The sequence below is a fragment of the Hordeum vulgare genome, chromosome 6H, assembly GCF_904849725.1.
Source record: "Hordeum vulgare subsp. vulgare chromosome 6H, MorexV3_pseudomolecules_assembly, whole genome shotgun sequence".
NCBI classification, from domain to species: Eukaryota; Viridiplantae; Streptophyta; class Magnoliopsida; order Poales; family Poaceae; genus Hordeum; species Hordeum vulgare.
In genome coordinates this window covers 74943676-75015764 of record NC_058523.1, presented here as the reverse complement: position 1 = coordinate 75015764, position 72089 = coordinate 74943676, and the positions used below count along the sequence as shown (strand labels likewise).

General features: G+C 45.4%; 3 protein-coding genes and 1 long non-coding RNA gene across 5 annotated transcripts; 2 read left to right on the top strand and 2 right to left on the bottom strand.

The window, feature by feature from the left end:
* Positions 1-22224: 22224 nt before the first annotated feature.
* On the bottom strand, positions 22225-29107 carry LOC123402287. Its single transcript, XR_006611252.1, has 5 exons — positions 29033-29107; positions 28851-28939; positions 28599-28717; positions 28297-28362; positions 22225-22835 (listed from the first exon to the last, which is right to left on the bottom strand). It is a non-coding gene; the product is annotated as an uncharacterized LOC123402287 (long non-coding RNA).
* Positions 22857-30742, top strand: LOC123402286 (tyrosine-sulfated glycopeptide receptor 1-like). Its single transcript, XM_045096188.1, has 2 exons — positions 22857-24691; positions 27420-30742. Exons 1-2 carry the CDS (start codon positions 23196-23198, stop codon positions 30463-30465), a joined length of 4542 nt encoding a protein of 1513 aa, XP_044952123.1. The 5' UTR covers positions 22857-23195; the 3' UTR covers positions 30466-30742.
* LOC123402285 (tyrosine-sulfated glycopeptide receptor 1-like) lies at positions 25028-26657 on the top strand. Its single transcript, XM_045096187.1, has 2 exons — positions 25028-25107; positions 25203-26657. The coding sequence occupies exon 2, from the start codon at positions 25257-25259 to the stop codon at positions 26406-26408; it is 1152 nt and encodes a 383-aa protein (XP_044952122.1). The 5' UTR covers positions 25028-25107; positions 25203-25256; the 3' UTR covers positions 26409-26657.
* Positions 30743-66580: 35838 nt separating the features above from the next.
* LOC123403594 lies at positions 66581-68210 on the bottom strand. Of its 2 annotated transcripts, XM_045097517.1 has the most exons (4): positions 67677-68210; positions 67546-67592; positions 66904-67419; positions 66581-66821 (listed from the first exon to the last, which is right to left on the bottom strand). In XM_045097517.1, the coding sequence occupies exons 1-3, from the start codon at positions 67838-67840 to the stop codon at positions 66920-66922; spliced, it is 711 nt and encodes a 236-aa protein (XP_044953452.1). In that variant the 5' UTR covers positions 67841-68210; the 3' UTR covers positions 66581-66821; positions 66904-66919. The 2 variants fall into 2 exon arrangements, with proteins under 2 accessions (XP_044953452.1, XP_044953451.1); XM_045097516.1 differs by having other exon boundaries at positions 66581-67419.
* Between the last annotated feature and the right edge of the window lie 3879 nt (positions 68211-72089).

The following is a 72089-nucleotide window of genomic DNA, read 5'->3' as shown; positions in this document are numbered from 1 at the left end:
TGTAAGAAGTGCTACTAAAGTTCACGACTAGGTAATCGAACCCCATACATATCAAGTACGACACACGTACGCATAGCATACCGATATGTATAGATACATCGATGGCATCACAACATAACCATAAACATACAAACTTTATTGAAGAGGCTCGGAAGAGCCACACACATAATATTACACATTAAGGGTCTCCCGACCCATAATAGCAGTCATTCAGTTACAAGCCAGCGGAAGAGTTTAAACTGTCTGAGTACAGACAGGGCAACTAGAAGGCACATGGCCTGACTATACTACAGATCCAACGTAGGGCCAGATCGTAGCTGGGACACCAGCTACTCATCGTCGTCGATGTCTATGAAGAACCCTCCATTAGGGTCATTAGCAACCTCTGCAACATTTATTAAGCAAACATGAGTACGAAGGTACTCAGCAAGACTTTAGGATAATTATCTACTCATGAAAAGTATCAAGAAGGTATTGTGGGGTTTCATGCGGAATGCGAGCATTTGACTCGTGGCTAGACAACTTGCATTTTTAAATAATTTTGACAACTTGATTTCTCGCACACGAGTCCACTAACACCACAACAATACACCATCGTGGAATCATTCTGTCTCCATACGGAAATGCCGTCCACGACACTCACGCTTATCTTGACAATTTTATGAGTAGCCATTGAAGTTATCTATGAACAACATATGGCTCCAAGTAGTCCATATCCGCGGACGCGGCTATTCAAATAGATCATAACCCTGCAGGGGTGTACTTCGTCACACACGCTCTCGCCACTTATCGCCATGTGCACGTCATGCACCTCGGCAACCTTCAAGCGGAAGCCCAGCGAGGGAGTCGGCCACGACCGTTAACCACACTAGTACCTAGTCCAGGTTTATCGCCTATGTGAGAGTAACCCGTACGGAAGTCCGGCCGGGGTTTCCGCCACGGCCTCAAACGATGTGCGCAGGGTTCCCAAGCCCACCATCCGGGTGCCACTTGGTACACCGTGCCACTGCCTACCGCATCACGGCCCACCTCTCCGGTCAGCACTATGCACGGCCTCCAGCATGACTATAAACACAAGAAACTACTTGCAACTCCTGGACCGAGTACTAAGCGATTAATAAGTCGAGAGGGTCAATTAAGTATCCCAACGTGTGGTAGTATCTAGTCTTGGATTATATACACGGAACTCAGTTCCTAAGGACGGTTCCAATGAAACAACCCGCCATGTACTCCTACACAGCCTTTCACCGGTACCTTTACCAAATCAAGTTCAACACACAACCTTTGCTTACCGAACACATTCTCACAATTCTGTTCATCTCCCAGATGACAGACCATACACAACTCTAAGCATAGCATGCATAGCAGGATAAGACACATCATGACTCAAGCAACTACAGGGTATGCTAGGTTGCAAGGTTCGGCTATTTACTGTGACAAGGATAGGTCATGCAAAGGAAGTGGGTTCAACTAACGTGGCAAAAGCAGTTGAAGCATTTGACCCTAATGCAATAAGTAAGTGCAGGAGCAAGAACATGGGATTTATCGGGATGATCAAAAATGGTTGCTTGCCTTGTTGCTCAGAGGAGGGACAATATCCGTTAGACGGATATTCGGTGGAATCCGGGGGTGCGGAGCCTAGCGAAATGAATGGCAACAATCAATAACAACCATATGCAAATAAGATGATGCATGAGCATGGCATGAGAATGCATGTTGATAAACTATTATAATCAACATGTATTAGGTTTGAAGTTGATTTGAATCATATTCAAATATCAATTCAAACGAGGTGTTCTCGGATACCGATTTAATTGATTCGACCTGATGCTCAGATCAACTTGATGTTAGCATGCATGAGATGTCATGTTAATGTACTGGTTTGTTATTAGAACAATGTTTGATCATCTCAAACAAAAAGAAATTTAAATACTTTTCATATTCTATTTATAAAGTATTTATAAGAATTGAATTATTCATTAATCTACATGTTTGGCTTCTATAACATTTTCAAACATGATTGAAAATAGCATATTCAGATTCCTTGAATTTTTGTGATACTTCTTCATATATAAATTATTTTCATTGGAGTTACAGATTAATTTCTATGAATTTTTTAAGTTTTAAACATTTCTGGAATTATTTTTATACTGGAAAATACTTTTACTGCATCAGCATGACATCAGCAGGTCCAACTGGCCGTTGAAAGTCAAACCTGACCAGTGGGACCCACTAGTTAGTGTCTCTGGTCAGTTTTAGATTAAAATTAAACTTAATTAGCTGATTAATCTTACTGGACCCACATGTCACTGACTTAGCAGATTAATTAAATTTATTTTCTTTAATCTTAAACTTCCAGCTCCGGTGTCTTTGATACAGAGGGAACTACGCACGGTTCTTAGCTCCTACAGCATCTACGCGACGGCGTGAAGCTGCTGGTGCCCTCAGAAGGACGAGCTGATCAGTGGAGGGCTACCTGCGACGAGCTGCAGCGGCGGATCTTGTCGGGCTCCGGTGGAACTATGCCTAGAGGAGGGGATCGACGGGGAGATCTTAGGGGAAATGACCGCATGCTCACGGGGAGTGCAGTGGTGGCGCTAGTTTGCTCGGGGACGGACTGGAGAGGGAGAACGTCGGCGGCGATCTTCGGTGACCCGAGGAAGAAGACGACAACTGCTCGTCATTTCACTGCATCTCGGCGTCGGGCTCGTGGCTAGGGAGCTTCAGGGGGATGCGGCGGACCTACTGCGTGGCTCAGAAGTGAGAAAGGTCGGCTAGATCGACGGCGAGCTCGAGCTCTGCTCGGGCTCCAATGGCGGCAGGAGGAGGGAGGAGAGATCCGAGAGGAGGGGGAAACTGGCGCTAGGAATGGATAGCCACGGGCTCGGGGAGCTTATCCCCGAGCTTGCCAGCGCGAGGCGGCGGCCAGGCAGGTGCACAGGTGCGTGGTCGCGCCGGAGTACGCGGCGGCCACCTCCTGCTGCCCACTGGCGGGGAGGAAGACGACAGGAATTGTTGGGCCGGGCCAGGTTAGGCGACAGGTAAGGATTTTTCATTTTCTTTCTGTTTTTGTTTCTGTTTTGCTATTTCACTGATTTTCTATTTATTTCAACTCCCAAATAAATTGTAAAAACTATGTTGAGCACCCTAGAATATTTGTTGGAATAATTCCAACCATTCCTAAAGTTTTCAACATTTTTGAAAGTTTAAAGCTTCTGTTTTCAAATTTAAAACTTGAAACCAGTAGCTTTTTGCATTTATTTAAAATGCTTAAATTGTCAAGAAAAAGGTTTTCTTCATTGCTCATTTACTTTCATGATTTATCAGAAAGTTTGAACTTTTCTTGAGGCCATTTTGGATTCATTGATTTTGACTAGTTTGAATTTTCCCTTACTTTAAGAAGTGACTAGGGTTTTAGCATTTTCCTTCATCTCTTTCTTTGTTCTTGTTGAAAGTTTCTTAGATGCAATGCAAAGAAGACATGAGCACAAGCTAACTTGCTTAAGGTGTCAGGGTTGTGACATAGCATGTGCTAAAAAGTTGAGAGGGTTACGACAAAACCTGGATGCACTTCGTGTACAAAACGGACAATCTCTCTCGAAGTATCACGGTTTCGAACAAGAACTCTTCTTCTCTCATATATGGTGGACACTCCCTGTCATGCCCCAGATGGGACCATATCCTCAATTTGGCACGGAGGCCTCGTCAGGGATAGAAGCGCATCTCGTCGTGTCGCAAGAATGGATATCGTTACAAGTACATGTACTGAAAAGAAGAGGTATATAATAGAATTGGCTTACACTCGCCACAAGCTACATCAGAGTAACATCAGTGCATTACATAATCATCAAGAGTAAGAGCAGGGTCCGACTACGGACAAAAACAAACGAGAAAAGAAGAATGACGTCCATCCTTGCTATCCCAGGCTGCCGGCCCGGAACCCATCCTAGATCGAAGAAAAAGAAGAAGCAACTCCAAATGAACAATCAACGCACTCACGTCAAGTAACCTTTACCTGTACCTGCAACTGGTGTTGTAGTAATCTCTGAGCCACAAGGGACTCGGCAATCTCATTTCCAAAGGTATCAAGACTAGCAAAGCATAATGGATGAGGTAAGGTTAAGTGGTGAGGTTGCAGCAGTGGCTAAGCATATATTTGGTGTCTAAACTTACGAGTACAAGAAATAAAAGGGAGAAGATCTATGCATAACGGACGTGAACTACTGATGATCAAATGAATGATCCTGAACACCTACCTACGTCAGACATAACCCCACCGTGTCCTCGATCGGAGAAAGAACTCACGAAAGAGACAGTCACGGTTACGCACACAGTTGGCATATTTTAATTAAGTTAACTTCAAGTTATCTAGAACCAGTGTTAAACAAATCTTCCCCGTTGCCACATAACCGCGGGCACGGCTTTTCGAAAAGATTTAACCCTGCAGGGGTGCTCCAACTAGTCCATCACAAATTACCACAAGCCGCATAGAAATCCTCCATCACGAAGCTCGCGATCTCGTCAGATTCCCTAGTGGAAAACCTCAACTCTGAGATTACCCAAAGCATCACCGGAATCCCGATGCACAAGATATCTCGTCAAAGTTAAACTAATCCAGCAAGGCCACCCGATGCGTCGACGAACCCGATAGGAGCCGCGTATCTCGTTCTCAGGACACACCGTCTATGCAAAGTGGACGGGAACCAAACCTCGAGTATCCCTGTGGTGGCACCGCCGACTGCTAGGTGGGTGGACCAACACTCATGAGGAGCACTGGCCCAGGGGTTGATTAAATTTCCTCGGGTTAATTACTCCCTATGCAGTTCATTAGTTATTAGGCAAATGTAGTACCAAAGTTGGGCCCTACCAGACCAGCTTTAATCTAAAACGAATTATCAAGGGGGTCCCCATAACAACCCCGATCGTGTTAGGAGCGCTCGTTTATGGAACATAACACCGGTATCCGAAACTAAGGGGGCAAAGGTGGAACAAAACACCAGGCTATAAAAGGGCCGAGCCTTCCACCTTTTACCAAGTATATAGGTGTATTAAATTATAGCATTAATATGGTGATAAGACAAGGAACCCATGTTATCACATGGAGCAACTACACCTGCAACTAGCAACGCTAACAACAAGGTTAAGCAAGCGGTAACATAGCCAATCAGTGGTTTGCTAGGTCAAACAGGTTGAAGGTTAACATGGCACTGTTGAGAGGCTGATATTTAACGTGTGGTAGGCAGCGAGACATAATCGATAGAAGCGATAAAACTGGCATGGCAATGATAGTAATGGTATCTGGGGAAATGGTCATCTTGCCTGAGATCCCGCTTGGAAGAAGAACAACTCCGTGAAGTCGGCGAACCAACGTAATCGAACGGGTCCTCACATACCGACACACTTGCGGAACTCTATCGAGACGGAGCAAACCGGAAACAAACATCAACACAAATATTCACCACACGATGCACAACATGATGCATAACCTACTATGATGCATGATCAGTTCAAAGATGCAAGGGATGGCATGGCAATTCACCTCATGCAAACACTACACATTAAGTGAAGCTCGATATGCAACGGGTTGCATATCGACGAAACTCCATGATTAATTATTTAATTCACTCCCGATTATTTACACGGCAATGTAGTTAACATGGCAAGGGTGAAGCGACGATCCTACGTGTCATCCTAGTTGGTTTAACTCGCGGAACATAGATCGGAGCTACGGCACAAGAGGCATGCAACACAATATATCATGCCATGCATGCGTCATGCATGCGAGTTACAACACCACGGGCAAGAAGAGAAAGGAACATGTGTCGCCACGGCGAGCGAGAGGGAACCATGGCGGCAAAACGAAAATGATGCCACGGCAACGTTCCTATCCCGATACTCAACGAGATATCGGTGCCACGATCTGGAAGCGTGTGCGGGAACGGTAAATAATGATGGGGTGATCCCAGTTACCGGGTTCCCATGTGTCGGGGCACAACATAAGAGGAACACAACGTGCCACGGGCAACATACGGTGCAAACATACATACAACTCATACATCACATGCGTTCGGTACACGACACGTCTCATCGGCATACCTTCGAAGCGTGCGAATCGGAGGGGTTCGGTCGAAGCGGACGTCGTGGAGGTCGTGGTCGTCGTGGAAGTAGTTGTACTTGGTCCCGTCGACGGTAGTCGTTCACGGTTCTTCTCGTCGGCACACGGTCTTCGGCGTTGGTGGTCGATCACGTTTCCGAAGAGGCCGTCGAGGACGTCGTGGTACTCGCGGCGAGCTTGTCGATTCCATGAAGGAGGGTGCTTGCGAACTTCAGTGACGGAACCCGCGACAGCAGCAGCAACAGCAACTAGCAAGCGTAGTAAACTACCTACATCTAACAGCAAAATCAACTAGGACTATCTATAGCAGCTGGCTACCAACAGCAAGAGCAACAACAACTAAGCTACGGCAACCAAGCAGCAAGCAGGCAGTACGCTAGCAAGCAAGCTACAATAGCAAGGCAGAAGCAGCAGCGGCTACAGCGCGCAGCACAGCAAGCAGCAGCCTAGCGAGCTAGCATCTACAGCAACAGCAAAGCGACCCAAGCAGCAAGCAGGTTTCGCAGCAAGAACAGTGTCAGCAATAGGCAATGAGCTACTACTACAGGCATCGGTCGGCAGCATGCACAGCAACCGTAAAAGGCACGGCATCAGGCGAGCAACGGCACAAGGAGGCAGCAGCAGGAGCCGGCAGCACGAACGACGGCAACGGTGGCAGGCCAGCAGGCAGCAGCGGCACCATCAAGCTTCGGCAGCAAGCAACGCAACAGCTAGCTAGCACCGGCTAGCACAGCAACTTAGCAAAGCATCAGGCAGCATTCCGACGGCAACAACAGCAAAGACAACATAAACGGCAGCAGCAACACAGGCGGGAGTAGCAGCAGGCAACAACGACGAGCTCTAAGGTGTTGCGGGTGCTGGCCGGAACTGCTGCGGCTGCGGCGGCCACCAAGGAGGTTCCCGGCGGGGCCCTGCGAGGTGGGATCCGGCATGGCCTAGGGGAAGAGGGAGGCCGCGGCCACGGGGCTGGTCTCTGGCGAGCTGCAGTGGGCGGGGCGGAGGTAGGCACGGACACAGGGAGTCCGAGGGGGCGGCGAAATCCGACCGGAACGGGCACGGGCGGCGGCGCAAGGCAGGAGGCGGTGCGGCGAGCGGCGGCGGGGCAGGAGGTGCGTGGCCTCGGGAGGAGAAGCTGGGAGGCATAGAGGAGAGGGGAACGGGCGGCTCGGGCTCAGGGCGGCACCAGCGGCGACGAGAGGCCGGCGGGTGATGGAGTGGCGGAGAGGGAGGCGAGGCAGCAGAGAGGCTCGGGCTGGGCGGCGCTGGGATCCTGCTCGCGCGAGCAAGGAAGAGGGAGACGGTGCAGTCGGGAGGAAGGGAGATGGGAGACGAGCTCCCTGTCGCTAGGGTTGGAGGCCTGGTTGGCCTTGGGCTGGCTGGGCCTCTCTCCCTTTTGGGGTTTTTTCCCTTTTTTAAATAAAAAAAACAGAGAACAAACATAAAGAAAGAAAACAAAATAGGTTTTTAACAAAAATGAAGAAAATGCCTTTTACTCCTTTTAAAGAAATATACCCAACTTCAAACATAGATTGGCATTTTTAAACGAATAAAAACTAAAACCTTTTAAAGAATTGAAAATTAAAACCCTTTTGAAGAATAAAATAAAACCTCTTTTATTTAGAGAATAAAATAAAAGCCCTTTAAAAGAGAAAAGTAAATGAGACGGTTTTAAAATAAAACCAAAGGAGAAAAATAAATAAAATCCAAGGGTTGCCCCCGCATTTAATAAAAGGACCTTTTAAAAGAAGACGCTTTTTTAAAAAAGGGGATAAAACGGAAACTTTAGCAAAACCACAAAAATGAAAAGAGAGGGGAGAGGGGGAGTTACTATCGCACTACGACTCGGTGATCACTCGAAGCACAACACTCAAAACACCACACGTGACAGACGATGCAAGATGCCATGCATGATGCGACGATGCAAACTAAATGAAGATGCAACAAATAAAAATAAGCACACAACGGAAACGGAAATGAAGGGGAATCTTATGGAACGTCGGCATCGGGTTGTCACAACTCTCCTACACTACAAGACGATCTCGCCCCGAGATCCAAGAATGAAAGGGGGGAGAGGATGAGAAAGAACACGAGGTAAAAACTTAGTCGCTTCTTTGACAAACGAGTGACACCAACAATCCTTGAAAGTTGCAAAGAGATGAGGAATGATATGAGAGACGAGCAAGAATTCACGGAAAATTTCAGCAGCACTTCGGTAGGAAAAGGGGACAAAAAATTCGATAAGATGGGAGAAATAGACAATATTCATAACAAACAACTAAATAGAGCAAGGGACACGGTGATCTTGATAGAACAACAAGATTGACCCAAATGAGCAACATCACAATGCCTCCGGAACAATAGAATAGGAACTAGCTCAAGCGGAACAAGAGAATGAAGAGAGAATGACAACTACTAACTCCAATGAACTTGGCAAGCATCCTTGGAAGAAGAATTGGACGGAGTTGTTGGAAAAACAACAACGAAAAGAACAAGATAGTAGTGGGCTTATGAAAATCATCTCATCAAATATGAGGTGACAACCAACCACTACAAGAACCAAGGATTGATTGGGAGAAACAAGATATGAACAATTTCTTACACCAAGAGGATACATTGAGAACTTCGATTAATGATAAGCACCATGATAGCAACAATCCATAGGAAAAGCTTTAAGTGAAATCCAAACCAAGATAGCTCAATGAAAAAATCATGGGTTGAAAATGTCTCATGATCATAGAATTGGTGGTTTTAATTTTCTCATACTTGAATGGAAGTCTCTTCGAGGCTCCTACACTAACAAGAATGCTATAAAACCACCTCAAAGAATAAAGGAGAACAACCGCATAGGAAATGCAAGGGAAAGAATGCTTGAGGTTCTCCAACAAGAATCTTGAAGAACACTTTGAGAAAAAAATCACATCCTTGAAGAACCAACATGACGAGCCTCCGTAACAAAAGGATGAAGCAAAGATAAGAAGGTAGAAAAGAATAAGATTATGACCTTGCGAAGATTTAGATGGAGCCTCACAAGAGATACTTGATAGAACTTGGAACTCCGGAAAAGAAAGATAAGAACACTTGAGAAAAGAATTGATATCGAGAGCCACTCCGGACGAAGAATTGAAATCATTTGATGAAACAAGAATAAGAATTATGTTATGCTTATCCTTCACCAAATTAAATTGATGACAAGCAACGGATCTCGCATACAACTTATTCTTCTAAAAAGATTGAGGAGAGATATGAGCACAAACTAGAAGAATTGTTGCAAGAAACACCGGTGAGAATTGAAATAAATGAGGCAACCATCAATGAATGGAAAAACATGAGAAAGAAGGGATCATGAGCCACCTGAGAGAAAACTATAACAAGGCACCAGAAAAACCCGAGAGGCGAACGAAGAGACAACAATTGAGAAGAATTGAGGATGAAAGCTGAAAGCTAAGAACGAAGAATCTTCTAACATGATGGCCTTCGGAGGAACGAGAATGAAAATACAGAAATGCACCGGGTAGCAAGAAAGGGATTACTCATGACTGACAACAATTAAGATTATGACACAAAGCTGAAATGATGAATCTTCAAAAGAATGAACCAAAATAGAGAGAAACACTCCTTCGGATAGCAAGCTGAGAATGAGGAGGAGAACACCACCAAGAATTAATGAGACACTCCGGAATAAAGAAGAATGTAAGGTTGAGCCAAATATGAGAATTAATTCAAATAGATCTTGAAGAAGGAATATGACTGATGAAATTCATACTTACGTCATAGTTGAAAAGAATTAAAGATCTCCGAAAAGATTAGAAGAGACATATAAGATCTTGGGAAAAACATGTGGGTTATGGGCCCACTCAAAGAAATCACCGTTGACAAGATTGCTTAGAAGAGGGATATTGCACCGGTACAAATGAAAACTAGATGAGGTTGAGAACCTCGAAATAATGAAAGATCTGAAACAAGAAACTCTGAGATATCTTCAACGCACCAGATGAAAAGAGAGGAATGAATAACCAAGATAGGCTGAAAGAATCTCCAACATGAAAGAGAATTACAAGGATAATTAGGATATGATGAACACGGATAACTGAATTAAATTCACCGGTAAGGATGATAAGAATGAATAAGTATGACACGAATCTCCTGAGAATCTTCACAATGATTCACCGGGTAAGAGAGAAAAGAACAGACAGCGGGAGCACAATGAAAAGAAAACTCTTGGATGAAAATTGAATCACTGAAGAAAAACGGTGGGAGGGCGGGGAAAAACAAAGACAGCTTGGGACAGATGAGATGAACTCCGGAATAAAATGAGAGAATGATCTTGCAGCAATTAGAGAGGATTGAATTCAGTTGAAGAGAAGCACACCGGTTGAATGGAATTGATATGATGATCTGAATGAGCAAAGAATTTGCATTCACATAACAATATGAGAACACAGATTAGGAAAGATCTGAAATCACCACTTGACATCGAAGCAACACGAATTTGTTGGAAGATCGTCATATAAGTAACTACTTGAATTCCCACCTAAGAATTCCCGAAATATCTGGTCATGCAATCTGGTACACGGATACAAGGAGTAATAATCACACAACTCCTATACTAACCCGTCACCTGTATCACATCCGTCAACACACAACCAGAATCTCGGACCTTCATCTACAACAGACCCTCGTGATCACAATGATACAAAGTATGGCAGTACTCCCGAACAATCTGCACCAGTACTGGGGACATCGGGGTTATCTCACCACTACTAGTATTGAAGCAATTACGAACATCCTTCGTTCTGAGATATTAAGAGATCTGAATGATAACGATGTGCTCAAGAATCCCCTAGAGCTCAACTCCCGTGAAACTCAAAGCAGATAGGAGGCACCAAGACAGAACTCCGTCACATCGGCATCATATAGATTCCAAAAATATATGTGTGATCCTAAAAAAAATTTGAGGGAGAAGAGGAGTAGAATAGATTATTACGTCAAGATTCCTCACCAGAGCATAGAAGAGGAGAAAAAAGAATCCTACTCCCCGATATATAACTAGACTCAAAGCAGTTTTTCACTAGACTCGACTCGGCCAAGTTCGATCAATCAAGGGGGCTCCTAGGCCGGTACTGCTCTGATACCAACTTGTCACGCCCCAGATGCGACCCTATCCTCAATTTGGCACGGAGGCCTCTTCAGGGATAGAAGCACATCTCGTCGTGTCGTAAGAATGGATATCATTACAAGTACATGTACTGAAAAGAAGAGATATATAATAGAATTGGCTTACACTCGCCACAAGCTACATCAGAGTCACATCAGTACATTACATAATCATCAAGAGTAAGAGCGGGGTCCGACTACGGACGAAAACAAACGAGAAAAGAAGAACGACGTCCATCCTTGCTATCCCAGGCTGCCGGCTTGGAACCCATCCTAGATCGAAGAAGAAGAAGAAGCAACTCCAAATGAACAATCAAGGCACTTGCGTCAAGTAACCTTTACCTGTACCTGCAACTGGTGTTGTAGTAATCTCTGAGCCACATGGGACTCGGCAATCTCATTTCCAAAGGTATCAAGACTAGCAAAGCTTAATGGGTGAGGTAAGGTTAAGTGGTGAGGTTGCAGCAGCGGCTAAGCATATATTTGGTGTCTAAACTTACGAGTACAAGAAATAAAAGGGGGAAGATCTACGCATAACGGACGTGAACTACTGATGATCAAATGAATGATCCTGAACACCTACCTACATCAGACATAACCCCACCGTCTCCTCGATCGGAGAAAGAACTCACGAAAGAGACAGTCACGGTTACGCACACAGTTGGCATATTTTAATTAAATTAACTTCAAGTTATCTAGAACCAGTGTTAAACAAAGCTTCCATGTTGCCATATAACCGCGGGCACGGCTTTCCGAAAAGATTTAACCCTACAGGGATGCTCCAACTAGTCCATCACAAATTACCACAAGCCGCATAGAAATCCTCCATCACGAAGCTCGCGATCTCGCCGGATTCCCTAGTGGAAAACCTCAACTCTGAGATTGCCCAAAGCACCACCAGAATCACGATGCACAAGATATCTCGTCAAAGGTAAAACTAATCCAGCAAGGCCACCCGGTGTGTCGATGAACCTGATAGGAGCCGTGTATCTCGTTCTCAGGACACACCGTCTATGCAACGTGGACGGGAACCAAACCTCGAGTTGCCCCGTGGTGGCACCGCCGACTGCTAGGTGGGTGGACCAACACTCATGAGGAGCACTGTCCCGGGGGTTGATTAAATTTCCTCAGGTTAATTACTCCATATGCAGTTCATTAGTTATTAGGAAAATGTAGTACCAAATTTGGGCCCTGCCAGACCAGCTTCAATCTAAAACGAATTATCAAGGGGGTCCCCATAACAACCCCGATCGTGTTAGGAGCGCTCGTTTATGGAACATAACACCGATATTCGAAACTAAGGGGGCAAAGGTGGAACAAAACACCAGGCTAGAAAAGGGCCGAGCCTTTCACCTTTTACCAAGTATATAGGTGCATTAAATTATAGCATTAATATGGTGATAAGACAAGGAACCCATGATATCATATGGAGCAACTACACCTGCAACTAGCAACGCTAACAACAAGGTTAAGCAAGCGGTAACATAGCCAATCAGTAGTTTGCTAGGTCGAACAGGTTGAAGGTTAACATGGCATTGTTGAGAGGCTGATATTTAACGTGTGGTAGGCAGCAAGACATAATCGATAGAAGCAATAAAACTAGCATGGCAATGATAGTAATGGTATCTGGGGAAATGGTCATCTTGCCTGAGATCCCGCTTGGAAGAAGAACAACTCCGTGAAGTCGGCGAACCAACGTAGTCGAACGGGTCCTCACATACCGACACGCTTGCGGAACTCTATCGAGATGGAGCAAACCGGAAACAAACATCAACACAAATATTCACCACACGATGCACAACATGATGCATAACCTACTATGATGCAAGATCAGTTCAAAGAGGCAAGGGATGGCATGGCAATTCACCTCACGCAAACACTACACATTAAGTGAAGCTCGATATGCAACGGGTTGCATATCAACGAAACTCCACGATTAATTATTTAATTCACTCCCGATTATTTACACGGCAATATTAAATTGTAGTTAACATGGCAAGGGTGAAGCGACGATCCTACGTGTCATCCTAGTCGGTTTAACTCGCGGAACATAGATCGGAGCTACGGCACAAGAGGCATGCAACACAATATATCAAGCCATGAATGCGTCATGCATGCGAGTTACAACACCACGGGCAAGAAGAGAAAGGAACATGTGTCGCCACGGCGAGCGAGAGGGAACCATGGCGGCAAAACGAAAACGATGCCACAGCAAGGTTCCTATCCCGATACTCAATGAGATATTGGTGCCACGATCTGGAAGCGTGTGCGGGAACGGTAAATAATGATGGGGTGATCCCAGTTATCGGGTTCCGATGTGTCGGGGCACAACATAAGAGGAACACAACGTATCACGGGCAACATACGGTGCAAACATACATACAACTCATACATCACATGCGTTCGGTACACGACACGTCTCATCGGCATACCTTCGAAGCGTGCGAATCGGAGGGGATCGGTCGAAGCGGACGTCGTGGAGGTCGTGGTCGTCGTGGAAGTAGTTGTACTCGGTCTCGTCGATGGTAGTCGTTCACGGTTCTTCTCGTTGGCACAGGGTCTTCGGCATCGGTGGTCGATCACGTTTCCGAAGAGGCCGTCGAGGACGTCGTGGTACTCGCGGCGAGCTTGTCGATTCCATGAAGGAGGGTGCTTGCGAACTTCGGCGACGGAACCTGCGACAGCAGCAGCAACAGCAACTAGCAAGCGCAGAAAACTACCTACATCTAACAGCAAAAGCAACTAGGACTATCTATAGCAGCTAGCTACCTACAGCAAGAGCAACAACAACTAAGCTACGGCAACCAAGCAGCAAGCAGGCAGTACGCTAGCAAGCAAGCTACAACAGCAAGGCAGAAGCAGCAGCGGCTACAGCGCACAGCACAGCAAGCAGCAGCCTAGCGAGCTAGCATCTACAGCAACAGCAAAGCGACCCAAGCAGCAAGCAGGCATCGCAGCAAGAACAGCATCAGCAATAGGCAATGAGCTACTACTACAGGCATCGGTCGGCAGCATGCACAGCAACAGAAAAAGGCACGGCATGAGGCGAGCAACGGCACAAGCATGCAGCATCAGGAGCCGGCAGCACGAACGACAACAGTGGTGGCAGGCCAGCAGGCAGCAGCGGCACCATCAAGCTTCGGCAGCAAGCAACGCAACAGCTAGCTAGCACCGGCTAGCACAGCAACTTAGCAAAGCATCAGGCAGCATTCCGACGGCAACAACAGCAAAGACAACATAAACGGCAGCAGCAACACAGGCGGGAGTAGCAGCAGGCAATGACGACGAGCTCTAAGGTGTTGCGGGTGCTGGCCGAAACTGCTGCGGCTGCGGCGGCCACCGAGGAGGTTCCTGGCGGGGCCCTGCGAGGTGGGATCCGGCGTGGCCTAGGGGAAGAGGGAGGCCATGGCCACGGGGCTGGTCTCTGGTGAGCTGCAGTGGGCGGGGCGGAGGTAGGCACGGACACAGGGAGTCCGAGGGGGCGGCGAAATCCGGTCGGAAAGGGCACGGGCGGCGGCGCAAGGCAGGAGGCGGTGCGGCGAGCGACGGCGGGGCAGGAAGTGTGCGGCCTCGGGAGGAGAAGATGGGAGGCAGAGAAGAGAGGGGAACGGGCGGCTCGGGCTCAGGGCGGCACCAGCGGCGACGAGAGGCCAGTGGGCGATGGAGTGGCGGAGAGGGAGGCGAGGCAGCAGAGAGGCTCGAGCTGGGCGGCGCTGGGATCCTTCTCGCGCGAGCAAGGAAGAGGGAGATGGCGCAGTCGGGAGGAAGGGAGATGGGAGACGAGCTCCCTGTCGCTAGGGTTGGAGGCCTGGTTGGCCTTGGGCCGGCTGGGCCTCTCTCCCTTTTGGGGTTTTTTCCCCTTTTTTTAAATAAAAAAACAGAGAACAAACATAAAGAAAGAAAAAAAAATAGGTTTTTAACAAAAATGAAGAAAATGCCTTTTACTCCTTTTAAAGAAATATACCCAACTTTAAACATAGATTGGCATTTTTAAACGAATAAAAACTAAAACCTTTTAAAGAATTAAAAATTAAAGGGATTTTTGTATTTATGCCCTTAGTTGTGTCCCCCTCGACTGATTTGCCCCTAATTTTTGAAAACACGCGGTCTTGCCCGGCTCACCTCCCTCTTCTTACGGTTTTGCCCTTCCGGCACGGCTCCGTCCAGTCAGCGCTGTTTGACCGCAAACGACGCGTTACTTTGGACATTTTTACCCATGTCGGTGCTATACCTAATACCCCTTCTTCCTCAATGTTCTAGCGCAAGGAAACAGAGCAGAGCAGAACGAGGAAGCCGGCTAGGAAAAAGGAGTGGGAGGCAACGCGTGGGGCGGTAGAGCAAGGACCGGCGGTGCATGGCGAGCTCGGGCTCTTCCATCTTCTCGCCGGTGGTCGCAGAGGTAAGTAAAACTCCAGCAATGCTTCTTCCTCCCCCCCCCCCCCCAATGCGTTCTAGGTTTTGTGATAATTGGGGAATTTCTGATTCAGGTTGATGGGGTCGGGATTGTGGAGCATGTCTCTGAGTTCTATCTTCCAGATGAAAGTTATTGCGGATTGGAGCATTCATCAAAGCATCGCTGCCCTGGTCATGACCGTGTTCCTGCCCGGCGTGTTGCATGGGGAGGAGCTAACACAGGTCGCCGTTTTTTAGGGTGTCCTCTAGATGTAAGATCTTGTGAATTATAGCATGTTTTGGATGGTGAATTTCCTTAGGACCAATTCCTGGATTTGCTCTAATCCAAGACATAGAAGCATCTGCTATCTATTGGGGAACGTTGCATGGGAAACAAAAAAATTCCTACGCGCACGAAGACCTATCATGGTGATGTCCATCTATGAGAGGGGATTTCCGATCTACATACCCTTGTAGATCGCACAGTAGAAGCGTTAAGAAACGCGGTTGATGTAGTGGAACGTCCTCACGTCCCTCAATCCGCCCCGCGAACCGTCCCACGAATCGTCCTGCGATCCGTCCCACGATCCGCTCCGATCTAGTGCCGAACGGACGGCACCTCCGCGTTCAGCACACGTATAGCTCGACGATGATCTCGGCCTTCTTGATCCAGCAAGAGAGACGGAGAGGTAGATGAGTTCTCCAGTAGCGTGACGGCGCTCCGAAGGTTGGTGGTGATATAATCTCAGCAGGGCTCCGCCCGAGCTCCGCAAAAACGCGATCTAGAGGGAAAACCATGGAGGTATGTGGTCGGGCTGCCGTGGCAAAAGTTGTCTCAAATCAGCCCTAAAACCCCACTATATATAGGAGGGAGGGAGGGGAGGAGGCAGCCTCAAAACCTAAAGGTTTGGCCGAAATTGGAGGTGGAGGAGTCCTACTCCAATCCTACTTGGAGTAGGATTCCACCTTCCCACTTGGAAACTCTTTCCACCTTTGTGTTTTTTCCTTCTCAAACCTTATGGGCCTTAGTGGGAACTTATTCCAGCCCACTAGGGGCTGGTTTATCTCTTCCCATAGCCCATGAGACCCCTTGGGGGCGTGACACCCCTCCTGATGGTCCCCGGCACTCCCAGTACACTACCGATGAGCCCGAAACTTTTCCGGTAATGCACGAAAACATTCCGGTAACCAAATGAGGTCATCCTATATATCAATCTTCATTTTCGGACCATTCCGGAAACACTCGTGACGTCCGTGATCTCATCCGGGACTCCGAACAACATTCGGCAACCAACCATATAACTCAAATACGCATAAAACAACGTCGAACCTTAAGTGTGCACACCCTGCGGGTTCGAGAACTATGTAGACATGACCCGAGTGACTCCTCGGTCAATATCCAATAGCGGGACCTGGATGCCCATATTGGATCCTACATATTCTACGAAGATCTTATCGTTTGAACCTCAGTGCCAAGGATTCATATAATCATGTATGTCATTCCCTTTGTCCTTCGGTATGTTACTTGCCCGAGATTCGATCGTCAGTATCCGCATACCTATTTCAATCTCGTTTACCGGCAAGTCTCTTTACTCGTTCCGTAATACAAGATCCCGCAACTTACACTAAGTCACATTGCTTGCAAGGCTTGTGTGTGATGTTGTATTACCGAGTGGGCCCCGAGATACCTCTCCGTCACACGGAGTGACAAATCCCAGTCTCGATCCATACTAACTCAACGAACACCTTCGGAGATACCTGTAGAGCATATTTATAGTCACCCAGTTACGTTGCGACGTTTGATATAGACAAAGCATTCCTCCGGTGTCAGTGAGTTATATGCTCTCATGGTCACAGGAACAAATACTTGACACGCAGAAAACAGTAGCAACAAAATGACACGATCAACATGCTACGTCTATTAGTTTGGGTCTAGTCCATCACATGATTCTCCTAATGATGTGATCCTGTTATCAAGTGACAACACTTGCCTATGGTCAGGAAACCTTGACCATCTTTGATCAACGAGCTAGTCAACTAGAGGCTTACTAGGGACAGTGTTTTGTCTATGTATCCACACATGCACTGTGTTTCCAATCAATACAATCATAGCATGGATAATAAACGATTATCATGAACAAAGAAATATAATAATAACTAATTTATTATTGCCTCTAGGGCATATTTCCAACACTATCCATCTTCTTTTTGCAGCTCTCAATCTCTGAGATCTATTCACACTAGGACATGTATGCTCATATGTGTTGACTTTAATCTGAAACAAACAACAAAAACAATGAGATTAGTACTGAAAAAGCAATACCTAAAAATAAACTAAAACAAAAAGGGAAAATACCTGAAACAGTGTGCTATTCCTCATTAAAGAGGCATGCAGTCTCCACTTGCATCTCTCATAAGCACATTTGACAGTAAACCTTGTTGGATCACTTTTCAGAGTGAGGAACTCAGTTTCAGACTTGATTGAGAAGCTTGCAACTGCATTTCTGCAGTCAACAGCACTAGGAAAGACCACACCTTCAGCAATACATGGATTTTCCCTGTCATACATCTCTACAGGTCTGTCCTCTGCTGCATCTTCAAAAAGTCTCATCTCAACATCCTCTTGCTTCTCATCTTCATCTGCATCTGAAAATTCTGCTGGAATGTACTCTTTATCTGCTGCATCTTCTTCATCATTATTGTGCTGGACATATCCAGGATATAGAACCTCATCCTCCACAGCAGGTGCATCAGGCAATGCCTCCTCCACAACAGGATCAAGTGTCTTCTTTTGGTGTTCTTGCCTTTCATTGACACTTGCAGTTGCATTAACACTTGGTGTTCTAGGAGCACTTGGTGTTCTACTGCTCGCCCTAGTTCTAGATGCAGATGGCCTGGAACTAGATGGGTTAACACATCTCTGACCTCTAGTTCTTTGTATAACTGTGATTTCCAAATTGCATGACATTGTTGTTGCATTACTTGCAAACATCACACCTAACTCTGCATCACACTGCACAGGGACCCAACAAAGTTTGGAACTATTCCAGTATCTAATCTCCACTGCATCAAACAATCCCCATGGATACTTGGCACAAATGGCAGCCATAAAATTAGTATATGAACTAGTGCAGTCCACAACTAAAGGAAATGAGAATCCACAATGTTTTCCTTTTGTACCACCAGAAACTAGAACAGTGGTCTCCATTCTAATTGAAAGAAAGAAAGCTATAGGTGGATCCATCCTATCATATTAAACACAATCTGCAGTGAGAAAAGGCACAAAGCCTAAATCAAAGCAAATCAAGTCCGTTACTAACCCTGAGGGAATTTGCTGACCATCTCCGCCAGAGCTTATCACCGTTTGTGCAGATCCTACACCGCTCCTCGACGCTGCTACAGATCCGCCACAAGGGCTGCTCTTGTCGCCGTTGGTGCCGCCCTTGTCGCCATTGGTGCCTTCTCCGCTCTCTCCACTCTCCCCCATCACCTTGCGCGATGGATCTTGCCGCCGAAATTTAGGGTTCGTGGGAGGGAAAGAGAGACAGCGCGGGGAATGCGAGAGCGTGAGTGAGCACGGGGGCAAGACAGAGTGGGGAATGAGAGAGTGTGAGGGAGCACGGGGGCAAGCAGTGTCCAAAGTAACGCGTCGTTTGCGGTCAAACGGCGCTGACTGGACGGAGCCGTGCCGGAAGGGCAAAACCGCAAGAAGAGGGAGGTGAGCTGGGCAAGACCGCTTGTTTTCAAAAATTAGGGGCAAATCAGTCGAGGGGGACACAACTAAGGGCACAGATACAAATATCCCAAAATTAAAACCCTTTTGAAGAATAAAATAAAACCTCTTTTATTTAAAGAATAAAATAAAAGCCCTTTAAAAGAGAAAAGTAAATGAGCGGTTTTAAAATAAAACCAAAGCAGAAAAATAAAGAAAATCCAAGGGTTGCCCCCGCATTTAATAAAAGGACCTTCTAAAAGAAGACGCTTTTAAAAAAAAGGGATAAAACGGAAACTTTAGCAAAACCACAAAAATGAAAAGAGAGGGGAGAGGGGGAGTTACTATCGCACTACGACTCGGTGATCACTCGAAGCACAACACTCAAAACACCACACGTGACAAACGATGCAAGATGCCATGCATGATGCGACGATGCAAACTAAATGAAGATGCAACAAATAAAAATAAGAACACGATGGAAACGGAAATAAAGGGGAATCTTCTGGAACGTCGGCATCGGGCTGTCACACTCCCTCATCTGATTTTTCGATCGACGATGATGGTCGCTACTCCTTCTTCCCCTAGTGCATAACAAATATCTAGCATAAGGAGAAGAAGGAGAAACGACCCCCACAACAACAGTCGGCATTCTTCTTCTCTCATATATGGTGGACACTCCCTCACCTGATTTTTCGACCGTAGATGATGGTCGCTACGACTCCTTCTTCCCCTAGTGCATAACAAATATCTAGCACAAGCAGAAGAAGGAGAAGCGACCCCCACAACAAAAGTCGGCATTCTTCTTCTCTCATATATGGTGGACACTCCCTCACCTGATTTTTCGACCGTCGATGATGGTCGCTACTCCTTCTTCCCCTAGTGCATAACAAATATCTAGCACAAGGAGAAGAAGGAGAAGCAACCCCCGCAACAACAGTCGGCATTCTTCTTCTCTCATATATGGTGGACACTCCCTCACCTGATTTTTCGACCGTCGATGATGGTCGCTACTCCTTCTTCCCCTAGTGCATAACAAATATCTAGCACAAGGAGAAGAAGGAGAAGCGACCCCCACAACAATAGTCGACATTCTTCTTCTCTCATATATGGTGGGCACTCCCTCACCTGATTTTTCGACCGTCGGTGATGGTCGCTACTCCTTCTTCCCCTAGTGCATAACAAATATCTAGCACAAGGAGAAGTAGGAGAAGCGACCCCCACAACAACAGTAGACATTCTTCTTCTCTCATATATGGTGGCTCGGGCATTTCATCCAACACCTCATGTTCATGAATTAGAGTGGCAAGAGCATGGCATGCATGGTCACACCTCAACGCCCAAAAACAGAGGAGAGGGTGGGCAGGGGCGAGGGTTTATATAGGTAACACTTTAGTCCCGGTTTTTATCTAAAACCGGGACTAATAGCCTACCCTTTAGTCCCGGTTCGTGCCACAAACCGGGATTAATGATCCGCGGCACGCCACATGGCAGTCGCTGGATCTTTAGTCCCGGGTTTTGCCCCGAACCGGGACTAATGAGGTGAACCGAACCGGGACCAATGCCCCGACAAACCGAACCGGGACCAATGCTTGGCATTGGTCTCGGTTTTGGTTTGAACCAGGAGTATATATATTGGAGGCTTCATTCGAGTCAACTAAAATTTTGTATGCATGTAAAGTTTGGATTATGGATGGTGTATACTGGAACATAATATGAATTATTTTAAGCTAATGCTTGCCTTATGGTTGTCATCTTTATTTCGAGAAGATAATTACATTTCTCTTGGCAAGCTGTCATTTGTTTGCAAACTCAGTACGTAGTGATGATGAAAAATATATGCATTAACATGAATGCACACATGTACGAGTTTTGAGCTGCGTAAATATGAGAATGAGTATTCACTTGCTGGTTTAACTCTGGTGTATGCATTTAGGACTAGAGAGGGGAAGAGAGACCTTCTAACTCATACTTGAGACTGGAAGTCATTAATGCTTAGAATTTTCTGTACATTGTCATATACGATGGCATGTTGTTTTGATATATAGAAATACCTGAGATGTTTTTGTGTGAAGCTGGTGTCTTTTATAGTACTTCATTCCTTACTCTTTCCATCAAACTATAATCAATCATGGTGATATACCCATCATCTTCCCATGGAGTATCATCGGTATAAAAAATATGAACTCAAAAATTGAAGCGGCAAATTCATAGAGCTAAGCTAATAGGGCAAATTCATAGGGTCACTAATATGTTTTGTTTCTAAGCTATGTTTTAGTCTTTTGCTTGATATTACGTAGCATGTATATGTTCTGTTTACATTATTAAATTTATTCCAGCCCCTTCACCCGACCCACGAATTGTTGATGTGGAGTCTGAGGGAAATTTGTTTGCACATTAGTTCACATTGTTAAGTTTTGGTTGCAGCATGTTGTGATTGCTATATTTTTCTCCTTGATTATCTATTTTTTGAAGTTTCTTTATTGTTTATATTAATGTGTGCCTTTTATGTGTTACCACTCTTTGTAGGAAACAAGAATACACTCAAGCCGGAGGCACGAATAAAGACCAACCAAAAAGAGAAGAAGATCACCCTCACAATTTATCTTCTTAAACATGGTGATCACCATGGAGGAAGAAAGACATCTGAGTTTGTGAATGAGTTTTCAAAATTTAATGGGAAGAGATATTAATTCAATGCGTGGTAGGAAACTTCAATCCATGTTTGTAAATAAATAAGCTCAGTATGCACTTAGATAAAAAGAGAAGGAAGAATGACTTTTGTCTTATTAGTGGGGTATGTGAAATAAGATGCGGGTCAACAAAAATAAAGCCAACAGAGAGAGAGAAATGAAACAAAGTAAACAAAATAATAGAACTAGAACGATATTGTTATACAATCTCGTAACAACCGTATGGGCATTCTACTAGTAGGAGTAGAAGATACAAAACTGTACTTAGCATCACCATTGACAGCCCTCACACGCTACCCCAAAGTTACTTGAACCGCTTGAGATTTCAGATGACAGCCACAAAGCGTCACAGTCCATGGTCCGCAATAATAGTGCGCCAGTGGAGCCGGGAGATTGGAAAAAGAAAGCAAACGTAAACATCAGACGAAGCTCGCACGCACGCGTGAGCGTGACAAGGGCAAGTAAACGCCCCCCAGGTCAACAAGGAGACCGCACGGATCAATCAACCACCCCGTCCATTAAGCCATGCATCAAGCCAGGAAACTGCGCCTCCCTTCCTACTCCTACACCTACACCTAGGCCCTCCACTTGGCCTTTGTCTACACAACTGACTGAGACCACCATGATTGCTCTCCATCGCGACCGCCTTTCGGCACCATCTTCCAATCCCGGCGTGGCGTGTTATCTCGCCCGTAGAATCTTTGCAAAATCTTCACTTCTTCACCAACTGTTTCTTTTCTTTCTGGGATGCCCGCCCGGCTTCTCTTTCCTGTTCACAAAAGGATGCATCAACAACTGATGTTTGATTGTCTGTATCAAGAACCGGTAAGACAGGTCATGTCAGCTCAAGTAAATTGTCGCTTCAAGTAACAGTTCTAGACATACTGGATCAAGAATTAGTTATTAGGGTCTACAAAAGCAAATATCTTGTACGGTCAGTATTCAGTAAGATTGAGAAAATGACTTTGTCAGTGGGATTATAGCAGGCAGCCGTGAGTGTAACGTCATACAGTGTGAACCACCCATTCTTTTCTTTGTGCTGACAACGACTGCAAGGACCAAAGCATAGTGGGAGCATCATCTTTATTTCCCTCTCGTGGCATTTCATGATTAGACCACCGTACCATTCATGTCTTATCCAGGCAGGGCACAACATAAGCTCTGGCTCCCGTCCTGGTTTCACCAGCAAACCATGCAGACACTCCAGTTCTCAAACAAGACACAGAGCAAGAAATTGCACATACCTTCCCTTGGCCTTGCTCTCCTGTTGCTCATCTCCTTGGCCTCTCAGGCCAGTTCCTGCACGGAGCATGAGAAGGCCTCCCTTCGCCAGTTCCTTGCCGCGCTCTCGCGGGACGGAGGCCTCGCTGCCGCATGGCAGGATGGCATGGATTGCTGCAAGTGGAGAGGGATCACCTGCAGCCAAGATAGCATGGTCACCAATGTCATGCTGGCTTCAAAAGGCCTTGAGGGGCACATCTCGGAGTCCCTTGGAAACCTCCCCGTGCTGCAGTATCTTAACCTCTCTCACAACTCGCTCTCCGGTGGCCTACCGTTGAAATTGGTGTCGTCCAGCAGCATCACCATACTTGATGTCAGCTTTAACCAGCTCAATGGAACACTCCACAAGCTGCCATCTCCAACCCCTGCCCGGCCTCTCCAGGTACTGAACATCTCGAGCAACTTATTTGCAGGACAGTTTCCATCCACCACATGGGAAGCAATGGAGAATCTGAGAGCACTCAATGCCAGTAACAACAGCTTTACAGGGCGCATACCAACTTATTTCTGTAACAGCTCACCGTCCTTCGCTGTGCTTGATCTGTGTTTAAACAAATTCAGTGGCAACATCCCCCAACGACTTGGTGATTGCTCCAAACTGAGAGAGCTCAGGGCTGGGTACAACAACCTCAGTGGAACACTTCCAGAGGAACTCTTCAATGCTACTTCATTGGAGTGCCTCTCTTTTCCTAACAATGATTTGCATGGAGTACTTGATGGTTCACACATAATCAACCTCAGAAATCTGTCTACTCTTGATCTTGGAGGGAACAATTTCAGTGGCAATATTCCAGATTCCATAGGCCAGCTAAAGAAATTGGAGGAGTTACATCTGGACAACAATAACATGTCAGGGGAGCTTCCATCAGCTCTGAGCAACTGCAGAAATCTCATAACAATTGACCTCAAGAGCAACCATTTCAGTGGAAACCTTACGAAGGTCAATTTCTCCAGGCTGACCAATCTAAAAACATTAGACGTTCTGTACAACAACTTCACTGGCACAATTCCAGAAGGTATATACTCTTGCAGCAATCTGGCTGCATTGCGGCTATCCGGCAACAACTTAGGTGGGCAGCTTTCACCACGAATAGGTGATCTGAAGTACCTCACTTTCCTGTCACTTGCTAAAAATTCTTTCAGAAATATCACAGATGCACTTCGGATCCTTCAGAGTTGTACGAACCTTACCACCTTACTCATTGGGCAGAATTTCATGGGAGAGCTCATGCCAGAGAATAACAAACTTGATGGTTTTGAGAATCTTCAGGTGTTAGACATCGGGGAATGCCCCTTGTTTGGAAAAATACCTCTTTGGATATCAAAGCTAGCAAATTTAAAGATGCTAGTATTATCTGGCAATCAGCTCAGTGGACCAATACCAGACTGGATAGCAACCCTAAGGTGTCTCTTCTATCTTGATCTATCAAACAACAACCTTACAGGAGAAATTCCAACAGCACTAGTGGATATGCCAATGCTCAAGTCAGAGAAGGCTGAATCCCATCTGGACCCATGGGTCTTTGAGCTTCCGGTGTATACTCGCCCTTCACTTCAATACCGCGTACCCATTGCTTTCCCTAAAGTGCTAGATCTAAGCAACAATAGTTTCACTGGTGAGATCCCCCTGGAGATCGGTCAGTTGAAAACCCTCCTTTCAGTTAATTTCAGCTTCAATGACTTGACAGGACACATCCCACAATCAATATGCAATCTCACAAACCTGCTGGTGCTAGACTTGTCCAACAACAATCTCACAGGTGCAATCCCAGTTGCATTGAACAGCCTGCACTTCCTTTCAAAATTTAACATTTCAAGCAATAACCTAGAAGGGCCTATTCCATCTGGAGGCCAGTTTAATACATTTCAGAATTCCAGCTTCAGTGGGAATCCAAAGCTCTGCGGATCAATGCTCCATCATAAATGTGGTTCCGCTTCAGCACCTCAGGTCTCCACAGAACAACAAAATAAGAAGGCTGCGTTTGCAATTGCATTTGGCGTGTTCTTTGGAGGCATTACTATTCTTTTGTTGCTGGTTCGTCTGCTTGTCTCAATCAGGGTCAAGGGTTTAACAGCCAAAAATGCCATGGAGAACAACAGTGGAGATATGGCAACCTCATTCAACTCCACTTCAGAACAAACATTGGTGGTGATGCCAAGATGCAAGGGAGAAGAATGCAAGCTCAGATTCACTGACATTTTGAAAGCTACGAACAACTTTGACGAGAAGAACATCGTTGGTTGTGGAGGCTATGGATTAGTCTACAAGGCAGAGCTACATGACGGCTCCAAGCTGGCAATCAAAAAGCTCAATGGTGAAATGTGTCTGGTGGAAAGAGAATTCAGTGCAGAGGTCGATGCTCTCTCCATGGCACAGCATGAAAATCTTGTGCCACTATGGGGTTACTGCATCCAGGGAAACTCAAGGCTCCTCATATATTCCTACATGGAAAATGGAAGCCTTGATGATTGGCTCCATAACAGGGATGATGATGCTAGCTCATTTCTCGACTGGCCGACACGGCTCAAAATCGCACAAGGAGCAAGCCTGGGCCTTTCTTGCATTCACGATGTCTGCAAGCCTCAAATTGTTCACCGTGACATCAAATCCAGTAACATCTTACTAGACAAAGAATTTAAAGCTTATGTTGCAGATTTTGGTCTAGCCAGATTGATCCTTCCCAACAAAACTCATGTTACAACTGAGTTGGTTGGCACTATGGGTTACATTCCCCCCGAGTATGGGCAAGCGTGGGTTGCTACCTTGAGAGGTGATATATACAGTTTTGGGGTAGTCCTGCTTGAGCTGCTCACAGGAAGGCGGCCTGTTCCAGTTTCGTCTACAACAAAAGAACTTGTCCCATGGGTTCTACAGATGAGGTCTGAGGGAAAGCAGATTGAGGTCCTGGATTCAACACTTCAAGGAACGGGGTATGAAGAGCAAATGCTGAAGGTGCTTGAAGCCGCTTGCAAGTGTGTCGACCATAATCAGTTTAGGAGGCCAACAATCATGGAAGTGGTCTCCTGCTTGGCCAGTATAGACGCTGACCTTCAGACATAAAAGTTAGCCAATAGGTTAACCTTACAGTTGGGTTTTGCAGCGCCCAACAGGTTCATTTTGAGCTTAATTTACTTTTCTAGAAAAAGCCTTTTTTTAGTTCATCTTCCTTTCGGGTGTTTCTTGGAGCATTATTCGTGTTAAGCCTCCCAAGAGTGTAAAAAAAGAATAAACGTGTACAATGATTGCCTTGTTTTCACAGTGAAACAGTAAAAGTGTTTTGTATTCAAGTGCAGATATCAGCTGCTTGCTTCGGATGAACTGATTTACAAACCACCAGAGTTTGAGTTGGATTGATTGATCCTGCAGTCTGCAGATGTTTGGTCCACGCATGAATTGAATGGATATGACAACACAATACAACTACGATGTTTAGAATGTCAGAAAATCATCGTGCATAACAGATTAACATTATGCAAGTAGAGTCTTTGCGAAATCTTCACAAACTGTTTCTTTGTCGAACGCGCACTTTTTCCTGTTCACAAAAGGATGCATCAAGAACTGATATTTTTTGGTTAGTAGTGAGGAAAGGTGAGATTTGTTCGGGGAAGCGAAGCCAGTAAGACAAGTGATGTCAGGTCAAGTAAATTATGGCATGCTGTAATAATTATATACAGATTGAGTCAAGAATGAGTGGATGCCTACAAAAGCGATATTTTGTGAGGTCAGTATTCAGTAAGATTGGGAAATTGACTTGTCAATGGATTATAGCGGGAAGCCGTGAGTGAAACGCTAGAGTGTGAACCAGCCATTATTTTCTTTGTGGGGACTATGACTGCAAGGACCAAAACATAATGGGAGAAGATCTTTCTTCCCCCTCGTGGTATTTCATGATTAGACCACCATTGATGTCCTATCCGGCAGGGCACAACACAAGCTCGGGTTTTCATCCTAGTTTCACCAGAAAACCATGCAGACAGTCCAGTTTTCAAACAAGACAGAGAGCAAGGAATTGCACATACCTTCCCTTGGCCTTGCTCTCGTGCTGCTGATCTCCTTGGCCTCTCCAGCCAGTTCCTGCAGGGAGCATGAGAAGACCTCCCTTCTCCAGTTCCTTGCTGGGCTCTCGCGGGATGGCAACCTCACGGCGTCGTGGCGGAACAATACAGACTGCTGCACTTGGGAAGGGATCACCTGCAGCAGTCCCAATAGGACGGTCACTGGTGTTTCACTGGCTTCTCAAGGCCTCGAGGGGTCCGTCTCGCCGTTCCTTGGCAACCTCACCAGCCTCTTGCACCTCAACCTGTCGTGCAACTCGTTGTCCGGTGGCCTGCCGCTGGAATTGGTGTCGTCCAGCAGCATCACGATCCTTGATGTCAGCTTTAACCAGCTCAATGGAGCACTCCATGAGCTGGCATCTCCAACCCCTGCCCCACCTCTCCAGGTACTGAACATCTCAAGCAACTTATTTGTAGGGCAGTTTCCATCCACCACATGGAAAGCAATGGAGAATCTGATAGCACTCAACGCAAGCAATAATAGCTTTACAGGGAAGATACCAAGTCATTTCTGTAACAGCTCACCGTCCTTCGCTGTGCTAGATCTGTGTTTAAACAAATTCAGTGGCAACATCCCCAAACATCTTGGTGATTGCTCCAAACTGAGAGAGCTCAGGGCCGGGTACAACAACAGCAGTGGAGAAGTCCCAGATGAACTCTTCAATGCTACTTTCTTGGAACACCTGTCTTTCCATAACAATGATTTAAGTGGAGTTATTGATGGTGCACACATAACCAAGCTCAGAAATCTAGTAACACTTGATCTTGGAGGGAACAACTTCAGTGGCCAGATTCCAGATTCCATAGGACAGCTCAAGAAATTGGAGGAGTTCCATTTGGACAACAACAAATTGTCAGGGGAGCTACCATCAGCTCTAAGCAACTGCACGAACCTTGTAGTAATTGTCCTCTCGAGCAACAAATTCAGTGGAGGGCTCCCCGAGGTCGATTTCTCTAACCTGCCAAATTTGAAAACATTAGACCTTATGGACAACAACTTCACTGGCACAATTCCAGAAAGTATATACTCTTGCAGCAATTTAACTGCACTGCGGCTGTCAGGCAACCAGTTAGAAGGGCAGCTTTCACCACGAATTTGCGATCTGAAGTACCTCAGCTTCCTATCACTTGCTGAAAATTCTTTCAGAAACATCACAAACACACTTCGGATCCTTAAGAACTGCAAGAACCTTACCACCCTGCTTCTCGGGGAAAATTTCAGAGGAGAGCTCATGCCAGAGGATGAGACACTTGATGGTTTTCAGAATCTCCGTGTTCTTGGTATGGGAGACTGCTCATTGTCGGGAAAAATACCTGTTTGGTTATCAAAGATAAAAAACTTGGAAGTGTTATTTTTACATGACAATCAACTTACTGGGCCGATACCTGACTGGATCAGCGACCTAAACTTCCTCTTCTATCTAGACATAAGAAACAACAGCCTCACCGGGGAAATTCCAACAGCACTGATGGATATGCATATGCTGAAGTCAGAAACGGCGGAAGCCCATCTCGATCCAAGTGTCTTCGAGTTACCTGTTTATAAAGATTCATCACTTCAATACCTTATATCCACAGCATTCCCTAAAGTGGTGGATCTAAGCAGTAATAAATTCACTGGTGAGATACCCCTCGATATCGGTCATTTGAAAGTCCTTCTTTCAGTCAATTTCAGCTTCAACCACCTGACAGGACATATACCACAATCAATATGCAATCTCACAAAACTGCAGGTGCTAGACTTGTCCAGCAACAATCTCACAGGTGGTATCCCAGCTGCATTGAGCAACCTGCACTTTCTTTCAGCATTCAACATTTCAAACAATGGCCTAGAAGGGCCTATTCCATTTGGAGGACAGTTTAATACATTTCAAAATTCTAGTTTCGATGGGAATCCAAATCTCTGTGGCTCTATGCTCACTCACAAATGTGGCCCAGGTTCAACACCTCTAGTTCCAAGAAAACAAGGAAATAAGGTCATTTTTGCAATTGCATTTGGTGTGTTCTTTGGAGGTATTGCTTTTCTTTTGTTGCTGGGGCGTCTCCTTGTCGAAATCAGGATAAAGGGTTTTACAGAAAAAAGTCAAAGGGAGAATAACGGAGGTAATGAGGAAACTTCATTCTACTCGAGTTTAGAACAAACAGTAACGGTGATGCCACAAAGAAAAGTAGAAGAAAACAAGCTCAAATTCATGAACATTGTGAAAGCCACGAACAACTTTGACAAGGAGAACATAATTGGATGTGGAGGATACGGATTAGTCTACAAGGCAGAGCTGCCTGATGGATCCAAGCTGGCAATCAAAAAGCTCAACAGTGAAATGTTTCTGGTGGAAAGAGAGTTTAGAGCAGAGGTTGATGCACTCTCCATGGCACAGCATGCAAATCTTGTACCACTCTGGGGTTACTGCACACAGGGAAACTCAAGGCTGCTCATTTATTCTTACATGGAGAATGGTAGCCTGGATGATTGGCTTCATAACAGGGATGATTATCTCAAATCCTGTCTTGACTGGCCGACTCGGCTCAAGATTGCACAAGGAGCGAGCCTGGGCCTTTCCTATATCCATAACGTCTGCAAGCCTCATATTGTCCATCGTGACATCAAATCCAGCAACATCCTACTGGACAAAGCATTTAAAGCTTATGTTGCAGACTTCGGGCTAGCCAGATTGATCCTTCCCAATAAAACACATGTCACAACTGAGTTGGTTGGCACTACGGGTTACATTCCCCCTGAGTATGGGCAAGCATGGGTTGCTACGTTAAGAGGTGATATCTACAGTTTCGGGGTAGTCCTGCTTGAGCTTCTCACAGGCAGGCGGCCTGTTCCAGTCCTGTCTACGTCGAAAGAACTTGTCCCGTGGGTTCTACAGATGAGGTCTGAGGACAAGCAGATTGAGATCCTGGATCCAACACTTCAGGGAACAGGGTATGAAGAGCAAATGCTGAAGGTGCTTGAAACTGCTTGCAGGTGTCTTGATCATGATCAATTCAGGAGGCCAACTAGCAAGGAAGTGGTCTCCTGCCTGGCCAGTATAGATGCTGACCTGCAGACATGAAAGTCAGCCAAGAGCCCATAAATTCCATATGATAGGTCGTATTGTACTTTACAGAGAATAGATGCAATTTTACCAGCTTCGCTAGAAGCACTAGTTGTGATTGGCCTTACCTTTTTTTACAGCGCCCAACAGATTCGCATTTTGAACTTTACATGTGTGTTCTAGGAGAGTTCTTTCTAAGTTCATCTTCATTTCGGATGCTTCTTAAATTATAATGTATGCTCAAGCTTCACAAGCTTGGGAAAAATAAAAAGCAAGCGATATTATTGCCTTGTTTTCTCGGTGAAAAATTAAACTGTTTTCCATTGAAGTGCAGATACTATATGGTTTCAGGCTTTCAGCTGTTTGCTTCAGATTAATGGATTCGCTTGAAACTTGAAACCAGCAGTGTGGGAGTTGGATCGGCATATACTACTGAATTTTGGTCCAACCATGGAATTGAACGGATTGAGAACACAATGCCGCTACGATGTTTGGAATGTGAGCAACTCGCTGAGCATCGCAGCACAGCACATAGCCACTGGTAGCACAGAGAGGAATGGAGGTAAAAAAAAAAGCGCCAACCATGTGGAAGGATCCAGGCGGTAAAAAACCACGGACCTTGCGTTGCATCATGATCGATGCGACTCACCGAGCTCCCCCGACGGCCACGCTCGCTGCCCTATATAACGATATCCGTGTTGGCATTTCGCCAAACAGGTTGAACGCGCCAAGCTGCTGCGGTCTGCCGAGAACGCTCCGTGGCGTTCCCCACGGCGGCTCCCCGAGGACGGCATTGCGCCGGAGGGATAATTTCCTGTACGGCACTTGGGATCCTGTGAAGCAGCGGCGGCAGCTCCCGTACGGTGGCAGGAGCGGAGAGGAGGTACGAGCGCTGGAGGTGCGGCTCGTCGGAAGTTTTTTTCCCCTTTTCTTTTGAACTGGACTCGTCGTCGTCGGGGGAGCGGGGAGAGGAATATTTTCTTGCTTTGGGCTTGGCAATTCAAGGTTGGGCCTAAAAAGGCTGCGCATGGCAATTCCTGATTGGCTTTCTTCAGACTTCAGGGCCGTTAATTCTCAACTCGGATTGAACGACTACAATTTCCACAACACGGAGTAATATATTAAAAAAAAAATCTTGAACGGGTGCGCTAACTCTTTTTAAAATTACTAGTAAAAATGCCCATGCGTTGCCACAGGTAAAAAATAAAAATATATATATAGACAATTGAAAAAAATACCACTCAAACAACTTTGCAAGTAACTAAACAACCATAACAGAACAACATTGTTCGAACAATTAATACTTTTAGTTTGTAAATCTCATTAACTTTTTCAAAGAATATACTCCCTCCGTTTCAAAATATAAGACCTTTTAGAGATTACACTAGGAGACTACATACGGAGCAAAATGAGTGAATCTACGTTTTAAAATATGTCTATGTACATTCGTATGTAGTTCATAGTGCAATATCTAAAAGGTCTTATATTTAGGAACGGAGGGAGTAATAAGTAAACATGGATATTCTTCCAAGTTGCATGGTCACGATTGGTAAACTCACACATGCAAGTGGAAAAAAAATTTATTGTCGAAATAGAAGTACAGTAGTTATCCAAAGTGTTGGGATAAACTTTTTGAATAAAATGGACGAATGATTTCAGTTTAAGTGGCTCACAAAACAGTGCAATTACTCCCTCTGTTCCTGAATATGAGACATTTTAGAGATTCTACTACATACTACATATGAAGCAAAATGAATGAATATATACTCTAAACTATGTCTATAATGAAATCTCTAAAAAGTCTTATATTTAGAAACGGAGGGAGTATATCTCATTGTTGCATGCTTAAGGCTCAAATCCAAGAATAGCCATGCATCCAGAATGAAGAATAACCATGCAAATCATTAACAAAATCATTCAGAAAGATTGGATGCTTGTACTTAATTCAGAATTCACAAACACCAAGAGTCAAATCACGCACGTTGGTAAGGTTCAAAGCTTTAGACATATTTCACTTAGCTAGAACTAACAAAAGTAAAAGCAAACTAAATCGATGGATGGATGATCATGCCTGGTTGTCAATTAGTGCATAGTGTTGGATAACAAGATACAACTAACCAACAAAAAAGGAATTTGCTACTTAAATTGGTTCATGGTTAAAAGAATAGAATACTTAGTACTTGGAAATAAAGATGGACATCAGCGTACAGGTCATGAGCCAATCCAAACGATCATTGATAGCATCAATTAACGGACTGGAATGTTTGTATATACAAAAGCGGCCTTTATATATAAAAACCCTCCGTCCAAGCTCAGGCGACCAGTAGCCACTGCCGCTAATTATGTTTTTCTCTCTAGACAACAAACCAACTGTGCTCAAGGAAAATAATGTAGTCATGGCCAAAATTTGTTAAAAAATAAACGTGGTCAAGGCCAAAGTGGACCAACTCCTCCTACAAATTGGGCTACCTCAGCTTCTTCAATTTCATATTATAAAGTGGTGAAAACAAAAGACAACTGGTCTGAATGACAAGTACACATATTTATTTAATCAATTGTGCACCTTACTAAAATAATAATTGAACATCATCGATCCACAAAAGTGAGGGAACGAAATGTATGGCAATAAGCATAATTTAAGAATAAGCCACTGAAACTGAGTTGGTCGCCAATATACATTTTTTACATCAGTTACACACCAAGTTAAAAGCAGGTATCTCACAATACTAACAAACTGTAAATCTTCCTATTTGAGAAGCTCTTCATATGTTTAGCAATACCTATATGTGTGTACATTTGATTCCAGCAAAGTCACTATCTCCATGTGCTTCCAGATGGGCCTGGCTATGGAGATGGTGCTTCTCGTAATGGTGGTGAGCGCGGCCATTTGGCTGTCAGCTCGTTGTCCTCAATCACAAGCATGTTTCTCGTGTTGATAGGGACAACCTCCTTTAATCTGCATCACCTTTACAACAAATTAAGCTTTTGAGTAACTGAGATTAAACTGCACTTTAATACTTATGGTAGTTAAGCTCCAACCTCGTCGTGTTAGGCTGCGTGTGCGGCAAATTAAGTGAAAATGAAACATAGAAGTATTTGAAGTAAATCTGTAAAATTTGCCTTGCGGCTCGTGATTAATTCTAATTTGAGAGGTCCAGAGGTTCACTCTATGAAAAAATTAAGATTGCAACACAATATTTGCTGCATAGACCCTCATGTAAACATGAAATGATTAATGCAAAGCATGTCTTACTGTCGACCAAAACAAACAAACACAAAATTCTGCTAACAAATATGCAGGTTTGGCGTGAATACAACTTATTTTATTTCAGGCCAAATGAAACTATAGACGATCATGTATGTTTCACAGAAATAAATCAGGCCAAATTAAACAACAACACGATCATTTAATAAGCAAATTTCTAAAACTCGCTTCTAGGATTTATAGTTAGATTTGTAGGAAAACATTATATGAATCTTGTCTTATCTATTTAAACATCACCAGTCAATTGTGAGGTCTTCTGTCGTACATCACGGACCATGTAACTGAAGGAATTTATGCATCTAATGTACTCCAAGCAGCTAACTATATGGCCATGGCCAAACGATTTAGTGTCTCACTTTATGATCTACCAACATAACAGTACATAATACACAATTAAATGTCAAATGTATGAAAGAATATTCAAAGTTTAGTCATCTTAATAATAAAGAAAAGGAAGAATGCTTAGATACACTACATGTAGACAATCAGAGGTATTCAAAAGAACGTATGGGTAATTAAAATATGTAGCTCATCTTAATAATAAAGAAAATGAAGAATGTTTCTATATCTGACTCATATGCAGACAATCACAGGTATTCAAAAAATTTATAGCTCACGGACATTGATTCAAAAAATAAGGTCAAAATGCACACCACAAGTTCAAACTTGGTAGCTAACAGTACAAGTCATGTGTCAAGTGAAAAAAAATCAATAAGCATCAAGCCTTTTCATCTCTAAGAGATGCTGCCAGCATTGGTCACTGTATTACGTTTGCGCTGTTGTTTAAGTAACTACTAAGATCACAGTGACAACTGAGGAGCAATACCTATTTTTACATCAGATGTGATCCTTACTCGACAAATTCTTCCAGACCCTATTAAAATTAAACAAAATATTTTTTACACTAGACATATTCAGAGTATAGAGTGGAAAAATAGAGCGTAATACATAGCAAATTTGTGATATAAATTGTTCTGCATCTGTGTGCCTAAGGAAGTGGAGCGAATTTTTGGTCAATGATATGGAATGGTCACCAAGAGATACTTCACCAATGTCCTCCAGCACCTAAACCTGGATATAAGGATCCTTGGAAGGTACTAATGTCCTATAAAAAATGAACAAAAAGTGTGGTAATCGTGTTTCATCCTCCAAAAACAAATGAAACTGCAAATATACATACCAGTGTTAAATTTATGTCCAGCTCTAAGATATATTACTTAATGACTGAAGGGTGGCTCCTCAAGTACTCTTTCTCTGAAAAATCGAGCTTTTCTTGTATTTCATGAGGAAGAACATGGCCAATTTTCCATCTAAAACTCTGAATAGTTTCTACTGGTTTCAGCAAAAGAAAAAAGTCCTAAACAATATCAGGAGCATAGGACCTTCAACTTTACTCCATAGGGAGTCGTCCTCACCCAGTTGAAGCTAGCAAGCACCTCAAAAAGCATACATACCTTGCGGCATCTATGGTGACAGCGAGGTGGGGGGGTGGAGAAACAAACATTCTTCAAAATCTAAGTGTGGGATGTTTATTTGTTTAATTCGCAGGGGAAATCACTTGATAATCTTCTCTAGACATTACAACAAACATCGATACACAACTAACATCAACATATGTACCTCCGCATGACACATCTCGGGAAACTACATGGCGTTGTAGCACAATCACAAGCGGCGAGGAGCAGAGCACCAGCTCATGGCGGGAACTCAACTCATCATGCGGACGCTCGGTGACACCGCCAATCCCCACCCAACTACCTAGATCGACCGGGGAGACGCTGGTAAGAAGAAGATCGGAGAACTACAACCACGCGACATATAGCAGAGCAAAGATAACTAAAATTGAACACAAGAAAATTCTCCTGTAATGAATTGCACACGAAACCGACAGCTCAACATGTAAATTCTGAATTGCACTTGACGCTAGCAAATTTTTACAACGTGGATGCAAACATCAACCAGAGAACCTAAACTCAAAGAGAAGAGAGAACTGCACTAAACTGTATTTTTGCACATAAAAAATCTGAAACAAAAATGCAAAAACCTTGAACTCCATGACACAGGAATCCATAGAGCAGAGCACCACACTACGGTCTTCTTGGGGAGTCACCACCGACGCCGCTGCTCCTCTCACGCTCTCGGGCCCACGAGACCCCTTCCAGCCTCGTGGCCACCATGGGCGCCATGGTCGATGACACCGAGAAATTAGGGGAGGGTATGGTCATGGGGATGGGGGTATTAACACCGAGAAGGTACACGATGAGATGGACACGGCGAACTGCACGACTTCGCCACCCTGTAATCCTTGTCGCGGGGCGGCTGGGAACCTCGCATGGATATTAGTAAGGGGAAGTCAGCAGAGAGCACGCGCTGATGATCTCACTGTCGATCTTAACGCGGAGAAGAGGGAAGAAGGAGCGTGGCGGCTGGGCCTTGCGAGATCCTAGGCTGGCGGCTGGGGGTGCTGGATCTCGGGTGCGCATGGGTCGTCGAGGTCGGCGCGAGTGGGTGGATGGGTGGCCGCTGGTGGTGCCCAATGATGGTAGAGAGGGAGGTGGTTGGTGGGGGTCAAAGGTGGGGGCACGGGGGCGTTGTTTAGACGCCCGACGACGCGCAGTGAGGCGGGGGAGGGCGGGGCATGGCAGGAGGTGGCCGGCGGCGCGCGGTGCGTTGCTGGAGGTGGGCGGAGGCGGCGGTGGAGTATTGCGAGGCAGAGAGTTTTTCCCCTTCGTACTGATTCAATTTGGACTATGGGTTGAATATAGGAAAATAGAGGGGCCTTTTTGCAAAATTACCGTGGCGGACGACAGAAGCACTACGTGCTTTATTACACTTCTTCTTCGGTACAACCCCCCCCCCCCAAACACAAGGACGGCTGAGATTAAACGATACCCCTTCGTAACAAAGGGCAGGATTGTCTTTTCCCCCCGTCCCGACGTACGCGCGTCAGCCCGACGGGCGCCAGCTGACGAAACGGCGACGTACAGGAGCCCCGGTATACGCGTCATACCCGCGTCCACCCGCTACGACGTGGCGTCTTCATGTCGGTCTGACCGCGGTCAATCCGTCGGTTCCCGAGACCGCGACATTAATTCCGCGCTGCGTCGTCAGTTCGCGTCGGTTCCCGACGCCGCCGCCATTAATCCCGCGGTGCGTCGCCAGTCCGCGTCGGTTCCCGAAGCTGCCGCCATTAACCACCGCATCGCCAGCTCGCCGCGTCGATTCTCGAAGACGACATTAATCACCGCGTCAGCGCCCCGTCGTCCGATGCGGCCGTTAGCCCGTTGGTTCGCCGCCTCCCGAGGCGACGCCATTAATGGCGGCCTCGTCGTTAGAGCCCAGTCGCGTCGGTTCCCGAGACCGTCACCGCTGGCCCGTTGGTTCGACGGCTCCCGAGGCGACGCACATTCACTCCGGGGGAGTTACGCCGGCCAGCTGCCCCTTCGCCTCCCCTCCCGCCGCGGCGCTATATATACACGTCGTCCCGCGGCTTGTCGGCACACCCGTCGCTCCCCTGCTCTCCTTCTCTCCCCCGCTCTTCGTCGTCCCGCCACAGGTCCCCGTCGTCCCGACGTTCTCTTCCTCCCTCCCCCGTTCTCCGACGTCCCGCGATGGATAATGCCGGCGGCAGCAGCTCCGGCGGCGGCGGCACGCCGGAGAGCAACTAGCCCCAGAGCCTCGACAAGCCGCTGACGCAGGAGCTATACAACTTCGGCCTCCTAGTCCCGCCGGGGTGCCGCCTTGCAAAACCGTGGAGGATTTGCAAGGACGGCTATCCGCGATGCCGGAGCAACCCCGGCGGCCGCTACAACACCCGCGGCCGGCACGCCTATTGGGACAGGAAAAACTACAATGACGTCATCAGGCGTTACCGGCAGGCGGCGGCGACAATGGCGACGGCGTCCCACGTTGCCGTCGGGCGGCGATCCCCCACCCACCGCCGGCGGCCCCGGTGGTGGCCCCGGCTGTCCCGACGGAGTACGAGGTGCCGCCGGAACAGTTCGTCCTCCACGAGGACGACGACCCTGACGACTCGCCGGGGCTACTCGTCGCCATGCGGGCGTCTCAGGCAACGGCGGCAGTGGCCGCGGCGGCGAGGGAAGAGGCGGAGATCGCGGCGGCGATCCAGGCGACGGCGGCAGCGGCGGCAGTGGGGGCAAACCCGCCACCCGTCGGCGATGACGACGACGTCGACTGGGACGCCCTCGCCAACGGCTCCGACGACGACGATGACGGCGGGGACGGCGACGGCGCGGTGGACGGCCCCGCCGTCGTCTACGTGGACTCCGATTATATTAGGATTTTTAGAATTTAATAATGTTTAATTAAATTTTATTATTAGTTTCTTAATTATGTTCGAATGTAATCGGGAACCATGAAATTTTATCTAAGTTTATTATTAATCTAAATTCAGTATTTATATTGTTATTATTATTATTATTTATTCGAAATATTTAATTTTTTTACATTAATTAACTAAATATTTAAATTTTATCTAATATATAAAATTTACAAAAATGAAAAAAACCAAAAATAAATAACTTATAATATTTCTTAAACGATATAAACATTCATGAGATTATATTAAGACGTAAAAAAAATTTAAACGATATAAACATTCATGAAATTATATTAATTTTTTTTTCTTAAATAATATATAAATAACTTATAATTTTCTTAAACAATATAAAAACGTAAAATATTTGCCCAACTTTTGAGGGAACCGGAGAATGGATATGCAATGATTCCACGCAAAATTTCTACGAAATCGGAGACCAAACGCACGTTGCGTCACGTCCGGCTTCTGTTTTTGTCGGTTTTTAAATTAAAATTCATAAAAAAGCACGGATTGTCAGAAAATTCTAAATTTTGACGTGCCGCCTTGTGAAGTTCATCGTGAAGCGCGGAAAAAAATGAAAAAAAATTCATTTAGGATAGTTGCAAGATGGCGTTGTACCACCCCTTCCGTCCATACCAACACATATGGGTTGCACATGAAGTACATGCATGCATTCATGAAATTCACCCAACTTTTGCCGGCACCTGAGAATGCACATGCAAAGATGCCACGCAAAATTTCAACGAAATCGAAGACCAAACGAACGTTGCGTCACGTCCGTCATATGTTTTTGCCGGTTTTTGAATGGAAATTCATAAAAAAAGCACGGATTTTCAGAAAATTCTAAAATTTGACGTGCCGCCTTGTGAAGTTCATCGTGAAGCGTGGAAAAAAATGAAATTTTTTCATGAAGGGTAGTTGCAAGATGGCGTTGTAGCACCCTTCCGTCCATACCGACACCCATGGGTTGCACATGAAGTATATGCATGCATTAATGAAATTCACCCAACTTTTGCCGGCACCTGAGAATGCACATGCAATGATGCCACGCAAAATTTCGATGAAATCGGAGACCAAACTGTCACATCCCTGACACCTTAAGAAAGTTAGTCTTGTGCTCATGTCTTCTTTGCATTGCATCTAAGAAAATGTCAACAAGAACAAAGAAAGTGATGAAGGAAAGCTCAAAAACCCTAGCCACTTCTTTAAATAAAGGAAATCTCAAACTAGTTAAAATCAATTAACCCAAAATGGCCACAAGAAAAGTTCAAACTTTCTGATAAATCATGGAAGAAAATGAGCAATGAAGAAAACCATTTTCTTGACATTTTAAACATTTTAAATAAATGCAAAAAGCTACTGGCTTCAAGTTTTAAATTTGAAATCAGAAACTTTAAACTTTCAAAAATATTGAAAACTTTGGGAATGGTTGGAAATATTCCAACAAATATTCTGGTGTGTTTAAAATAGTTTTTACAAACTATTTGGGAGTAAAAATAAATGGTAAATCAGTGAAATAACAAAACAGAAACAAAACAGAAAAGAAAATGAGAAAAACTTACGTGACGCTCACCTGGCCCAGCCCATCTCCTTCCTGTCGTCTTCCTTCCCCGCCAGTGGGCAGCAGGAGGTGGCCACCGCGTACTCCGGCGCGGCCACGCACCTGTGCGCCTGCCTGGCCGCCGCCTCGCGCTGTCAAGGACGGGGATAAGCTCCCCGAGCCCGTGGCTATCCATTCCCCAGCTCATTCTTCATCCTCTCCTCTCGGTTCCCCCGATCCCCTCTGCCGCCATGGACAGGAGTTCGAGCTCGAGCCGCCCGTGCCCCTAGCCATAGGATCCTCTTTCTGAGCACGCCGTTAGCTCCGCCTCGTCGATCTGGTCCTCTCTGCAGCAGCCGAAGCCTCCCCGAGCCCTCCAACGCCCACGGCACCGTCGTCTTCAACCTTCGGCCGCCGGCGAGCTCTGCTCGATTCGTCGCCCTCAGCCCTTCCCCGAGCCATCTAAGCCCTGCTCTTCACTCCCCGTGAGCATGCGGTCTTTTCCCCTAAGCTCTCCCCGTCGATCCCCTCCTCTAGGCTTAGTTCCATCGGAGCCCGACGAGGACCGCCGCTACAGCTCGTCGCCGGCAGCCCTCCGGTGAAGTGTTGGTCCGTCTGAGGCTACCAACAGCCTCAGGACATCATGTAGATGCGTTAGGTGCCCAGCCCCGAGCGTTTTGACCCCGTATTCGATGGCTTCGACGATGGCCGAACTTGGTCGCTGCCAAGCTCGTCGCCGGCGTTGATTCCGTCCACCCCAGCCCCTGAGGCTTGTCCCATCGTGCGCGCCATCGAGTGGCCGTTCCTCCCGTGGTCTCTGCCGTGAGTTTGGCCGTCGGAGGTGAGTTTCCGATGCCCTCCACCGTGTTGGTGGTCGCCGGAGGCTCCCCGCCGGCGAGGACGACCTCGCCGACGGTGGAACTCAGCTGGCATGAGCCACTGACGTGTGAGGCCAGCCTCTGGATAGTTTAGTAATAATAAAAATAAATCAGATAAATTAATAAGACACTGACATGTGGGTCCAGTAAGATTAATCAGCTAATTAAGTTTAATTATAATCTAAAACTGACCAGAGACACTGACCAATGGGTCCCATTGGTCAGGTTTGACTTTCAACGGCCAGTTGGACCTGCTGATGTCATGCTGATGCAGTAAAAGGATTTTCCAGTATAAAAATAATTCCAGAAATGTTTAAAACTTCAAAAATTCATAGAAATTAATCTGTAACTCCAATGAAAATAATTTATATATGAAAAAGTATCAGAAAAATTCAAGGAATCTGAATATGCTATTTTCAATCATGTCTGAAAAAGATACAGAATCCAAACATGTAGATTAATGAATAAGTCAAATCTTATAAATACTTTATAAATGGAATATGGAAAATATTTAAATTTCACTATGATTGACATGATCAAATACAGTTCTAAATACAAACCAGCAACTTAACATGTCATCTCATGCATGTTAACATCAAGTTGATCTGAGCATCAGGTCGAATCAATTAAAACGGTATCCGATAATACCTTGTTTGAAGTGATATTTGAATATGATTCAAATCAACTTCAAACCTAATACATGTTGGCTATATTAGTTTATCACCTTGCATTCTCATGCCATGCTCATGCATCATCTTGTTTGCATATGATTGTTATTGATTGATGTCATTCATTTCGGTAGGCTCCGCACCCCCGGATTCCACCGAATATCCGTCCCTCCTCTGAGCAACAAGGCAAGCAACCATTTTTGATCATCCCGATAAATCCCATGTTCTTGCTCCTGCACTTATTTATTGCATTAGGATCAAATGCTTCAACTGCTTTTGCCGCGTTAGTTGAACCCACTTCCTTTGCATGACCTATCCTTGTCACAGTAAATAGCCGAACCTTGCAACCTAGCATACCTGGTAGTTGCTTGAGCCATGATGTGCCTTATCCTGCTATGCATGCTATGCTTAGAGTTGTGTATGGTCTGTCATCTAGGAGATGAACAGAAATGTGAAATTGTGTTCGGTAGGCAAAGGTTGTGTGTTGAACCTGATTTGGTAAAGGTACCGGTGAAAGGTTGTGTAGGAGTACATGGCGGGTTGTTTCATTGGAATCGTCCTTAGGAACTGAGTTCCATGTATGTAATCCAAGACTAGATACTACCACACGTTGGGATACTTAATTGACCCTCTCGACTTATTAATCGCTTAGTACTCGGTCCAGGAGTTGCAAGTAGTTTCTGGTGTTTATAGTCATGCTGGAGGCCGTGCATGGTGCTGACCTGAGAGGTGGGCCGTGATGCGGTAGGCAGTGGCACGGTGTACCAAGTGGCACCCGGATGGTGGGCTTGGGAACCCTGCGCACATCGTTTGAGGCCGTGGCGGAAACCCTGACCGGACTTCCGTACAGGTTACTCTCAGATAGGCGATAAACCTGGACTAGGTACTAGTGTGGTTAACGGTCGTGGCCGACTCCCTCGCTAGGCTTCCGCTTGAAGGTTGCCGAGGTGCATGACGTGCACATGGCGATAAGTGGCGAGAGCGTGTGTGACGAAGTACACCCCTGCAGGGTTATGATCTATTCGAATAGCCGCGTCCGCGGATATGGACTACTTGGAGACATATGTGTTCATAGATAACTTCAATGGCTACTCATAAAATTGTCAATATAAGCGTGAGTGTCGTGGACGGCAATTCTGTATGGAGACGGAATGATTCCACGATAGTGTATTGTTGTGGTGTTAGTGGACTCGTGTGCGAGAAATCAAGTTGTTAAAATTATTTCAAAATGCAAGTTGTCTAGCCACGAGTCAAATGCTGGCTTTCCGCATGAAACCCCACAATACCTTATTGATACATTGCATGAGTAGATAGTTATCCTAAAGTCTTGCTGAGTACCTTCGTACTCATGTTTGCTTAATAAATGTTGCAGAGGTTGCTAATGACCCTAATGGAGGGTTCTTCGTAGACATCGACGACGACGAGTAGCTGGTGTCCCAGCTACGATCTGGCCCTACGTTGGGTCTGTAGTATAGTCAGGCCATGTGCCTTCTAGTTGCCCTGTCTGTACTCAGACAGTTTAAACTCTTCCGCTGGCTTGTAACCGAATGACTGCTATTATGGGTCATGAGACCCTTAATGTGTAATATTATGTGTGTGGCTCTTCCGAGCCTCTTAAATAAAGCTTGTATGTTTATGGTTATGTTGTGATGCCATCGATGTATCTATACATATCGGTATGCCATGCGTACGTATGTCGTACTTGATATGTACGGGGTTCGATTACCTAGTCATGAACTTTAGTAGCACTCCTTACAAGGAAATGCCCCTTTGTGATCCAACGAGCCTTGGTAGTTCGCTACTGCTCCGGACACATTGGTTGACTGGCATGTGTCCTTCTTAGCTGTTGTGTCTGTCCCCTTTGGGGAAATGTCACGCGATGTAATGGAGTCCTTGTAGCTTGCTACGACTCGTCTACACTCGCTGGTGACCGACACCTGCTTTGTTGGGTCATGTATGCCTGTCCTTGTGCGGTACTACCACTTTGGTTTGTGACTAGACTTGTCGATCCGGGTTCTTTGACATTGGAATGCTAGCGACACTATTGCATACGTGAGTCAAAAGACGCAAACGGTCCCGGCTAAGGTGAGGCTGCAGCCGTGGAGTTAACCGTGCGTGAGACCGCAAAGAGATGCGATGTGTTACAGGCTGGATTCCTATGACTTAGGATCGGGGTCCCGACAGCGTTGGTATCAGAGCCTGACTGACTGTAGGATTACTAAGCCAAACTGGTCGAAGTTGAGTCTAGAATTGCTTTAGTTATATATAAGGGAATTATTTGTGGAAGGGAACATAAGACTCTTGTTCTCTTCTCAAGTTATTTTATTCTGGTCATCCTCGTCTTTTCTGCGGGAATTAAGGACTAGGTTACTCATCTTCTTCTAGGCTCGTGTTTCTGATCGGTAGATTATAGGACTACGGGTCAAGAGATATTTGGGTTTCTTTCATTCCTAGGAAAAAGGAAGTAAGTTTGATGACCAGAAAGTTGAACTTGATAGTTGAGTGGTTACGCTATTCCATTTTGGGTTGTCTCAAAATTTGTTTTTGAGCATTTACAACCGTTATGCTGCCCAATTTTGCATTCGGAGCTCTAATGCTTTTGCATTACTCTCTATTTACAGATGCCTGGTCGTCCTTCTCGACAGGTGGTACGTCTGACCAGGTGCATTGATGTACCGGGTCATATGGCCATGCTGGTTAGGGTGATGTCGGTGTGCGGTTACCGCTGGTACCCCGAGTACACAGTGGAGGAACAGTACTGAGACTTCAACCAGAGCCAGTACATCTGCACTGTTAGGGTATTTCCAGACTACCCTGGAGCTGAGAAGCCAATCCATTGGTCCTATGGGTTGGGGGTCACTGTTGACATGGCAGTACAAGATGCTGCCTATTCAATGCTGACCATTATGAGAGCGAGACATGCACTGATGTAGAATTCAGAGTTCTGCTATGTTCCGGCCTCTCAGCCTGGTGAAGAGGGATACCTCAGTGGAGTCTATTTTGATTCTTCTATGGAGGATCCACTACTGCAGTCCACTTTTAAGATGCTAGAGAATAGAGACAGGGATGCTCGTGCTCTCCGCATGGAGCTTTATGCTACCCGTGCCCGTCTGTGGACGGCTTTGACGCAGTTGGCACCGGTAGTCCAGACAGGGTATGGAGATATGGAGATGCTGAACCCTGTTAGGACCCATCTTCCAGCCCACGTTGACTGGCCAGCTATAGGAGGAGTCACCCCTCTTCGGGGGCCCCTCTTACCACCAGTCAGGGGACCAAGGCCACATCCATGTCCTTATGGATCCCAGGGATCTCGGGCTAGAGTGTTTCCTGATCCGCAGGTTGAGCTTCCAGGTCATGGAGGAAATCTCTATGAGATGTTCTATGCGGATGCCTGAGCTGTGAGCGGAAGGATAGTATGGTAGTAGCCGTACGTTCACAGTCCTGCGTGACTTGTGAAGTATGCCTGTAATGTGAAATGAATTCCGGAGGCCTAGATAAATAATGTATAGGAAGCTTGTAAGCCTCTGATGAGTAGTTTCATAATTTCAGTAGTTTGCTCTTCGGTTAAGGTTGTACTGAACTATGTAAGGGTGTGTATGAACCATGGTGTATATATAGCAGTTGCTTATTACCATGCTGTTCGGATATTCATTTCCGCATTCCGTGTGTTCAGTACATTCTTAATCCATAGCTAGTATTGATATGATTTTGGTCTAAGCTGTGAGTTTGTTTGTCAGGATGGTTTTCACCAGGTTGAACCGTGCCCCTGGTCATGAGCAAGGCAAGGGTAGTCAAGAGTCACAGGAAGACCTGCCTCACCCGCCCTCTCTAGCGGAAGTGATGCTTGAGGCAGAGAGAAATAAAAGGGAGACCAACTGACTGTTAGAGCGTATTGAGCAGAATACGGCTCGTCAGCCTAGGAATGCTGCAGTGTCCCTCAACGACTTTGTGAAGCTGAATCCTCCAAAGTTTCATCATTCCGTCGATCCCCTCGACGCTGATGACTGGCTGTGCAGCATCTCACGGAAGATTCGCTCTGCGAATGTGTGTGAGGCCGACAAGGTGACCTTTGCGGCATATTTCCTGGAAGGACCCGCCAATCTGTGGTGGGAGAACTTTGAAGCTATGCGTCCCGCTGAACCAGTAGCCACATGGGTAGATTTCAGTGCAGCTTTTCGTCTGCACCATATTCCAGAGGGCCTGATGGACAGGAAGAGAGAGGAGTTTTGTACCTTCACTCAGGGCAAGTTGACTGTGGATGTCTATAGCCGCGAGTTCGGTAATCTCGCCCGCTGTGCAACAGAGGAGGTGTCTACTGACGCCAAGAAGCAAGCAAGGTTCCGTAAGGGTCTGAGCCCTGAGCTTCGTCGTGATCTGCGCCTCCATGAGTGTGCAAGCTTTCAAGCCCTGGTCAACAAGGCGATCAGTGCCGAGACTGGTCATTCTGACTTTGAAGTCACAAGGAAGAACTCCCGTGACTTTGGCTCGTCTTCTGGTTCCGCGCTTCCCAAACGCAGGCTGTGGGTTCCGAACAGTTCTCTGCCGCCAAGATACACTCCGAGGCCATATCCTACGTGGCGCCTCAGACGAATCAGGACAACCCTCCAGCAAAAGCTTATGGTGGTCCAGCTAGCAATGCTGCACCACGTGCCAACCAAGTGATATTCTACAAGTGTGGAGAACTCAGGCACTATTCCCGTGAGTGTCCTCAAAATGTGGGTGCCAAGCAACCCGGAAAGTCTGTCGGGCAAGCCAAGTCGGGAAAAGCTTACTATGTGAAGCCAACTCCTGCACGTGGCCGTGTGAACTATGTGTCAGCAGAAGAAGCTGCAGAGGATCCCGACGTCATGCTGGGTACGCTTCTTGTTAATCATCACCCAGCGTCCATTCTCTTTGACACTGGGTCATCTCATTCCTTCATTTCAGAAAGTTATGCACAGTTGCATAACATGTCTTTTTGTGATATGCCAATTCCATTGGTTGTCCAAACTCCTGGTAGTAAATGGCAAACCTCTAGGATAACCTATGACAATGAAATTCTAGTAGACAGGCTAGTTTTTCTAGCCTCATTGATAGCCTTGAAATCTTCGGATATTAATATCATCTTGGGTATGGACTGGATGTCAGCTAACTATGCCAAGATTCATACTCATTCTAGAAATGTCCAACTTACCCATCCCTCGGGTGAGATAGTAAATGTCTCTACTCGAGTTGCCAAATGCCAACTCTATTCCCTAAATGCCAACCCTCTTCTGGAACTTGAAGACATTCCGGTAGTCCGTGACTTCCCGGATGTTTTTCCAGAGGAACTGCCAGGAATTCCACCTGGCAGAGATGTAGAGTTCGTGATAGATCTTGTTCCGGGAACTGTCCCAATAGCCAGAAGACCTTATAATATGGCACCCCTGGAGCTAGCCGAACTTAAGAAGCAACTAGATGAGGCCTTGAACAAAGGTTTCATTCGTCCTAGCTCTTCTCCTTGGGCTTGCCCCGTCCTCTTCGTCAAGAAGAAAGACGGAACGGATCGGATGGTTGTAGATTACCGACCAGTTAATCTGGTCACCATAAAGAACAAGTATCCGCTCCCCAGGATCAACGACCTGTACGATCAGCTCGCTGGATCCTTAGTCTTCTCCAAAATGGATTTGAGGTTGGGATACCATCAAATCAAGATTAAGAACGGGGACATTCCAAAAACGGCTTTTGTTACTCGTTATGGCCAATACGAGTACACCGTCGTGTCCTTCGGTTTAACCAATGCCCCAGCCACCTTCTCTCATTTGATGAATTCAATCTTCATGGAGTATTTGGATAAATTCGTCGTGGTATACCTCGATGATATTCTCATCTACTCGAAGAACGAACAAGAACATGCCGAGCATCTAAGGCTGGTATTGATGAAACTTCGAGAGCATCGCCTTTATGCCAAGTTTTCAAAATGTGAATTCTGGTTACCAGAAGTGACCTATCTAGGTCACGTAATCTCTGGTAAGGGTATTGCTGTCAATCCCGAGAGAGTTCAAGCTGTCCTTGATTGGACTCAACCTGAATCGGTTAAGCAAGTTAGGAGTTTTCTTGGTCTAGCGAGCTATTGTCGCTGCTTTGTCGAGAATTTCTCCAAGGTTGCAAAGCCTCTAACTGAACTCCTCAAGAAGGATAAAAAGTTCGAGTGGACACCACAGTGTGAGCATAGTTTTCAGGAACTGAAAAGACGCCTGACTTCCGCACCTGTGTTGCTACCACCAGATTTTTCTAAGGACTTTGTTATCTATTGCGACGCCTCGCGACAAGGATTAGGTTGCATCCTCATGCAAGATCGTCATGTGATCGCATACGCATCTCGATAGTTGCGTCCACATGAGGATAATTATCCCACACATGACCTTGAGCTTGCAGCTGTGGTCCATGCACTTAAAACCTGGCGACATTACCTTCTGGGTAATCGTTGCGAAATATTCACTGATCACCAAAGTCTGAAATATATCTTCACCCAGCCGGATTTGAATCTCAGGCAAAGACGGTGGGTTGAGTTGATCTCGAATTACGACTTAGGGATAACTTACACCCCGGGGAAGGCCAATGTTATGGCCGATGCACTAAGTCGTAAATCTTATTGTAACAATTTGATGCTACAACAAGGTCAACCACATCTCTAGGAGGACTTTCGGAAGTTGAATCTTCATATTGTTCCTCAAGGATTCCTTTCTACCCCTGGTGGCGAAGCCTACTCTTAGGGATCAAATCATAGCCGTGCAGGCCTATGATAAGGGTATATCCCGGATCAAGGAGAATATTTCTAGCGGCAACGCTAGGGATTTCTCCATCAATGAGAAAGGTGTTGTGTTCTTTCAGAACCGTTTAGTGGTTCCCAAGAGCAAACGTCTGCGGCAATTGATCCTTAAGGAGGCTCATGATTCTCCTCTCACCATTCATCCCGGTAGTACTAAGATGTATCAGGACCTACGCGAGAGGTTCTGGTGGACTAGGATGAAGAGAGAAATTGCTGAGTTCGTTGCTAAGTGCGACGTTTGTCGTCGAGTTAAGGCAGAACATCAAAGGCCTGCTAGCACCCTTCAACCTCTAGATATTCCTGAATGGAAATGGGATAAGGTTAGCATGGATTTCATTACCGGATTTCCCAAGACCAAGAAAGGAAATAATGCTATCTTTGTGGTCATTGACCGTCTTTCCAAAGTGGCTCATTTTCTTCCCGTTCGTGAGAGTATAACAGCTAGCCATCTAGCAGAGTTATATATCTCCCGAATAGTGTCTCTTCATGGTGTTCCCCTGGAGATTAACTCGGACCGTGGGAGTATTTTTACTTCTCGCTTCTGGGAAAGTTTTCAGAATGCCATGGGGACTCACTTATCTTTTAGCACTGCTTTCCATCCCCAATCAAGTGGTCAAGTAGAAAGAGTGAATCAAATCCTAGAAGATATGCTCCGAGCTTGTGTTATATCGTTCTGTATGAATTGGGAGAAGTGCCTTCCATTCGCCGAATTCGCTTATAACAATAGTTACCAATCAAGCTTGTGCAAAGCTCCTTTTGAAGTTCTCTATGGACGAAGATGTCGAACACCTCTTAATTGGTCAGAAACCGGAGAGAGGCAACTCTTTGGCCCAGACATGATCTAGGATGCAGAAGAGCAGGTTCGCATTATTTGTGAAAAGTTGAAAACAGCCCAGTCTCGTCAAAAGGGCCAATATGATCGTCATCATAAGGCTGTGACCTTTGAAGTTGGCGAGAAGGCTTATCTTCGGGTTACACCTTTGAAGGGTACCCATCGATTCGGTATCAAGGGCAAGTTGGGTTCTCGTTACATTGGTCCTTTTCGCATTCTTGCCAAACGAGGAGAAGTTGCCTACCAGTTGGAACTTCCTCCGCATCTTTCCAAAGTTCATGATGTCTTCCACGTCTCGCAACTCAGGCGTTGCTTTTCGTATCCTATCCGTGAAGTGGACCACGAAACGCTTGATCTCCAAGATAACCTTTCATACCAAGAATACCCCGTGCGTATTCTTGATCAAGATGAGCGTACCACTCGACGTCGAAACCTCAAGTTTCTTAAAGTTCAATGGTCAAATCATTCTGAAAAGGAGGCAACTTGGGAAAGAGAGGATCGTCTCCGACTTGAGTATCCTGCGTTATTCCCGACGACTTCTAAATCTCGGGACGAGATTTCTTTGAGTGGGGGTGAGTTGGCACATCCCTGACACCTTAAGCAAGTTAGTCTTGTGCTCATGTCTTCTTTGCATTGCATCTAAGAAAATGTCAACAAGAACAAAGAAAGTGATGAAGGAAAGCTCAAAAACCCTAGCCACTTCTTTAAATAAAGGAAATCTCAAACTAGTTAAAATCAATTAACCCAAAATGGCCACAAGAAAAGTTCAAACTTTCTGATAAATCATGGAAGTAAATGAGCAATGAAGAAAACCATTTTCTTGACATTTTAAACATTTTAAATAAATGCAAAAAGCTACTGGCTTCAAGTTTTAAATTTGAAATCAGAAACTTTAAACTTTCAAAAATATTGAAAACTTTGGGAATGGTTGGAAATATTCCAACAAATATTCTGGTGTGTTTAAAATAGTTTTTACAAACTATTTGGGAGTAAAAATAAATGGTAAATCAGTGAAATAACAAAACAGAAACAAAACAGAAAAGAAAATGAGAAAAACTTACGTGACGCTCACCTGGCCCAGCCCATCTCCTTCCTGTCGTCTTCCTTCCCCGCCAGTGGGCAGCAGGAGGTGGCCACCGCGTACTCCGGCGCGGCCACGCACCTGTGCGCCTGCCTGGCCGCCGCCTCGCACTGTCAAGCACGGGGATAAGCTCCCCGAGCCCGTGGCTATCCATTCCCCAGCTCATTCTTCATCCTCTCCTCTCGGTTCCCCCGATCCCCTCTGCCGCCATGGACAGGAGTTCGAGCTCGAGCCGCCCATGCCCCTAGCCATAGGATCCTCTTTCTGAGCACGCCGTTAGCTCCGCCTCGTCGATCTGGTCCTCTCTGCAGCAGCCGAAGCCTCCCCGAGCCCTCCAACGCCCACGGCACCGTCGTCTTCAACCTTCGGCCGCCGGCGAGCTCTGCTCGATTCGTCGCCCTCAGCCCTTCCCCGAGCCATCTAAGCCCTGCTCTTCACTCCCCGTGAGCATGCGGTCTTTTCCCCTAAGCTCTCCCGGTCGATCCCCTCCTCTAGGCTTAGTTCCATCGGAGCCCGACGAGGACCGCCGCTACAGCTCGTCGCCGGCAGCCCTCCGGTGAAGTGTTGGTCCGTCTGAGGCTACCAACAGCCTCAGGACATCATGTAGATGCGTTAGGTGCCCAGCCCCGAGCGTTTTGACCCCGTATTCGATGGCTTCGACGATGGCCGAACTTGGTCGCTGCCAAGCTCGTCGCCGGCGTTGATTCCGTCCACCCCAGCCCCTGAGGCTTGTCCCATCGTGCGCGCCATCGAGTGGCCGTTCCTCCCGTGGTCTCTGCCGTGAGTTTGGCCATCGGAGGTGAGTTTCCGATGCCCTCCACCGTGTTGGTGGTCGCCGGAGGCTCCCCGCCGGCGAGGACGACCTCGCCGACGGTGGAACTCAGCTGGCATGAGCCACTGACGTGTGAGGCCAGCCTCTGGATAGTTTAGTAATAATAAAAATAAATCAGATAAATTAATAAGACACTGACATGTGGGTCCAGTAAGATTAATCAGCTAATTAAGTTTAATTATAATCTAAAACTGACCAGAGACACTGACCGGTGGGTCCCACTGGTCAGGTTTGACTTTCAACGGCCAGTTGGACCTGCTGATGTCATGCTGATGCAGTAAAAGGATTTTCCAGTATAAAAATAATTCCAGAAATGTTTAAAACTTCAAAAATTCATAGAAATTAATCTGTAACTCCAATGAAAATAATTTATATATGAAAAAGTATCAGAAAAATTCAAGGAATCTGAATATGCCATTTTCAATCATGTTTGAAAAAGTTACAGAACCCAAACATGTAGATTAATGAATAAGTCAAATCTTATAAATACTTTATGAATGGAATATGGAAAATATTTAAATTTCACTATGATTGACATGATCAACTACTGTTCTAAATACAAACCAGCAACTTAACATGTCATCCCATGCATGTTAACATCAAGTTGATCTGAGCATCAGGTCGAATCAATTAAAACGGTATCCGAGAATACCTCGTTTGAAGTGATATTTGAATATGATTCAGATCAACTTCAAACCTAATACATGTTGGCTATATTAGTTTATCACCTTGCATTCTCATGCCATGCTCATGCATCATCTTGTTTGCATATGATTGTTATTGATTGATGTCAGTCATTTCGGTAGGCTCCGCACCCCCGGATTCCACCGAATATCCGTCTGACGGATATTGTCCCTCCTCTGAGCAACAAAGCAAGCAACCATTTTTGATCATCCCGATAAATCCCATGTTCTTGCTCCTGCACTTATTTATTGCATTAGGATCAAATGCTTCAACTGCTTTTGCCATGTTAGTTGAACCCACTTCCTTTGCATGACCTATCCTTGTCACAGTAAATAGCCGAACCTTGCAACCTAGCATACCTGGTAGTTGCTTGAGCCATGATGTGCCTTATCCTGCTATGCATGCTATGCTTAGAGTTGTGTATGGTCTGTCATCTGGGAGATGAACAGAAATGTGAAATTGTGTTCGGTAGGCAAAGGTTGTGTGTTGAACCTGATTTGGTAAAGGTACCGGTGAAAGGCTGTGTAGGAGTACATGGCAGGTTGTTTCATTGGAACCGTCCTTAGGAACCGAGTTTCGTGTATGTAATCCAAGACTAGATACTACCACACGTTGGGATACTTAATTGACCCTCTCGACTTATTAATCGCTTAGTACTCGGTCCAGGAGTTGCAAGTAGTTTCTGGTGTTTATAGTCATGCTGGAGGCCGTGCATGGTGCTGACCTGAGAGGTGGGCCGTGATGCGGTAGGCAGTGGCGCGGTGTACCAAGTGGCACCCGGATGGTGGGCTTGGGAACCCTGCGCACATCGTTTGAGGCCGTGGCGGAAACCCCGGCCGGACTTCCGTACAGGTTACTCTCAGATAGGCGATAAACCTGGACTAGGTACTAGTGTGGTTAACGGTCGTGGCCGACTCCCTCGCTAGGCTTCCGCTTGAAGGTTGCCGAGGTGCATGACGTGCACATGGCGTTAAGTGGCGAGAGCGTGTGTGACGAAGTACACCCCTGCAGGGTTATGATCTATTCGAATAGCCGCGTCCGCGGATATGGACTACTTGGAGACATATGTTGTTCATAGATAACTTCAATGGCTACTCATAAAATTGTCAATATAAGCGTGAGTGTCATGGACGGCAATTCCGTATGGAGACGGAATGATTCCACGATAGTGTATTGTTGTGGTGTTAGTGGACTCGTGTGCGAAAAATCAAGTTGTCAAAATTATTTCAAAATGCAAGTTGTCTAGCCACGAGTCAAATGCTGGCTTTCCGCATGAAACCCCACAATACCTTATTGATACATTGCATGAGTAGATAGTTATCCTAAAGTCTTGCTGAGTACCTTCGTACTCATGTTTGCTTAATAAATGTTGCAGAGGTTTCTAATGACCCTAATGGAGGGTTCTTCGTAGACATCGACGACAACGAGTAGCTGGTGTCCCAGCTACGATCTGGCCCTATGTTGGGTCTGTAGTATAGTCAGGCCATGTGCCTTCTAGTTGCCCTGTCTGTACTCAGACAGTTTAAACTCTTCCGCTGGCTTGTAACCGAATGACTGCTATTATGGGTCGTGAGACCCTTAATGTGTAATATTATGTGTGTGGCTCTTCCGAGCCTCTTAAATAAAGCTTGTATGTTTATGGTTATGTTGTGATGCCATCGATGTATCTATACATATCGGTATGCCATGCGTACGTGTGTCGTACTTAATATGTATGGGGTTCGATTACCTAGTCGTGAACTTTAGTAGCACTCCTTACAAGGAAATGCCCCTTTGTGATCCAACGAGCCTTGGTAGTTCGCTACTGCTCCGGACACATTGGTTGACCGGCATGTGTCCTTCTTAGCTGTTGTGTCTGTCCCCTTTGGGGAAATGTCACGCGATGTAATGGAGTCCTTGTAGCTTGCTACGTCTCGTCTACACTCGCTGGTGACCGACACCTGCTTTGTTGGGTCATGTATGCCTGTCCTTGTGCGGTACTGCCACTTTGGTTTGTGAATAGACTTGTCGATCCGGGTTCTTTGACATTGGAATGCTAGCAACACTATTGCATACGTGAGTCAAAAGACGCAAACGGTACCGGCTAAGGTAAGGCTGCAGCGTGGAGTTAACCGTGCGTGAGACCGCAAAGAGATACGATGTGTTACAGGCTGGATTCCTATGACTTAGGATCGGGGTCCCGACACAAACGCACGTTGCGTCACGTCCAGCATCTGTTTTTGCTGGTTTTTGAATGGAAATTCATAAAAAAGCACAGATTGTCAGAAAATTCTAAAATTTGACGTGCCGCCTTGTGAAGTTCATCGTGAAGCGTGGAAAAAAAATGAAAAAAAATTCATGAAGGGTAGTTGCAAGATGGCGTTGTAGCACCCCTTCCGTCCATACCGACACCCATGGGTTGCACATGAAGTACATGCATGCATTCATGAAATTTACCCAACTTTTGCCGGCACCTGAGAATGCACATGCAATGATGCCACGCAAAATTTTGACGAAATCGGAGACCAAACGCACGTTGCGTCACGTCCGACATCTGTTTTTGCCGATTTTTGAATGGAAATTCATAAAAAAGCACGGATTGTCAGAAAATTCTAAAATTTGACGTGTCGCCTTGTGAATTTCATCGTGAAGCATGGAAAAAAGAAAGGTAGTTGCAAGATGGCGTTGTAGCACCCCTTTCGTCCATACCAACACGCATGGGTTGCACATGAAGTACATGCATGCATTCATGAAATTCACTCAACTTTTGTCGGCACCTGAGAATGCACATGCAAAGATGCCATGCAAAATTTCGACGAAATCGGAGACCAAACGCACGTTGCATCATGTCCGGCATCTGTTTTTGCCGGTTTTTGAATGGAAATTCATAAAAAAGCACGGATTGTTAGAAAATTCTAAAATTTGAGGTGCCCCCTTGTGAAGTTCATCGTGAAGCGTGAAAAAATGAAATTTTTTCATGAAAGGACTTGCAAATTCATATGGAAAGATTTCATGTAGGAGACTTGCAAATATTCATATAGAAAAAGAATAAAAAAATACACCCGCCGACGTCATATTGTTTTATGTAACACAATATTATTGCACATATAAAAACATATACATATTGTCTTATGTAACACAATATTATTGGAGATTTAAAAATCTAAAGATTACAATAACACCGCTTCTGTCTTCAACCCCAATTACTGCATGAAATAAATTATAGGTTATAAGAAAATAATTACCGAAACGAAACAACATAAGTAAAATAACAAACATGATACGTACTCTGGATTTTGGTTGCAAGTGGTCTTGTTATGACCTGGAAGTCTGCATAGTCTACATAGACGTCCGCTTTTCTCATTAAATGCTTTTGGTCTTCCATGTTTGGTCACCTCAGGAGCATTCTTACCCTGACCTTTAATATTCTGTTTAGGTTCCCCTTTGGTGAACACCTTCACTGGATCACGAATAAGAATATGATTCTGCTTAGGCTGAAATTCATCATTACTCACAAAGCTTCGCTGACTGGGTTCTTCATTATTCAAGCTGTCCTTATTCGCTATAACTTCTTTCATTGCTGCTAGCATCTTGTCGAATAAGAATGGGTTATGACATGCGATATGAGAAGCTTCTGCACATACACTGCTCAACGTACTATATCTAGCTCTGGCCTCCTTACCCGTCCAACCCCATGAAAACAGATCACTGGTGCGCTTCACGGGCAATCCAGATCTTGCTTTCTTCGTGAACCGTCGCAGGATACAATAGGTATTGCAGGTAAGTTGAGTGCATTCAAAACATGAAGAATATGCTTGCAAGGAAGGCCTTTGCGAGTCATACTTCGACAACTGCACTTTATAGTTTCTGCAGAGTTACCTGGTGCGTAGTCCACATTAAACCTATGATCCATGTTATTTTTCCAAGCAACCACGAATCTGTGACTGTCTGCTCCTCTTAATTTATCAATTACCTCAAGCTGATGTACCTTTTTAAAATCTTCCTGCAAGATGTAAAAGTTTGCCTTCGTAAATGCTTTGGCAGCAAACACCTCAATGGTCTTACACTCAGTCACTACTACTGGTAGAGTCTGTGAGGCCACGCAATCGTCATGCGATTCATTCTCGCGCAGCGCATGATGCAATTCTCATAGTGTACAATCATATCAATAATTGTCATACCGTAGTCCAGATGTAGGTGCAGGCATGAGTTCAGGCTCTCGCTCCTCTGATTACTACGCATACCAAGAAATAACCCACCAGACAAATATGATGCGGCCCAAAGCTTCTTCTTCCTGTACATCCTATGGAGCCATGTTTTTGTTTTCTCCGTCTGCCATTTCTGAACAAACGTGGCCCATCTCTCCTCGAAAACTGCATGTGTGGTGGTGTAGTACAAGAGTGACCTGAATTCCTTCAATGACTTGTGATGGAGGTGTTTCTGCATGTTTTTTTCAATATGCCATGAACATAGACGATGCCACACCTCAGGAAGCACCTTCCTGATAGCCCTTATCATCGCTGCATATCCATCAGTAATTACAGACTTGGGCTTCTTCTGGCAGTTAACTTTCTAAAACGTCTCTAGCAGCCAAACGTACGTACCTTCAGTCTCATCTGAAACAATGGCGCATGCAAAAACCATAGTGCAACGGTGATTGTTGAGACCAACAAAAGGGATGAATGGCATTCCATACCTATTCATATTGTACATATTGTCGAACACAGTGACATCACCATAGTCAAGATAATCCCGACGTGATTGCGAATCACACCAGAACAAGTTGTTCAGCCTACCTTCAGCGTCAACGGTATGCTCAAAGAAGAAATCTGGATCCCTGTCCTTTCTAGCCAACATGATTCCTATAGCAGTGTCAGCATCACCTTGGACAAGCAGTTTCATCTTCTCCCTGTAGCACATATTATACAATTTCGTCCTTCCAAACCCTGTCTTAGCGTACAAACCGTACCTGCTGACAAAGTTATCAAAAATGATATGCTTTCTTATCCCAGCTCCTGCCATAGCTAAAATCTCTGCTTTCTGGAAAGCTTTGATTACATTGTGAGACCGTAGGAAAGGGACTTCGCCCGGTTTTGCAAGAACATGCCTGTGATCATCGAAGAAACTGCTGACATACCAAAGTCCACTCTTTCTATCAAGCTTCACTTTTAAATGGGCTTCACAGAAACATCGACTCTACGGTCTGAGTGTGCGGGTCCGGCCTTCCATGGTTAAAATTTTTGCCTGTCATTTTCCTGCCCTGCAACAGAGATACCTCCTCATGCGTAAAACTTTTTGGGAACCTTTTCCAAATCTTTTCAAGTCCCTCCTGATACTGAATCCACGATCTTTGGCGTACTGGTTATAGAACATTTACGCCTCTCCTTCTGACCTGAATGTCTTGGCCATGACTTCCCAATGCCTATCCAATGTCTCTTGCTGATATTCATCATAGCTGATGTCAAGGTCAAAATCAAGATCGCCAACATGCTCATCGTTCCTATTAGAACCATCAACACCCCCTGCAAAATAAGACATATCACCATGTTCGTCAGTCTTTCGATATGTTAGTTTTCATGAGTAATTTGAACATGTAATATAACTTACTTCGCTCATATTTCCTTCATTAGATGCATTGTCATCATCCTCATCATTATCATCATCCTCATCATTATCACCATCCTCATCATTGTTATCATCCTCATTATTGTCATCATTCTCATCATTGTCATCATGTAAGGTTCTCGTCTCAGCGTCACCATCGGTATTTCTCTGTGCAGATTCAAAAGTGTAAGTGGTAATACAATTTGTATGTTAGTAATAATACAACAACATATTTAAAACATACCTCGGTTCCACTTTCAGCATAAGATTGATCATCGCTGTCATAATCGTCATTGTCATCATTAGCATGCACCTATTTAAATTCAATAGCAATTGTAAGTGTTAATGTAATAACTTATATTTTCATTATTTATAGTCAACGTACACAACACTTACATTACCACTATATGATTCATCCTGACTCATATAGTTGTGTCCGAGTGATTTATTTGCATTCAATGACGAAGATTCATCATCACTGCTAGAGTCATCGCCAGCATATCCGGTGTTGTCTTGATCTATTAATAAACCTTTCAATAGGTATTGTATCAATGTACAATGAAATCGTGAAAAATTGTATGGATTAAATGAAAAAACTTACTGTCCGTCGTCGAAGGGTTGATCGACATTGTTCGACGTCGGTGCCACGTTGGTCACTGCAACCGCCGGCGTCGAAGCGGAGGGAGAGGGTCACGTCGTCGGTGGAGACGTGTGCGGCGGCGTACCGACGGCGGCGGAGACGAGACGTCGGCGGTGGAGGCAACGTGTGCTGGTCTTGCGGCGTCGGCGGAGACGTGCGGGGGGGGGGGGGGGGGGGTGAGCCACGTCGGCGAGACGTCACGGCGGCGGAGTCGGGCGTGATGAAGTTAGGTTTTTTCCAACCAAACGGCCGACTCATGGGTGACGTGGCGTATGTACGACGGGCGGGCGGGCGTACGACGGGCGGGCGGACGACGCGACAGATACGGTACAGAACGTGCAATGACCATACTGCCCTTATACGTTTAGGGGGTTGTACCGAAGAAGACCTCGCTTTATTATTAGGCAGAGATTGAAGGACCTCCATTCTAAAATACTATTCCCTCCATTACGACATAGTTGCTCTATCACAAAATAAGTATCTCGAGCTTACTATAATTTTATATTGAAGTTAGTATAAAGTTGAGACATTTATTTTGGGACGGAGGGAGTATTTGCCGCTGAGCCAATTCTCTGACCAGGTGAAAAGGAGAAAAAGTATGAAACTACCCCCAATTTAAAAAGGGCGCTGGTACAGATGGCAAAATCAGCCGAGTTGGCAGCCGTACGATGAGACGCTTTCAGTCCCACAATCAAACGTTTCCATGACAGCACCGCACCCGGGCCGCCGGTGAAGCTTCCCTGCAGCGCGGCCACCGACGCATGGTGTTCACGCGACGGCGGTGTCGAATTGTTGTGGAAGCACTGCACCGAGCTGTACGCGCTGGACCTGTCCAAAAACCGGCTCACCAAGGGCATCCCCGACGAGGTCTTCGGACTCCAGAAGCTCAGCAAGCTGCTCCTCCTCGGCACCGCGATGTCGAGGATGCTTCCTCCGAGCATCGCTGACTGCATGTCGCTGGTCCGACTCAGGCTCGATGAGAACCAGTTCGCCGGCGAGATAGCCAGGGAGATTGAAGGAGCTGCAGAACCTGGTGTTAAATCTATGTCCAGCTCTAAGATATATTACTTAATGGCTGAAGGGTGGCTCCTCAAGTACTCTTTCTCTAAAAAATCGAGCTTTTCTTGTATTTCATGAGGAAGAACATGGCCAATTTTGCATCTAAAACTCCGAATAGTTTCTACTGGTTTCAGCAAAAGAAAAAAGTCCTAAACAACAGCAGGAGCATAGGACCTTCAACTTTACTCCATAGGTAGTCGTCCTCACCCAATTGAAGCTAGCAAGTACCTCAAAAAGAATACATACCTTGCGGCATCTATGGTGACAGCGAGGTGGGGGGGGGGGACAAACATTCTTCAAAATCTAAGTGTGGGATGTTTATTTGTTTAATTCACAGGGGGAAATCACTTGATAATCTTCTCTAGACATTACAACAAACATCGGTACACAACTGACATCAACATATGTACCTCCGCATGATACATCTCGGGAAACTGCACGACGTTGAAGCACGATCACCATCAGCGAGGAGCAGAGCACCAACTCATGGCGGGAACTCAACTCGTCATGCGGACGCTCGGTGACACTGCCAATCCCCACCCAACTACCTAGATCGACCGGGGAGACGCTCGTAAGCAGAAGATCGGAGAACTACAGCCACACGACATATAGCAGAGCAAAGATAACTAAAATCGAACACATGAAAATTCTCCTGTAATGAATTGCACAGGAAACCGACAACTCAACATGTAAATTCTGAATTGCACTTGACGCTAGCAAATTTTTTCAACCTGGATGCAAACATCAACCAGAGAACCTAAACTCAAAGAGAAGAGAGAACTGCATTGAACTGTATTTCTGCACATAAAAAATCTGAAACAAAAATGCAAAAACCTTGAACTCCATGACACAGGAATCCATAGAGGAGAGCACCACACTACGGTCTTCTTGGGGAGTCACCACCGACGCCGCTGCTCCTCTCACTCTCTCGGGTCCACGAGACCCCTTCCAGCCTCGTGGCCACCATGGGCACCATGGTCGGTGACACAGAGAAATTAGGGGAGGTTATGGTCATGGGGATGGGGGGATTAACACCGAGAAGGTACACGATGAGATGGACACGGCGAACCGCACGACTTCGCCACCCTGTAATGCTTGTCGCGGGGCGGCTGGGAACCTCACATGGAGATGAGTAAGGGGAAGTCAGCAGAGAGCAGACGCCGATGAACTCACCGTCGATCTTGAAGCGGAGAAGAGGGAAGAAGGAGCGTGGCGGCTAGGGCTTGCGAGATCCTAGGCTGGCGGCTGGGGGCGCCGGATCTCGGGTGCGCGTGGGTCGTCAAGGTCGGCGCGAGTGGGTGGGTGGGGTGGCCACTGTTGGTGCCCAATGATGGTAGAGAGGGCGGTGGTTGGTGGGGGTCGAAGGTGGGGGCACGGGGGCGTTGTTTAGACGCCCGGCGACGCGCAGTGGGGCGGGGGAGGGCGGGGCATGGCAGGAGGTGGCCGGCGGCGCGCGGTGCGTGGCTGGAGGTGGGCGGAGTATCGCGAGGCAGAGAGTTTTTTCCCTTTCGTACTGATTCGATCAGGTTGAATATAGGACAATAGAGGGGCCTTTTTACAAAATTACCGCGACGGACGACAGAAGCACTACATGCTTTATTATTAGGCAGAGATTGAAGGACCTCCATTCTAAAATACTATTCCCTTCATTCCGACATACTTGCTCTATCATAAAATAAGTATCTCGAGCTTACTACAATTTTATACTAGAGTTAATATAAAGTTGAGACATTTATTTTGGGACCGAGGGAGTATTTTCCGCTAAGCCAATTCTCTGACCAGGTGAAAAGGAGAAAAAGTATGAAACTACCCCCAATTTAAAAAGGGCGCTGCTACAGATCAACTGACAAAATCAGCCGAGTTGGCAGATCAGACGCTTTCAGTCGCACAATCAAACGCTTCCATGACAGCACCGCAAACGGGCCGTCGGTGAAGCTTCCCTGCAGCGCGGCCACCGACGCATGATGTTCACGCGACGGCGGTGTCGAATTGTTGTGGAAGCTATTACGCATTGGGCGACTGCACCGAGCTGTACGCGCTGGACCTGTCCAAAAACCGGCTCACCAAGGGCATCCCCGACGAGGTCTTCGGACTCCAGAAGCTCAGCAAGCTGCTCCTGCTCGGCAACGCGATGTCGAGGATGCTTCCTCCGAGCATCGCTGACTGCATGTCGCTGGTCCGACTCAGGCTCGGTGAGAACCAGCTCGCCGGCGAGATAGCCAGGAAGATTGAAGCTGCAGAACCTGGTGTTCCTGGACCTGTACTCGAACGGGGTTCACCGGAGACCTCTGTTAGGTTGATCTCTTTCCCCAATGGGCCCAACGGCCCATTGGACCTTGACTCACGCCCTGATCGGGGGCGTCCAGCCCAAGTAAGGCTGGTGGGCCCCTGTCGCGCAGTGCTATAAAGAGGAGGTGGGGACCATGGCACAAGATACGAGGTTCGCCGCCGCCACTGGTTCCCCACTCTCTAACACTAATCCGATCCAGAGGGTAGCACTGAAGCGATGGGAAGTCCATCACCTCCGCCACTGGATCTCTCTCCTTCCCCACCGTCGTCACCACCTCACAATGGACGACCGGAGGGAGCTCATCGAGTTCATCACAAGGTAACATACCTCTACTCTCACCGAACACATCTAGCCTTGTCGATCCACGGGATCTATCAATGGTATCATGAGCCATGAGGCTTTAGATGTTGTTACGGTTGCAAGAAGATAACGAAGCAAAAAAAAGTTTCCCCTCCCCGATATGAACCCTAGAAGGGCAAAGTTCAAAGCAAAAAGAAAGGTTACACCGGAGTGCTCTCCAGCAAAGAGCGCCGCCTCGGCTGCACCTGTTCCTCTCGATCCCCACACGCATCGGCAAGCCGAGGTGTGGGGAAGAAGAACCTACCTCTTCGGAGGCAAAGATCGGATCTGATTAGATCCAAAAGTCAAACAAAAAAAAGGGAGAGGAACATGCAAAGAAAAACAAAGTTTACCAAGGGGGCATAGGACTTCATCACCAAATCCCTCGACGGCGGCGCGCCCACCGCAAGGCGGACGCGGCACCGGCGAGGGGAATGGCAACAAAGATGTTTTCCGCCCCGGTCATGCCGTCACGCTCACTCTTGAAAGAAGAAAAGAAAAAGGAAGAGGCGAAGGCAACCGCCAGAGGCCTCGGCAACCACGGAAACAAGGCCCCTCCCTCGCGCTACAAGCACCGGAGAGAGGCCCGGCCGCCGTGGCCACTGAAGGCCCTGGCCTTGTGCGCGTGAGGTGCGCCGGCGGGGCATGGAAGCCACCTAGGAGGGGCTCGGCCGCCGCGCTAGGAGGGCTTGACCGCCACGAGAAAGGAGTCCCAAGCGGCGCACGGCGTGGGAACCCACAGCCACCACTTCCGCCGGCCAACCCCAGGGATCTTCCCCGGCTCGGATCTGGCGAGGGGAGGGTGCTGAGAACCCCCTCGGCTCAGATCTAGCGAGGGAAAAAGGGAGAAGAGGACCTCTTCGGCGGGGCTTGGCTGCCACCACGCGAGGAAGGGCCAAAAGCGGCGCATGGTGCGGTGGCTGGTCGCTGCCGCGAGCGTGAGAGCAGCCGCTCGGTTGAGGGAACGCTCGAGAGGAGACAAGAGTGCGGGGCTCTGCCCTGCGGGAGCCTCTCGCTGCCAAAGAGAGGGCACAACGGCGCAGTGGGTGGAAATGAAATTAGGGTTCCCCCACCCCGTCTGGCTCCCCCTTTTTGTTCAAGCGAAGGGCGCGGGGGGCCGTTGGATTAAGATGGGCGGCTGGGATTGAAACCCTAGCCGCCAGCAGGCCGAACGGGGCCGGCCAGCCCACTGGACCCGATGGGCCACACAGGCTGGCGGGAGCTGAGCCAGCGCCTGGTCGCCACAGAGAGCGGGCCGAGGCCACAGGCCGGCCCAGCCGGCCATTTTTTCCGTATTAAATGGATTTTAAGCTTTCGGTCCATTTTAGACAGATTTAAAAGTGTTTTCTAGACATTTTTCTATGAAAATATGTTTAGAAAAATAGAAATGAAAGAAATGTTCAAAGTTTCTGAGAAGTAATAGACATTTTTCTGTAAAGAAAAATGAAAAGTTTTTGAAAAGAAATAAAAGGCCCTACTAGACATTTTTCTTACGAAATTATGTCTAGATATCAGGAAATAAAAATGTTGCAATTTTTCTGTTTAAATCAATAGAAATATGATAATATTTTTCTGAAAAGAAAAATAAAAGGTTCTGAAAATAAAAGAAAGATTTTTAGAAAAAGAAAAGTTCATGAATTTTATAAAAAAGGATTATAAAGTTCATGAATTTTTAATTATGACAGAATATTTTTCTGTAATAGTAACATTTTTTTCTGCAAAGAGAAATAAAAGGTTCTGAAAATAAAAGAAATATTTTCAGAAAGAGAAAAGTTCATGGATTTTATAAAAGGAAAATAAAGTTCATGATTTTTTTTAACAGAATAATTTTCTGTAAAGGTATATGAATTTTCATATTCACGTTTTTCCGCTGCAAAGTAAAAAGGTTTAGTCCTCCAATTAAATTGGAACCAACGGGAAAATTTAATTGGAAGAACTGTTATTAGCAAAGTTTTTCCCTTGTGGGTGAAATAAGATTCAAACATTTTCCGGTATGTCAATAGAATGATGTTGTTTTAAAGTTAAATATGGTATTTTTATTTTCTGGCCAACGTTGATGATAACAATACTATAATTGTATGAGTCATCTTATGTTTAAAGCTTAAATCTCTGATAAATTTTGTATCAAAGTGATCAATTTTCGGAGCACAGATAAAGAAATGCATATGGTTAATGATGATGATGATTATTTCTTAGCAAAGTTGTTCCATAGAAATACTATCATCACATTGTTTATGAGTTATATGCATTATTCCCATTTCTGCACAACGGTGATATGGAATTAATGCAGAAGAATGATGTTTTATTCTAATTCTACCACAACGGTGTTTTAGAATATTCCAGAAAGTTTTAAAAGGTTTAATGTGCATGATTTTAATCAGACCAATGTAGGGTTATTTTTATGCTCATTACCGTTGTTTATTGGCTAAGTTTTCTCAGACTAAAAGTTATTCAAGCTTTCACTCATGAAAGCGAATGCTTGGGTACTAGTGACCCAAAAGATGGAAAAGAAAGGTCATAACTTGAGGAAATAAATTCTCTCTAAAGAATGGCTTCAAAAGAAAGAACTCTTGGATATTAATTCAAGAAAAGAAAAGAGATAGATCATTGAGAGTCTTGGTTGACGAATGTCTTTCATGTACTCTCTATGATGGAGTCTCCTTTTTTCAGTCAACATGATTGAAATGAAACAAGTAACATGCATGTTTAATTTCACCAACGTCGGATCAAACATGTGTGTCAAAGATAATTCAGATTTATTTCTGAATTTGATGCAGTCAAAAGAGCCAATTATGGCATTTATGATGTCCCTTAAAGGGAATTACCCGCATGGCGGGAAAAGTCTGGGAAGAATGCCTACGTAACCGGGTAAAGTTGACATTGTATTATGTCAACAATCTGTGTATGGCGGGAGAAATTTTGGCAAAGGTCTTATCCTGTATGACAGGAGAAAGTTATGATGACTCATGTGCAGTTAATGTGTCCCACTATGGGAGAAAAAGTATGGAGTAGCTATTAAGCTTTCCTACCATCGACCGTACACCTTATGTGTAACGGTCATTATGCAATCACTAAATCTAGAAAGGATAAAAGTAACAGACGAACCTAAAGACAAGAATGATATGCAAGTGTGACTTGCAAAAGAGACAATGATAAAGAACTCTATTGAGTTTCTGAAATGAAATGAGGAAAAAGTACTCCCATACTAGTTAACTTATAACTTCATTTTACATGAAGTGATAAGATGAATGAGCTAGATAATCGAAGTTTCCTCATTTCACAAGAGCTATGAATGGGTTTTGAAATTGTGGCAGAAAAGTTCTTGCCACATTTCAAGGGGGAGATAGAGACATGAAATACATTGTAGTGTATTTCATGACTCTTCTGTACTTTAGATGATGTGATGCACATTATGCATCTAAAGTGATCCATTAATGAAGAATATGATTGTCAAGGGGAGTACGACAGTTATCTGAATACCGTCATTATGATACCCCTAAAGAGAAGAAACAGTTGTATTTTTGGATCTTTTATAGTTCCGAAAGCAGACTAAGGAATACAACGGTGGTGCTTAAAGTGCCATAAAGAAGAAAGTTTAAAGATACGCCATTTCTTCAGTGAAGATGGAGTAATCTGGGGGGAGCATGTTGTATGACCTATACAACACCTATTGTTAGCTCTACAAGGGATCTTGTGATACAGGTCCCTGTAAAATCTATTACCTTTTGGAAATGGGTGACTATAGAATGAATTTGCCTCTTGGCAATGACAGAGCAACGACAACCCCATATGAAATAAGTGCCAGTACCTGAGATTTTGATGGTCTCTAGGCATGTGAAAATCAGATACTTGTGACTACTATAAAGTCTATGTTAGTGTAATTCCATCTTTTGAATTTCACTAACATAGACTTTATGAAGGGTCTACAAGGCAAATGTGACTCCAAAGGAAATATGTAAATGTGTGAAACATGACTTAAATCGAAAGATTTTGTGCAAAGAAAATGAGAGGACAATTGCATTCATGCAAAGTTATAGAATGGGAAATTCATTTCCCAATTCCTGTGCATGTGGGATGACGTCCTACTTGCTAGTGGTGATGTCAATTCTAGTGCAGGAGGAGAGAAGAAGTTCTTGTCCTCAAAGTTCAAAAGATTAAAAGGGGTATTAGGAATGTCGCATGGACGTGCTAAGAAAGATCTCTAAAGCATGCATATGAGAAAACCTACGCCTGTTCTTATAGTCAAGGGTAATGGAAGTGAAAACTATGGTATTCCAAAAGTTAATAAGAAAAGATTGTAAACGGATACGGTACCATATGCTTGAGTTGTTGGAAGCTCAAGATATTACCGTGACACAGTTCACGTATATATCCGGGTTGTTTTGGCAATGTCCAGTCCATAGATAAATCAATGGAATGGATTCAAAGATATCGGCCTCATGCTGAAAGAAATAAGTGCTCTCAAAACATTATGAGTACAAAGGCAAGACTTGTGAAATGTATAGCGAAATCCACAATTGTCGCTAACTTTCATACTCGGACTTTTGTGTGGAAAATCTCCAAATGAGTGAAACGATTGTCATCAATGTGATGCAATGATATGTTATAACTTTATATGAGGCTGAGGGATAGGCGAAATGGTTAATGGCTACCTATACCCGGAATTGATAATGGTTGACAACAACGATAACCATTTAAATTCTTTCGCTCCTGTCACAACGAGTCAAGTGTTGATGCCAAACACACTGACAAAGAGTTACGTGTTGTGAAGGAGAAAGTCCGGAATTATGGAAAAATGCTTGAAGCATAAAAGCAACAAACAAGTGTTTGCAGATCTGCTCGTCAAAGGCTTACCGCGCAGTGTGTTTGGAGAACACACAGTCGACATGGGTTTTATGGTATAGTCTAATATTTCCGGACAATAAAGGGCCCAAGGTTAAAGAATCTATCTCAAAATATAGAGGTACATTGTGGCTGTCTGATTCCATCGACAATTAAGCCGTGACGATGAAACATGCCCTATGTATTGATCTGTTACGAAACGGGTAAAGTTAAAAGTATATGATGAGATCAAGGGGAAAAATGTTAGGTTGATCTCCTTCCCCAACGGCCCATTGGACCTTGACTCACGCCCTGATCGGGGGCGTCCAGCCCAAGTAAGGCTGGTGGGCCTCTGTCGCGCAGTGCTATAAAGAGGAGGTGGGGACCATGGCACAAGATACGAGGTTCGCCGCTGCCACTGGTTCCCCACTCTCTAACCCTAATCCGATTCAGAGGGTAGCACTGAAGCGATGGGAAGTCCATCACCTCCGCCACTAGATCTCTCTCCTTTCCCACCGTCGTCACCACCTCACAATGGACGACCGGAGGAAGCTCATCGAGTTCATCACAAGATAACATACATCTACTCTCACCGAACACATCTAGTCTTGTCGATCCACGGGATCTATCAACCTCCCCTCCCCGTCGAGCTCGCCAACATCACGGTGCTGGAGCTGCTCGACATGCACAACAAAAGATTCACGGGGCCCATCCCTCCACAGTCCCCTGCCGTCTTTGGGAAAGAAATGTGAGGAGAGGAAGGAGATAAGGTTGGGAGGAAAAGTGCGAGGTGTCGCGTGGGAGAGGAGGCTTACGATGAGTTTAAAATCATCAGGTTGATTCTAATGTTTTTCCTTTAAAAGAACACTTTGTCGCCGGGTAGTTGCCTTCCTCCATCGCTCCTCCACTTCGACAGGCCCGCCCCTTCGCTGCAGCTCTGGCATCCGTCCCCGCTGGCCGCAGCTCCGAGTTCGTCCCCGCCGGTCGCAGCTCCGACGTTCGTCCCCGTCGGCCGTAGCTCACTTGACGGTCGCCTTCCTCCGCTCCGTCCCTGCAGTACGCATCTCTCATTGTCCAGCAGAGTCTCCAGCCGCCCATGCGACGTTCGTGCCCAGCGTCCTCCACAGACCACCACCAGCAACAGTGCAACACGTCCTCTACAGACTCCAACAGCAGCAGTGCAACCCGTCCACAGACTCGTACCCATCGCGTCGCCCGTGCTCCACCCCGCACTAACCACCACCAGCAGCGGCGCAACCCCCAGTTAGCTCGGGCACAGGGCAAGGGAGGGGGGACTCTTCTGCATTCCGAGGTAGCTCGACTTGGTGCCGCTGGAGCAGCCAAGAGAGGAAGAGAAATAAACAAACACACTTATCAGTCAGACCAGAGCAAGAAATTCAGTTAACTGTTGACCGGAGCAAGAAATTCGGACAAAGCTCACATTCTAAATTTTGTACCTGATGTGAAGATGGCGGCGAGCTCGCTGGTCCTGAGCACCAGGTCCCTGGATTCCTTCCGGGGGTTAAAATACAGACGGCAACCATCCACCATCAGATGTATGTACTTAGTCAGAGATGAGGATACATACCTTTGTCCGATTCTTATGATGCTCTTGTTGTTAAGGCGTGGAGAGGATGATGCCGCCGGGAGCGGGGGTTGGTGGGTGGCAGCAGCACGTGACCGCCGACGAGTTAATCGTTTGCTCCCCGGTGGTGGGCACGGACGGAGGGACTCACTCCGGCCGGCTACCATGGAAAGGATGGGGGTGGGATGGGAGGAGGCGCGGCTCTGAGTGGTCCACACGCCGTGCTTCGGTCCAGAACCAACATCCTCCTCCCGCTGCTCCGGTCCAGCACCTTTGTCCTGCAGATCGAGCACCACCGCCCGTAGATCGAGCACTTGCGCCCACAGATCGAGTGCCACGGTTGGTAAAAATATCACCTTTGATCAGGAGCTAGCACGGGTCGCTGAGGTTATGGGTATGAATCAGGGTAGTGAGGAGCAAGAAGGCAGTGAGGAAGACCCCGACGAGAGGGGGTGGGTGACGACCGACCGGCCAATGAGCGATCTGGGGTGGGGACTGGGGAGTAGCGACTCGTCGAGGCGAGAGAGTGGAAACTGTTGTAGAATGAATGCAAAGAGAGACAAATGAAGAGTCCAAATGATCCATAAGTTTTATTGCAATGTAGGAGACCCACTTATATACAAGATGAAGGGGTGTGTTGGAGAGACACCTTTTCCCCAACAGACACCTTCTGGAAGGCATCCCTCCCATACAATTGATCACATGTATTATTTCTCAACACTCCCCCTTGATCAATTCGTCATTTGTATATTGTAAACTGAAAACTCCTTTAAAAACCCTGTAGGAAAAATTGAGGAGAAACCTTATAATAATATGCCATCGAAAACTCCTTTAAAATTCAATGGGAAAAATATAAGGAGAAACCAGTATGACATACATCCGCACTTGTATTTATATTGTCTCATTAAAAACCTTATATGAGAAACCATCTTAAAAACTCATAAAAGGGAAAAAGAGTACAATATGAATGATCTGAAGGTCACCAACAGGTTATAACTTGGGATTTTAGTCCCCCTGAATTTTTGCAAACATCAATGTTGTCTCATACCAATTCCACGAATGCGATTCTAGAATATAAACGTTGGTAGAGACATTGTAAACCTCACAATAATTTATTTGCAGATTATCCTCTTACATTTCTGTAATCCACGAGGATAAATATAACCCATAAGCAATACAAGTGACATTATCTTGGTAGATAATGATCTTTGATTCCAATGAATCTCCACATGATCTCACATGTGACCAGTCATTCTGCGAAGACATGTATATCTTGTCATGCTTCGAACATAGTTTTGGCAGAATGATTATAGGAAGGACTCATTTAGAGTCTATTCTGAAGGCTTCCTTCAGAATACTCTTCCATTAAATCCAGTCTTTGATATGGCATTGTTGGGATCAAATTATCAGCCACTATCAGGATATCACACCATGGTACCATCTTGATTTTCTCAATGGAATTAATCAAGACCTTTTGTGTCTTGGACATATCTCAAGATAGTCCTTACACCAACCATTATACCTTTTACTGGGGATGCAGTCTCAATAGATTGCCAACAAATATAGTGTCAGGCCTGACTTACTTTGCAATTTATATGAGTGATCCAATGGTACTTAGATACGGAACTTCATGTCCATTATCACTTTACCATCTCCCCTAGGTTTGAATGGGCTTGTGTCCCATGCCAGGTATAATATGACCATATGTGTCATTGATAATATATATCCATATTGAACTTCTTCAATATTTCTAGATATATGAAGACTGACATACATTTATTCCCGAGGGATTTTGCTAAAGCTATAAACTTAGCATCATTTGGTTTGACCCAAATATCCGTCTCAAAATGATTGTGTGTATTTAATATGTCTTGTATAGACATTGATGATAAGATCATCCACGTCAATAATAAGATGTAAATCCAATTCATGATATCTTCATGAATACACATCAACAATCATCAGTATTAGAGTAATCCTTGTCAAGGAGTAACTCACTTAGTCGGTTGTACCACACAACTCTCCGACATCTTCAGAGTCATAGGATGACTTCTGAAGCTTCACACATGTTGCGACTTATCATTGGATTCGGAATATTAAGCCATTTCATGACTTCAATATATATATATCCAAACTGAATGATCCATGTGAGTATGTAGCCATTACATACATCAACTGTATGGATTTGTATTGCCAATTCAGTATCGAAACATAATTCCACTCATACTGAGAAGGTATGCTACATCATAACTGATGTCGGGTCTCTGCGGAAACCCATGTGCTACAAGCCTCGCTTTCTCACCACCTCATCTATTTCGTTTCTGAACGAAAAATCACTTCTCTTCACTACGGAAGATACTTATGAGGAGCAGGTTTTACTATGGTAAACACCTCTCTTTTCATGAGCGAGTGCTACTCTTCTTAATTGCTTCCTTTCATTTGAACCAATATAAGTGCCAACAACACTTTCCATGGATTTTGGTTCAGGGCCCAAAAGGATTCCTGCAATTCCCAAGAAGAAATTTATGTCGACATATGTAGACTTTCAATATACGATTTTCTTGAATCGATATCATTTGTGGAATTCTCGTTATGCCTCTTAACTCCTTATGATTTCCCACAACAACAGAGTCAAGGTGTTTCGATGTCCCAGCACCATAAAAAAATGGGTGCACATCGGTGCTGGGCTATGGATGACGCGCATCCATCAGGTGTCATTCAACACAAGGTTGAATCACATTTACTGATTGAGGAGACAATTTCCTCTCTTTCCACGGAAACATATGAGAACTTAATCCCATGTGACCAGAATTCTCCTCCTCTTGCTCTCATCTGGGGATACGAGTGGTTATTAGGTACCGCCACTCGTTCTGGTATGAAAATTCAGTGACACTTTGCCATCAGTAAATGTATATGGCAGATTATTTGCAATATGTTGCAAATTCTCATAATCTGAATCTCTAGTTCAGATTCTCAAGTACGTGGACAAAATGTCTACGCCATTTCTTTTGCATTTCCTCGCATTCTCTGCGGTACATTTCTCCCCCTAATGCCAGAAAATGTCCTCATTGCAAAAGCAATCAGCGTACGAGCTGCAAATAACTCCCTCGCTAGGGTTAAGGTATTTGACAGATTAACAATCATACCACAGTTATTCCTCACATAGATCCCAAATATATGTGAAGGCTGTAATGTACGTTGGGGTGGTGATATCGGTGTGCAACCGAATTATCGCAGATGGGAAATACTTTACTGATTTCCACGTACAGACCGTAAGGGGATACGGTATTAAATGCATTTGATCTCATTTAGACCAAATATGCGGCGTGTGAGTCCGCATGTTACCAACAACAAAATGTTGGATCATCACAATTCTGTAGCAATGGCCATGCAACTTGACTCTTTTTGACAAGAGATCTAGCCACACCATTCTGGGTAGGTACACGACGTACTGAATATGACCATGAATTTCTCGTGAATCAAATTCAACGATATTTCCATTTTGATGGAATTATCCCATGCATATGCTTCAAATTCGTCAATCTGAGCACTTAATTCAGTAAACACATGGTTTTTGTGTGGATGATACACACCTAAGGCCATCTTCTAGATCTGTCTATGAGTACCATGAAGTATCAAAATAACTCAGCCAATGGTTGAATATTTTGCATCATTCTTGAATCCGTTTAAGAATAGTGAGTGTCGCATTCAAATTTTAAGGTGAGAGTGCCTTAAAATTAATTCCTCTATGGCACATGTAGTGCACATAAATCTTTCGATTGTTAGGAATACTGCAACTTTGTTGTGGCCAACAGAATTATCAATAATTTTTCTAATCGTCCTCATACCAGACAGGTAAATGAGAAAAAATTATTGTGTACGCAACAATATTATGTATGAATTCTTCATACACTGAGTTCCTCACAACTATCATGTCCCGTGGACAAGATGTTGCAAATTATACCACCTGTAGTAGTATAATTATAGGCTAATGATATATTGGGATAACTAGGATACTACATAAGATCTCCAAAATATCTTGGGAATGTCATTCCACAACCATATCATCAATGTAGAGGAGTGCATTCTCCTTCTACTGCACCAGAATATTTTCTGGTTGTCCATTTGAAGTAGAACTTCAAACTTCTCCCATTTAACTCATTTGCCTTTTCCAATGGGTCGGTGACATGATTCAACCCAAAACATGGTAGTTTGGTAATCATTATTACGATATTTCATACAACCACCTCTTTGAAAAACTTGGGAGTTGTCATTGTGATCATTTATTTAAATGACACATTCCTTTGTGAGATATACACTCCATTTCTGCTTGTCTCTTTTTCCACTTTAATTTCAACTCATGGTGGTTCTCTAACCACATATTTGTTTAGTACTGAAAGCACCAACACAAATTTA

What these genes read in the sequence shown, in the direction of transcription:
- LOC123402286 (XM_045096188.1), top strand. Translation starts at nt 23,196, where the DNA reads ATGTCTTATCCAGGCAGGGCACAACATAAGCTCTGGCTCCCGTCCTGG. An exon ending in AAGCTAGCAAATTTAAAGAT is followed by an intron (nt 24,692 to 27,419) that starts GCTAGTATTATC and finishes CTCTCCAGCCAG; the next exon opens with TTCCTGCAGGGAGCATGAGA.
- LOC123402285 (XM_045096187.1), top strand. Translation starts at nt 25,257, where the DNA reads ATGCTCCATCATAAATGTGGTTCCGCTTCAGCACCTCAGGTCTCCACA.
- LOC123403594 (XM_045097516.1), bottom strand. Translation starts at nt 67,840, where the DNA reads ATGGTAGCCGGCCGGAGTGAGTCCCTCCGTCCGTGCCCACCACCGGGG. An exon ending in ATCATAAGAATCGGACAAAG is followed by an intron (nt 67,593 to 67,676) that starts GTATGTATCCTC and finishes GAAGGAATCCAG; the next exon opens with GGACCTGGTGCTCAGGACCA. An exon ending in CGCCGCCATCTTCACATCAG is followed by an intron (nt 67,420 to 67,545) that starts GTACAAAATTTA and finishes TGGCTGCTCCAG; the next exon opens with CGGCACCAAGTCGAGCTACC.